At 48.3% G+C, this 72,089-nt stretch overlaps 1 protein-coding gene across 3 annotated transcripts; it reads right to left on the bottom strand.

Annotated features, from left to right (window-relative positions):
• Window positions 1-25,252: 25,252 nt before the first annotated feature.
• Window positions 25,253-60,145, bottom strand: LOC125944525 (uncharacterized). Of its 3 annotated transcripts, none has more exons than XM_049665021.1 (6): window positions 60,055-60,145; window positions 57,600-57,692; window positions 42,642-42,770; window positions 41,211-41,299; window positions 38,724-38,792; window positions 25,253-25,552 (listed from the first exon to the last, which is right to left on the bottom strand). In XM_049665021.1, exons 1-6 carry the CDS (start codon window positions 60,116-60,118, stop codon window positions 25,445-25,447), a joined length of 552 nt encoding a protein of 183 aa, XP_049520978.1. In that variant the 5' UTR covers window positions 60,119-60,145; the 3' UTR covers window positions 25,253-25,444. The 3 variants fall into 3 exon arrangements, with proteins under 3 accessions (XP_049520978.1, XP_049520979.1, XP_049520980.1); XM_049665022.1 differs by having other exon boundaries at window positions 41,211-41,296; XM_049665023.1 differs by lacking the exon at window positions 38,724-38,792.
• Window positions 60,146-72,089: the final 11,944 nt, after the last annotated feature.

Here is a 72,089-nt window from a genome sequence, read left to right as displayed (position 1 = left end):
GCGGAGGTAATCAATGTAGAAGGGGGCCTTTGAGCCTTCGAAAGTGACCAGGATGGAGTCCGTGGAGCCCATTCTTCGAGCAGCTAGGATCTTGATTGTTCGATTGGAGTCTCGAAGTTTAACCAACAAGTTCCCTTCCACCAGGGAGGCCGGCAGCTTGATGATGCCCCTACACGTATTTTTTGGGATCTGCCACGTGCGTGGAGACCTCGTAGCTCTTGCCCAGTTGGTGAGGGTGGCGATCTTCAAGTAGCGATCAGCTCTGTCCATGCAGGGGGTGCTTATGATGATTGTGTTGTTAATCTCGTTGGCCCGGAGTCGATCTAGCGATGTTGCAGCCGCGGGTAGGCCTGCGGACTTGATGACGATGCCACGGAGAGAGACTTGATGTATGTTAGCGCAGTTGACACCACCATCTACACGAATAATCATTTTGTATTCAGTGGCAGGCAGTGAAGGAGGACGAGGCAGAATGTCGCTTACTTGCGGTCGAGTTTTGAGGGTGCTTGGCGAAGTGGGCGAAGGCCTCTTGGTGTCGGAGTAAACAAATTTCTCACGCCAAACGAGGATCTCTTCCGGAGTCATGTCGACAGCATCGACGACGTCGTCTTGGCTCATGTCTGCTGTAGCTGCTACCGCCGACGCACATTGCCGGCTCTGCATGGCAGGGGCGCGGGAGTGAGGATGTTGCGAAGAATCAGCGATGAAATTAAGATGACAGATCCTATTGCCGCTGAAGAGGTGTCGTTCGACAGCAGGAGACTTAAACCACGAGTGGTCCAAAAATCACAAGAGTCGAGGCAATAATTTGGATACAACACACACGAAAATAAAAACGGAGCCGATGCATCACCAGGAGCCAAAGGTAGCTTTGTGTACTTAACGCTCGTGTACTTGGATGGCATGGCATGGCGAAAGCACGCGTCAATAACACCACTAACCAATATCTTACTACTTGAGCTAAATAAACAGGTGGTTGAAAATCTGGCCTAAAGAAACAAACTAGCATCAACTAGTTCCTTTGGGAACCATACAGAGAGCTACTTTCAACAAAGAAGGATGCAACAGTGGAAGGCAAATCAAGATAGATACGCCGCTGGAGTATCTCGCATAGAAAAGGCTGTGTAACATCGCAAAAGTATAGACAACACGAGACTAACTGCCAAATAAAGAATGTGGAACAGCAACCCATTTAAGCGGGAGAAACAACTTATCGCGTCGCATTGCCTCCCACTCACAGAACCACACAAAGTGGGCGAAAATCCTGTGGCATAGTGGAGTATTTTTTTTGCCCGGAGTGGAGGACATCAAGCACATAAATAACTTTGACAGCCGAAAACATTTCGCACAATGTTGCTCTGGCAAATATGAAGAATTCTCTTGAACTTCATTCGGCAGCTACATGCCGAAGTTTTCTACCACACCCTGAACTATGTTAGCACTGTTAAAAAATTTAAAAAAAATGTTACACCAAGTTAACGCACGGCACGAGTATCTAAGCGAATACCGGCCAACTGCGATAGAGTCACTGCCCACTGACCAAACCACACGCACACTTCTCTCGTACCAATACTAATATCTCCTTGGGATGATGGCCGCGTATAATGATTATGGTTCTCTTATTATGACGCATACCCACAACAGGTAATCAGCCAAGAAGCGTCTGCACCTGCTGATTATGATGACGATTATAATTTCTGTACACTGCGACATACGTACAGCGAGGGGCTGGCCAAGAAGCGGCCAGTTCATTGGCACAAGCCTACAATGGGCGTTCGCAACGAAGCGGCAGGTATATGTCGTGCCAACGCTAACTAGCTTTTGTAGCGTTAGCTACACTGGCCTAGCCAAGCCCGTTTCGCGCGGCACATCAAGAGCCGTGCTGCGCATGCGCAAGGATCAGTGATGTCACACGGCTTGCGCACCGGAGCCACCGCAGCCGGCACCTCTCGCGCACTCCGCCGCCGCCGCGCGCGACTCACCGCCGCCGGCTGCGCATTCCAGAGGAGTGGCGTCGTAGCCGTGGTAGACGCACTGGCGCCGGCGCGCGCTCGCTGTGGAGTCGCCGTCTGACACTGCGCTGGAGCCGCTGCGCTTCTAACTGGCGTTTGCCAGTGTGGTATAGCCACGGAGAAGGAGAGCGCAAATGCTGCTCAACAGCGCAGAAGAACGGAGAAGCTTGACTCATCGGATCCCGAAGTAGTTGCCTGGCAATTAGCGGTTGAGCGTAGGAGACAACCAGGAAAGCTAAGAATAATCAGCTGAACCTTTGCTAACGCTACGTATATCCTGGCATAGCCGAGCTAAGCCACTGCAAGTTTTTTGATACAATTGTTGCGGTTGATTATGATGTCCATACTATGTTACAGGCTCACAACGACAGACTGGCCTAGAAGAGGCGTGTACATTTAAAATAAATAAGAACTAATCAAGAAACACATGCCTATATATAAGATTTGTCAAATTGCGTAGCGCCGCTGTGTAAGAGTACAAGTCCACACCAGTTTCCTTTACGCCACGGACCCAGGAACGAATTGGGCAAATCATTAGCACTTCATTAACCGCTTCACAAAATATTCACTTTACATGCATTCCAAGACGTGCGTTGGATCTGCATAATTTTGGCGAATGCCATGAGAGCCCACGATGCGGCGGTTAGGCTCGGCCTACCCGTCCCCACGTGGGAGCGACCCGCAGCTCTGCCCTAGTGCAGGGCTTCTCAGGACCTAGTTAATAAAGTTCTTTGCCTGTCTGTCTGCCCCGCTATATATCAACATACCCGCAGCAAGGCGTTGGCAATGTTTTTTTTTTGTGCGCTTTAAGGGCGTGTCTGTTTTTTCGGGCAGGTTCTGTCCATTAACAGTCGAAGGCGAACAGTGCACACGCGGCGCATTGTTGGCACAACGCTTTCTCTTTTTTCGAATACCAATTTGAATAGGTGACGAGATTAACATTTTATTGCGTGTACTTACATCGTAGGTATGTGTTCATGTACTCTATAACTATATGTTTATTTGGCATGCAAATACACGTTTATGAAGAACGAAGCCTAAGCAAATTACGAACAGTTTGATGCTTGCTGCTGCGATTGGCATCATTGAGCCGAGAGCTTGCGGACGGCCACAGTACTGTGGACTTGAGGCGGCCGAACACACAAGCGAGCTCTTATGGTGAGCAGCCGAAAAGGCGTAGCTGTGTCATTTCTGTGGGCCACCTCTCCTTCAAAAGGCTGTCGGGAACTGCTACACATTTAATGTATTCATTCAATTTGTGTAACACGTAACGATGCAGTAAATGCACAGCGTATTGAAGTCTCCGTTGCTATGAAGTTATATTCTTGTCCCAGGCCCAGCTGTACTAAACAAGGATTGTAAAGAGTCCCAAACTCGTGTTAGAAGTTTCACTACTTCAAAGCTGCAATCGATAACTCCGGTCATAGTTCTGCATAAGCCGAATATTACAAAGAAAGACGGTGACATGCCTAGCGTGCACTGGGGTGCCTTAGAATGGAAAAGCGAAACTCGGCGTCGACAAGCAGCGAAGTGCGGCGGACCTTTTTTTTTTCTTTTTTACGAACCAGGACGCTACGACGTTCGTCTAATAAGTATGTATTCCGACAATTTCGCTCTTCAGTTTTACTGCTCCTTCGGCGCCGCTTCTCGAATCGCCTACTTCTATTTCTCCCTAACACTGATACTTGGTAGCGTTACTATGGCTATGCTCGCTGACATGTACGGGGAATTTCAGTACATAGCACAGCGAAGCTGCAATACGAGATCCCTGCTGTGCACATAGCGATGAAACATAGGTATCCTTGACCTGTATTGCACCCTTACTCTGGAAACCGGTTGTACAACGTATACATTATGTGATTACGATCTCGTTTTGCAACACTGAACAACAACACTCGACTTGCGGATTGCACAACGCGCAAAAGCGAAACATTAAAGCGCATAACAGACGCCGGCCGTTTCCTGCTCTCTTCCCGAGCGATCACACCAGGGTAATGGCGAAGAAGCACCGCGCCACAACCGCACGTGCTTGAAGTGGAGGCAAGCTGCTATGGCCAACAATTACTTTTAGGCGCATTCACAGCTCCGATTGAAGAGGTCGCGCTACCGACCGTGATCAGGGACTGAGGCACGGAGGAGCGACTCACAGTGACCGTTGTTCATACCGGCAAGTGCGGTATTCCCGTCGCCAAACCGAAATTCCTTGCGCTAGATGCTATTCACGTCTGCGCGCACAGCCACCGCCAAGTAATAACAAGCCTCAGCGCGTGCAGACGAGCTCTTTGTGTGCCGATCGGTTCAGCAGGCTTCCGACTGCGGTCACGCGACTAGCAGGTAAGAGGTCACTTTTCAAACAAAGTGACCATTTGCGAACGGTCACTTTGCAAACAACTCAGTCACGCAACCTCTGCCAGTCACCTGTAGGTTTGAGCCATTGGGTCGCTCTAGCCTCTATGGCAACTGAGGCAATTGTGGTCCGCTGCATAGTACGCAGTGACGTTAACAAATTTAGCTGCTTCTCTACACTGTAAATAACTTGGCACCCTTAAGGCGGTTCTCGGCAACAAATATACTCTTTTGCAGGTTTAAAATAATGTAGGTGTATAGGTGTTTTGATTTCACAAAAGAACCGCATTGTTTCCGTAAGGGCGAAGTTTTCACCAACACCACCATTTGGTGCAAAGGTGTTAAGGTTGTCGAAACGCCTACACATTGCTACGGTAGCTTGAGAAAGAACATCTCGAAGGAGTGATTCTCTATATTTGTTGCAGAAATCTGAAGAGTGTCATCTCATCTCACATGTATGGCATAAAAAATTGCAGTTTCGCACGCATCGATTGCGCTAGCAAATTAGTTGATAGCTATACGAGTAAGGATAGTAGGTTTATCGGCCGTATAATCTATAGTAAATCTAGGCATAATTACTAAATTAACAAGCATGGTGTCACGCGCTCACAAGCAAACATAAATGCACCTCACTCGCTAACCGTGGAAACTCAGTGTCAAAACGTTGGAATCAGGAAGCTCGGCAGCAGCAGCGAACGAATTGACATTCGTGCTACGCCTCGCATCAACGCGAACTAGGCCGCGAAAACGCAGCACACAGCGGGATGTGTCCCTGTGGCAGGCTACGTTCACACTTGGGAAGCGGCAAGCGGGCGGAAAGGCCAAAGCGGCCGGAAAATGTTTTCCGCGCATGTCCAAGTTCACATTTGTTTTGCTACCGCCGCGGCTGCCGCTGCCGCTTTCGCCCCCATCCGTCTAGTCTGCGTACGTTTGTCGGCATGGTTGCGCTCCTTATCGCGCCAGTTCGAGCGGTATGTTTATTAATTGTACCACCCGTCATCAAAAGTGTTCATTTCGCGCAACTTCGTGTGTCATCTACGACCTTCGATAAATTACTCGTTGGCGTTCCGTAATTCTTCTCACGCGGGCACGGTAGCGCTGAGTCACAGGTTGGTGCCTAGGTGGGATTATATTTTTTTAATAGCTTTCATTTACAGGTTGTAAATAAAAGCTATTCGCCCCCCTTCCCGACCCTCCCCCCGGAGCGTTGCGCGCGACGGAAGGCGGCACGCTTCCTTCCTGCTTTTCGCTCTTCGAGCCACGATCGCCAGCTCACCCTCGCACGCTTTCACTCGCACTTGAAGCATACGGCCCGCTGCGACGATTTTGTCGCCCTTGGACTTTACATGGAACCTCACGGCGACGGCAGTAATGCGCCTGGAGTGTCCATATAATTGATATTGCAATAGAAGGTTCGAACGAGGACGTGGATGCTACATTGATGACGATGGTGCAACGCCTTGTTGTGGTGACGCTTGTGTAAAGTCGGCAACAGCTTCGCTGTCCATCCACTTTGACAGCGTGCAATGGGTGCGGACATTTTTGTCATTTTATTTGCAATACATGAAAAAGTTGAACAGAAAGCAAAGTTACAAATATTTGTTGCAACATCTTTGTTTTCAATAGCTTTATTTATTATAAAATGGCATTCTTGCGACTGCTCTTGAGATTTACGAAGCCAATATCAAAGACGATGCTTTCTTTTATTGCAATCGCCATAAATAAATGCAGAAAATAAGATTACGTCTTGTTTAGTTTATTAGTTAACGAGTGTCATTGTGATCGTTATTGCTACAGCAAGCCCGCTGAAGAAGCACGCAGCCTGCAGCAGGCTGAGGCAGCTGAGACTTCGCGGCTTTGTGTCAGTGGCACACCGAATATATGTAGAAGTCCCTATGCGTTTAAGCGTTAACACAGGCCAAATTTGAAGTACGGTTCATTGCGGTAAACGCCGGGGCTGCACGTCGATGACGTGCCTGCTGACAGCGGGTAGCTATGGCCCACGAATAAAACTGGATCCGTCATAGCGAAATTTATCTTGCCTAAAGGCTACTGCCCGTGACTCAAATATTTTGGCCACTAAACTGAATATTCAATGTGACCGTTTTCAGGTAGGCGGTAGCACTGTTCAATATTTCATGGTAGATATTAATTGCTTACTGCGGCTGTTGCGGCCTTGCGAATAGCTACATGCGTCACCCCATATACCACGTACCATTCAATAACACTTATCTGGTGTGGTCGAGCGGATGACTTCGGACTACAGCAGCGCCCGGCACTGCTACCTCGTGGTAGCTACGATGATCCACTCCACATGCTTGTCCTATACCGCACCGGCGGCTTGGCCGTGGGGCATGAACTTGTGTAGTCTCGTTGCAGCGTTGGCCTGTGTTTCTTTTTTTTTTTTTGCAAAAGAGAGTGGTCAAATCCGCAGATTGACCACCTTAGATAATTGCAATTAAGACTATATGTACCTGCAAAACCACGTGCACGTACGCCACTTTCCAATAGGACACAGATGCTCAAGCACTCAAGCGCACAAATATTCAAAGCACCTTACTCCGCAGTAAATTTAAAATGAATATACCTAATTTCAGTAAATTCTTGTGGACCTCGGCCGTGAACAAGTGCTTTAAAGATCCCGCAACTCTGCCTGGAGGATGGACAGTGACTTAATACCTGACAAGGCCACAATATGCGTTTTTTTTTTCAAGAGCATACGTAAGTGCAGACCAAGATACATTTGATGATGTACCTTGCTGCTGGCTGCAAAATTTCCGTTCCCGTGGTGGAAATATACGGCCATATATTAAGCCCGTCCACGTATTCTTCGCTGTGCATGAGCATGTGACCTGAGATTAACTTAAAGATCATCGGCTCCACCAGCTTAGAACACATACATTTCCGATACTGCTTGTAATGAAGTTGATGAATCTAAGACGCTTGGGACGTCGTTGTATTGCATCCTCGGAGGGCTGTAACTGCTGTAGTAAAATTGTTACGCAAAACAAGGCTAACCTTTGCTAAGAGCACAAGTGTCTTTTAATGGTGATACTGGCTGCTGCTATGAGAGCCTACTAATTCTCGTAATGCAACTTGAAAACTATGTGCGCTTACATGATCGTTTCAAGACACCGTGAGCACTTAACGAACTTCATGTTCTTCATGTGTTCATACTCATCATCACTATTTCTCGTTGGAGTCTGGTCGGAGGCAATCGCGCTTGGATATTCGAAAACACTGGTTCCCGGTTGAACAACTGTCTTACATGAGGGATGCAGGTTGCTCTTCGGTAATCACGTCCTCTGCCCCTGCCCTCCCCCCCCCCCCCCCCCGCACCCTGCGTCCCTACAGCTCCATTCAAGTGGCAGTTTTTTGCTAGCTCACCACCACCATATCACAAGGAGCGGAAAATGTCGCTGCTGGTTGAGCAGTCTCGGCCCCGACAGCCACGCCCCACTGCAGAGTGAGCATCTCCCAGAAAGAATCAAACATATCACCTAGGCTTCGCAGCGAATATGCTGAAGTCAAAGAAGCGCAGAGCAAAATTAGTTTCAAGAAAGACTCAGGCGAATGGATCAAAATAAATGGGTGGCTAAAGTGCACATATATCGATCTGTACCTGAAAAGCATGGACACAGAATGGAGGAAGAGGTTAAGAAAGTTGGCAACCAAGTACAGGGTAATTGAAAGTGTAAATAGACAACCAGCAGTAATGAGAAAAAAACTGAGAGAAACAGAGGCATCGCATTCGATGCAACGAATGGAAACCAAAAGAATGCTGAACCTTGCACTCGGCCGCGCAACACTTGAAACAGCGAAGCTGGGCGATCGTAGCCCAGCATTTTCCGGAACTGCCCGCTAACTTTTCATCTTATTACTCATATAAGTAATAATTTCTTTCCGCGCGTCTCGGAATTACGGCCGTCACTGCGCGTTGCATAGCGCAGCTTGCAACACTGACACCGCGTTCCAATGTCCAGTCTGTTCAAGAAATTTTCAGAGGAAGAGGACATTTGTCGTTTGAGTTACCCAATCAAGACTTTTACGAGTCTTATCGAGCGATCGGTTTCTCTACCACCTAGAGAGTGCACTGACCACCCAAGCGCTAATGCGAAAGCTGATGTGCCGTTTTGTCGTCAAGCGACTGCGTATCTACCTGCGCTGGCTAAACCAGCCTGACGATTCAGACGATGGTTATGGCAGTAAGACTGTGGCTGGCGTCAACTTGCCGTAAAGTGACTTGCTTTGCAGGTTACACCACACTGTACTTTATCGTCGCCACCAGCATGTTTGAGTCCACTGCAGGAGAAAGGCCTGTTGCATCTTTCTACATCATCATGGACTATTTTAGGAGTGAAAAACATCGCTAATGTGTATTTGTCTGTCTTAGTTTCATTTGCGGTTTTTGTACGCGATATTTATGCAGTGTTGTTTATTTTTTCAATGTACTTAACATCAGTGTTCTAATGGGTATTTAATAAAACGTTCTGAACTCGCCATCGATGTGTTTGGCTGATGTGATGTATTCGATGGTGGTTGATGTATTCTGGCTGCATATCTTGCTTATTATTACCCGCGGTTGCGTTTTCTTGTTGGTATTCTTGTTTTCGATTTATATTGTTTGTAATAAGGTTGATGTACTCACTTGAAATGTCCCCCCCCCCCCGCCCCATGTAATGAATAAAAACGCTCCCTATCCCGCATTGTGTGCGTCGGCCTACCTTGCGAATTTTTTTATCTCGTCTTTTCACAAAACCTTCAGGCGCCACACAGTACATATAAGTTTTCACGTACATATCTCTCTCACGATTGACTGTACTAGACACTAATAAGTAAATGCATTTTGTGCGTCGCTTGGTTTCTTGTGTGTACTACGCAAGATTGACACTGACAAGTTACGTTACATGTTTCTCTACAGCACTAATTAAACCTTATCTTCATATCGCAGTTATTTTTACACCAGCTTAATCCTGTCAGCGCACAGTTTTGTGGGCAAAAAGGAATATTGCGCGTAGATATCGTCAAATAATTGCAACGAACGCTAAGAGCACGCGCAACGCAAGTGAAACTAATCGCCGTGCGCGAGCAGCTGGCTACGGTAAAGGAGGCGTGACGTGTTAACCAAAATTCAACAGCGAAAAATAAAAACAACTTTCATACACAGGGGATCGCAAGCATTTATATACCGAGCCACGAAGCGCTAAAAGAAATGGCGCGTCTTTCAAACATATACACGGAATATTAAATGTGATTCAATTAGGCAACTTGGGACATGTTCCCGGTGCCATACATTTACGTATTCGCCCTCGAAGAGTTAACGGCTATTGGTTATTAAGATGTGTAGATGCGATACGGATAAAAAAAATCCTCATCAAGGCAATGCACTTGGAAGCGCGCCACGAGTAACACTATGAACGCGAAACGTAGCCGAGTCTGAGCTCGTGTGATTCAATATGGCGGCGCCATAGGGGTTGTCTCCACCCTGAACGGCGGCGCAGGCATCGATGCATACAACGCCGTTTAAAACGGCGTTGCATGTAGGCTCCCTAATGCTGGGCTAACGGCCCCGCCACCTTGCGTCCCCGGCCACTCAGGCAGACCTCAAATGGCAGCTGGAAATAGGCTTTGTCTATCAGTTTCCCCGTAAGAGATCTCTGTTTTCTCGTATATTGGAATAACAATCCGCCGCTATCTTTACTTACGCTTGTGTGTAAGCCGTACTTTATGTATTTTCTGACACAATTTGCTTTTAAACATTAATTTAGTTCAATAAGGCACTTGCGCTCGGCGGACAGCCTCGAAGAATGACTATGTATGCTGCACTCTCGCACACGTGCATGCGTGCGCGCGTGACGTGCGTCGCTTGTGGTGGTGGTGGTGGCTGTGTAACGTCGTCTAGCGTCAGTTAGGATGGTGGTACTTTCTAACGTCCGCACCGGCTTCGCATGTACATTCACTTTCACAGAGTGTAAGGGAGGCGGACTTTTTAACGCGAAAGCGTTTCTTGGCTAGGATGGCGAAAGCGCCCACCCAGCGGGCTTCCGCAAAAGCCGTATCCGGAAAGCGTGTGACCTCTCCCACCGGAACTGACGCCGGCGCCAACACCTGCCGCAGCAAAACCTGTCGTGCGCGCTCCACTCCGCCGCAGCAACCACCTGCAGCCGCGGCCGCGTGTCTTGGTTGGGTCGGCTAGTGCGCGCAGCCAGCTGGCGTTCCCGCAGCAACACTCGGCGCGCGAACCACGCAGCCGGTGTGGCAATTTACGCCAGAAACGATGTGCAGCTCAAACCGGTCGAGTGCCGAGTTCTACGACAGCGGTGCGGTGGTGACGTGCGTGTACGAGGTGCCCGGCAAGTCGTAGACTGAAGCGGCGGGATTCATCAGAAAGAACATTCAGCCTGCGCTTTGCGGGCGTAAATAATTGGTGGTAGGGGACTTCAATCAGAACTCGCGGCGAGCCGAACGTTCCTCGCCGTCATGCGTGCCGTTTGAAGAAATTGAAGACGCCCATTGAGTCCATCACGACGTCGAGAAGTACGTGCATCGATCTCGCATTCACCAACTACCCATACATGGTGCGAGACATGATGTATGTCTCCGCCTACTACTCGGATCACAAGGCCATGATAGTGTCTATGTACCACGCAAGTGCGCCGTCACCGGAATTACAAATAAATGACTACCCCGGAGACTGGTGAATGACAACACCCACAACGCCGTGGTGGTTGTACTACTTCACAACGCATTTCCCGAGACCTGTGATGCATACTGTCTCGACGACGAAATAGAAGAGCACATCGTATAGTGGCGTCGACACCGCTTTGATTGCACCAAATCTTGCGAATTAAGCACATTTCGGCCTCTCGCATTGCCTCAATCATTATAAGACCACTCGGCAGCAACACTTTGCAGCACCGGTCTGTTGCAACTTTAGTAGCAACAACCTAGCCAAAAAGAAACGCTTTCGCGTTATCATCTCATAAGAATATGCTTAGGGATCCTCCGCAACTTTTTGCTTTGATAATGGGAGAATTCAGTTCAATTTTCTTTTCTCTAACGTTTTGATAAGACTCGTTTTACAGCGAAGCCGTTGGCCTCTATTTGATCGGGATTTTTTTGGTCTAGACATGTTTAGCGTCAGGGAGCCGTATCAGCATGAGAAATTGAAACACACATTCAACTAATTCATTAAAATCCTATACTTAACTTCCTAAATAAATAATTTAGCGCATATACTGCAATTTACGAATTGTATCTGATGAGTTTGCAAAACGCATCCACTTGAAATGAATCTCCAGGATGGCACCAGTTTCGAGATATTATTTCCCAAAGTGTGGGACAAAATACACGGGCGTTCCAGTTACTTTTGCATGCCAATGTATAAAGGAATGTTTGGGGAAGCAAACAAGTCAAACAAAAGCGCATTTTACGCCAACTTCAATGGCGCATATCTCCAAGGACTGGAATTATGTTACTTGCAACGAGGGATTTAAACATTCCGGGAAACTTAAAAATAGTCATCCTGTATATTACGCTTTTGGGCACTTGTCAATCTCACATAAATGTCCAGAAACTACTACACAACATCAAAGTCGGGGCAGAGCCAAAGAACGCTGTCACTTAAAAACCACCCAACCAGTTGTGGAAAGGTCAGTGCTCTGGCCAGCGCCGCCGTCGTGGCAAAACTAATGCAGCGCCAGACGGATCGAGGGCACCTGCGCACTGCGCATCTCACTTTGTCAATTAGGATCGAGCTATAGGTATATACATTTGTGTACTTTTGTGTGATGTACTTTTCTGTGAACTGTTCTCAAAAGTCAAAACAGGCAGGCAAATCCAAAACATTCTCCCGTGCTGTTTTTATTGACTCTCAATGCTGTTTACCAAACTTTTCACTTTCTCGGTGTTTGTTTTTGTTCCTGGCGTGTTAATGGTGTGCTTAGCCATAAAGACAAACCTTTCAGCGTGCTAATTTCTTTTTGCAGACAAAGAAGAAGAAAATCGTCCTTCGTAGGCAACGCATGCAGGGCACGAGCATGCTCATGTTCGTGGTGTGCCATGTGTATGCGCGCGAAAGACTGTCACCGGCAGCTACCTTGAAGCGTTTAGACAATAGACCACTGTCGGAGGACCTCTTATTAGACGCATGGCCACAGAGTTGGCAGACGATAGAGAAAATGCGTGCTTTCACGTTTGTTACGCAACACGGGCCTGGACTCATGCTTGTGATAACATTTATGCGATGTGTTCTTTCACCTCGTTTCTCCCATTATCATCCCCCATTGTGCCGCTCTTTCTTCCCCTCTTCTACTTCCCTTACGTAGAGTAGCAGGCCAGATACTCCATTTCCCGGCCGACATCTCTACATTTTCCAATCAATAAACTACTACTTCTTGAGCAGTAACAATAATCCACCTATGCTTCGCATTCTTTAGAATAGGCGGTACTTACATGACGTGGGGTGTGAGAGTTGAGATTGCCTTCCGCCAGTTGGGCAAAATCGCATATAACAGCTCTTTCTAAATCTGGTGCAAAGCTCGAATAGGTCGCTATTATCAATGCAAGAACGCTATGGGCGTACAAGTGAATAAGCACTTTGTGAGTAGCGCCGTTAAGAAGATTTTCAGCGCGAAATAATCGTTATGACATTTACGTAGCCGGAAGAAAACGTATAACGTATATACCATATTCCTACAGTCATGATTCACTATCATAAAGCAGACCAAACTTTCTTTTTTTATTCTTTTTTTTGTCTTGTTATTAGCAAGACCGCATGGAAGAGCTATGTATAGCTGTTACGGTATCAGAACTCTCTCGCCCACTGTCAATTAGGTTTTCGAAGACGAATTTTCTTCTTGCATACTAATCAGTGAGAGCTTCCTAGTGACGGCATAAATCACATCAGTTTTAATTTGCTGCTAATGCTCTGGTAGATGCTTAGCACTGCGACTGGGGAGACGGAGGGACAAGGGCCTCGGAGCAGTACACGGACAAGCAGTGAAATGCAGCCGAGCCCATTTTTGAACTGAAGCTTACGCTACCCCTTCCTTGTCTACTAATTATTTATTCCGGAAAATTCCCTGTTCGCTTTTCATGCACTATTCAGCCTTTCCGGCGTCTCCTATAATTATTTTATTTCTAGCACTTATTTTGGCAGCATTAACGGTGTCTTGTTTACTGACTTGTTGGATCGGTTTTACTACATAGCGTGGCCGAGCTGTAACACTAGAGTGGTGTCGTGCACCTTGCGATTTAGTACAGGTATGCTTGAGCTGTATTGCAGCCCTACACAGAAAATTGTTTATACTACGTATAAATGGTGGAATCAAGGTTTCGTTTTTCAAAATGAATCAACAATAGTTGCCTTGCTGCTTCATAACGCACAAAACGAATAACTGAAGTGCATAGCGAGCGCCTCCTCTATTTTTCAAAGCCAGCCAGATGCGGCCGATCCAACTGTTCACCACCCTCTCCGATCGCGATTTCCTACTCTCCCCCGTCGGCTAGCGTTCGTACCTGCTTTACGGTCGTGGGGGAGAGTACCCTCTTGGTGGCGCCTCACGACGGAAGTCTATTGCATCTACTCCGGAACGGCAACGGCCTGCGCACAGACGCAGGCGTGACGCAAGTAGTCGTACCTAAAACCCCTATATATAAAAAGTAGCGCCATTCTTAGATCTTGCCGCCACCGCGCTCACCTCGGCGTTTCCTCCTCGCCGCCTCCTACCGCCCCAGCCACCTCCGCTTCCCCATTGACCAATCCGTGTCACGTGGAAGCACGCGTTGCGCTTTTGTATATTTTTTTTTTCTTTCCAGCGCGCTCCGACCGCCATTCTCGGGCCTGTGCGACGAAAGTGCTGTACGCACAAACGGACCAAACGTGTTAGGGACAAGAACTTCGTTGTGATGGCATGCTGCTGCACCTTCTGTTGCCGCAAGGGACAAGGCGATGGCACAAGGCTTTTTTTTTTTACCATACGGCGAGCGCAAACGCTTGCTGCACACTTGGAATTTGCGCCGTCTCGCATCGTCGCGCTGCTACTTCCAAAACGGCATTATAAAGGCCAGTTACTGAGTGACGAAGCAAAATCGCGCCTTAACAACTTCTCAGCAGGACGCGATGGACGTTTTCCGCGGATTTCCTCTGGTAGCGCGTTAGCTGTCGTCTGCCACGGCAGGCCCGACGTAGGCGGCGCCACTGTCGATATCGCGCCTCGATCGCGCTGGCCGCGCCGAGCGCGACAGTGGAACATGTCAGAATAGTAAGCAGATAGCGATGTAATCAAGGTTATATAATAAAATCTTAAAGTGGTTAGCCGCTAATGGGGTGGGGTATGAGTTTGTTTAACTTATCTACCGTGGTCTCTCTTAGAGGGGGCGAAGTGCCCGAATTAGTGATAACGTTTTTAGATTAGGCTTCAGTTGGCAAAGAGCGTGGCCTTCCAGTGGCGCGGAGCGGGTCGGCGCGATCGCCGACCAGGTCATGGCGCTGCGGTAGCGTTAGGATCGGTCTCGGCGCGCCGTCTGCTACTTACCTGATTACTTTCCTGATTACTACGGCATGGATATTGCCCCCGGACTCCTCGAGCTTTAAGAAAATAACCTGGATGGTTGAAGGCTTCACATGCCGTGACTGAAATGTTGTACCGTCCTGCCTGAGGCAAGCCAGGGCGGCTTGTGTGGGAATTGACCTGTACGTGCCGCTACCGCTAACACCTGCTAGCAAACAATGGAATATTGTCGCAGTTGATCACTTTCCACGCTATGCTGAAACCACCGCTCTACCTGCAGCAACCGCCAGTGATGTTGCATCCTTTCTGCTCCATCGTTTCATTCTTCGTCATGGCCCACCTCGGGAACTGCTAAGCGATGAGGCCACGTGTTTTTGTCGCAGGAGGTTGGAGCTCTGCTTGCTCAATGCCGCATAGTTCCCCGGATCACCACGGTGTACCATCCTCAGACTAACGGGCTTACGGACCGTTTCAATCGAACCCTTGGTGATGTGCTCGCCATGCACGTTTCATCGGAGCATACAAACTGGGACATTATCCTCCCATTGGTCACGTACGCATACAATACGGCTACCCAAAGTACTACAGGATTTTCCCCGTACTTCTTCCTCTATCTTCCTCCTCTATCCTTCCCATACCATTTATACGGTTTTGCCTTATACACCACATGCGTTAGAGTGTGCCCCCGTTTCAGCCGTCGCCCGATACGCCGAGGAATGCCGTCAAATAGCCCGACATTTCACCTCCGATGACCAACGAGGGCCAAAAGCCAATCGCGATGGCGACGCTATGGTTACGAACTTCACTCCCGGCACACTTGTCTTGTTGTCCGTGCCTTCTACCACGCCTGGAATTTCGACAAAACTTCTCTCGAAGTGTGATGGACCATACCGCATCGTCGAACGCACCTCTGCGGTCAACAATGTCCGACAAGCGCCGCCGTGGACGGGATGTTGTCCACGTTGACCGCCTGAAACAATTCTATGACCCGCTCGTCTCCACGTCGTAAGTCGCCAGGATGGCTCCGCTTTTGCACCGGGGGTAATTGTAAGGAAGAAGAAGAGCACAACGACAAGGCCAGCCAGATCGTCTGCGCAATGCCTGCAGTGCAACGAGTGGGCCAGCCGGATCGCCAGTGCTTAGCACGAGTGTGAGCCGTTCGGGCAACCAGCTGTTCCTGCTCTGCGTCACCTGCCTTCTCGGTTACGAACAGACGCTACCATTTGACTTGTTCAGCACACCCCTTTACAATATATATATATACATGGTGTCCCAGCTATCACGCAGCACGATTTAAAAAAAAGAGGAATGGCGTTACGCGAAACCAACCTAGTGTGTATTGTTTCCCGTACAGTGGAGTGGCCGCCAGTAATTTTTTCGTTACTGAGATTTAATGAATTAGCTAGATTAAAAGATATATATATATATATATATATATATATATATATATATATATATATATATATATATATATATATTGTGACGTCACAGTAAGGGCGGACCTTTATTCAGCCCGAGAGACGACACGGCGAAGAAGGGCGGCGTCCACAACCAGCCTGAACAGCCTTCGACAGTCCACGCTGATGATGATGCACCCGCACGCGCGATGAAGATGAGGGGCACACGCATGATGATGATAATGTACAGATGATGAGGAAGTGCACAATAAATGCCCACACTAATTTCCCTCGCACGAAAGCGGCCATCCTGGCCGCTGCCTAAAGGTACGGGGAACGCCGCGTGAAGGGCTTCATACGAGAAACGTGCACCACTTCGGTAGAGCGGCAACGGCGGTCAGTTGAGGAAACAACAGGGGTCACTCGATAATTAACTGGAGAAGTCATTTCCAGGACCGTGTAGGGGCCAATAAACTGACACTGAAACTTTTCGCACAACCCAGGAGTGCGAACTGGTGTCCAGAGCAGCACTTCATCGCCAGGCTGGTAGAATACTACGCGATGATATGCGTCATAATGATCCTTGCGGTCCCGCTGTCTGGCTGTGGTGTTGACGCGGGCATGCTGGCGACAATGGACGAGGCGGGAAACATATTCTTCGCAGGAAGATCGAGATGGTCTGACAGGGGCAGAGAAGAAAGAAACATCGAGAAAGGAACTGGGTGAACGGCCATAAACAAGGTAGAATGGCGAGTAACCGGTTGTGCGTTGAACGGCGGTGTTATACGCGAAGGTGACGAATGGCAAAATTGTGTCCCAGTTTCTGTGATCGGGTTGAATATAGGCGGATATCATGTCAGAGAGCGTACGATGAAACCGCTCCGTCAGGCCGTTGGTCTGAGGATGATAACTTGATGTAGTCTTGTGTGTGGTGCCAGAGGCTTTGAGCACTTCGCCTACTAGTTGGGAAAGGAATGTCTTTCCGCGGTCGCTCAGAAGGACACGAGGGGCGCCATGGCGCAGGATGATGGATTTAAGAATGAAGGCAGCGACTTCGGAAGCCGATGTTGAACTTACAGAGGCTGTTTCGGCATAGCGCGTCAGGTGGTCGACGGCGGTCACTATCCATCGACTACCGGCGGGAGTCATGGGAAGTGGCCCATATAGGTCGATGCCAACAACCTCAAATGGTTCAGCAGGACAGGAGACTGGTTGTAGTTGTCCGGCAGGAGCTGATGTTGGACGTTTGCGACGCTGACAAATGGCGCAGGAAGCGACGTATCTTGCCACACTGGTAGACAGGTCAGGCCAGTAGAAGCGACCTCTTATGCGGTCGTAAGTTTTCTGGATGCCAAGGTGGCCAGCAGTCAAATCGTCATGAAAGGCCTGAAGGACACGCGCACGAAGGCAACGAGGTAGCACGGGCAACCAGCGTCGTCCATCAGGATGGTGGATACGGCGGTACAGCACGGAGTTTTCAAGCTTAAATTGTGTCAGCTGTCGACGAAGCCGGGCGTTAGGCGGGCGCGTAGCTCCACGTAGGTGGTCTATAATACGGCGACAGTACGAGTCAGCGAGTTGTTGAGACGAAAATGATTCATGGTCGTGCGAAGTGAGATGATCAAGAGTGGCGAAGGACAAAACCGCCGTAGAAGAGACGTCAGTGAGTGCGTCACTGGAGGCGGTGGCGGAACCATTGATGAGTGCGGCTGTAGGAAGCGGGCAGCGAGAAAGAGCGTCTGCGTCTTGGTGCTTCTTACCAGACTTGTAGATGATGTCAAAGTCATATTCTTGGAGACGAAGAATCCAGCGGCCAAGACGCCCTCACAAGTTCTTGAGTGTGGAAAGCCAGCATAAGGCGTGGTGATCCGTCACGATGGTAAAATGGCGACCGTGGAGATAAAGGCGAAATTTCTGGACGGACCAAACGACAGCGAGGCACTCCTGCTCGGTGATGGTATAGTTCTTCTCGGCAGGTGTGAGCACGCGGCTGGCATACGCAACGACTCTCTCGCGCGAAGAGTTGTCTCGCTGGAGGAGCACAGCACCAATGCCATGGCCGCTAGCATCCGTGTGCAAGAGTGTGGGAGCAGTCTCATCAAAATGACACAAGACAGGTTCAGATGTGAGGGCGCCCTTTAGCTGGTCAAAGGCAGATTCACATTCAGGTGACCACACGAAGGGAGCACCAGAACGAAGTAAGTGGTGTAAAGGTGCAGCTATAGAGGCGAAATCGCGAATAAATCGGCGAAAATAGGAAGCGATGCCGAGGAAACTGCGTAGGTCCTTGGTCTTGTCTGGACGAGGAAAGTGAAGCACCGCCGAAATCTTGTCAGGATCAGGTCGAATACCATCCTTGCTTACAATATGACCTAAGACCTTGATCATCTTGCTTGCAAAATGACACTTTTTGGTGTTGAGCTGAAGACCAGCACTGGCTATGCTTGTGAGAACCTCGTCGAGACGTTGCAGGTGCTGTGCAAATGTCGACGAGAAAATAACGATATCATCCAGGTAGCACAAGCAGGTCTTCCACTTCAGGCCACGCAGAACGGTGTCGATCATGCGCTCAAAAGTTGCGGGAGCATTGCAGAGGCCGAAGGGCATGACATTGAACTCGTAAAGACCATCTGGGGTCGCAAACGCTGTTTTTTCTTTGTCGGCTTCGTGCATCGGAATTTGCCAGTAACCTGAACGCAGATCAAGACTGGAGAAGTATTCGGCACCTTGCAGGGAATCGAGGGCATCGTCAATGCGAGGCATGGGGTACACATCTTTGCGCGTGATCTTGTTGAGCGCTCGGTAATCTACACAGAAACGGACGGAGCCATCTTTTTTTCGGACCAAAACAATGGGAGACGACCAAGGGCTAGCAGAGGGGCGAATTATCTCACGTTGCAGCATGTCGGCGACGTTTTGCTCAATAATTTTGCGCTCAGCAAGAGACACGCGATACGGCCGGCGACGCACGATGGATCTGCCGTCTGTCTGAATCCGATGCGCTGTGACGGTCGTCTGTCCCAATGTCGAAGAATGGGCGTCAAATGAACCTTCATGCTTCTTCAACAAGGCAAGGAGCTGTTGCGTCTGCGAAGGGGTCAAGTCCGAGCTGATTACAGCAGCAAGAGCGGAGGTAGAGGGAGAATGTCCAGCAGGAGGTATTTCAGAGGGAGCAGCCGTGAGGGGAACGACACAGAGGGGCTCTGAATCAGCAATGCAAGCCAAAGTGGTCCCTTTAGGAAGTAGAATTTTCTCAGGTGTGGTGTTCCTTGCTTCAAGAAGCGCAGAACCATTATCAAACCTAACTAGGCCTGAAACAATGGCTATCCCTTTTGTGAGCCAACGCGAACAAGGTAACATTAACACATCGCCATGGTCGATGGCGTCGGACGTGATGGTCAGAATTTGCTGACAGCCTGGAGGTAGCTCGGTATCTTTTGCAGCGAGTAGACGAAGTGGCTGGTACGGTTCATCGCAGAGCGAATAGTCGGTGTCGGTCATATGGGCGACGCCTTGCCCACAACATATAGCAGCAGAAGCAGAGGCAAGGAAATCCCATCCTAAAATGAGCTGGTGGGAGCAGGGCGGCAGCACAGCAAATTGTATGTAGTGGACGATACCATCGATGGATACACGCACTGTACAAAACTCGGAAGGGCGGATTGTTTTCCCTTGAGCTGCAACAAGCGCGGGTCCATCATAAGGCGTCGTAACTTTCCTGAGACGCCGACACAAATCGGAATGCATAACAGATAAAGTCGCACCGGTGTCCACCAAAGCTTCAACGTGCACACCTTCAACAAACACGGACATCATATTACAAGGGCGCGCTGGAGGAATTGTAGTCCTGTCGGTGAATGCAGTTTTTCCTCCGAAAACTGCATTACTTAGTTTTCCGGGCGGCGGTCAGAGGTGAAGGAGGCAGGCCGAAGCGGTGACGAGGAGCGGCGGAAGGGCGAAGGTGATCGGCGGCGGGTGGTACGGTAACCATTCGGCGTCTCGGTTGTTGCGGGTGGAGATGGGGAACGGCGCGGAGGGGAAGCGTAACGACGGCTTTGGTAAGAGGCCCCACCAGAATACGCATCGCGTTCACACAGGTCGTACCCGCGACGCTCATCTTGTTGGCGCTTGCGGCAAAAACGTCATATATGGCCGCGATAACCACAGTAGTAACAGGTAGGACGAGACGGTCGCCAAGGCGGGTAGTAAGGGGCGCTCGGTGCGCTGTGAGATAGTGCGGTCAGATGGGGCGATGACGGCTCAATTGGTATTGAGGGGACATTGGCTGTAGGAGCGACACCAACCTGCGTGTATGTGGGTAGAGGCAACGTTGGACGCACACTAGTTGGAGGCGCGGCAGCAACCTGCGCGTATGTAGGTACGGTGCGAGGGGCCGGAGGGTCCACATTCGCAGAGCAGGTCATTGACGCAAGTTCCTCTCTGATGACGTCGCGCAATGCTGCACCAGAAGGCTGAGCAGGAATCATCAACGGAGATGACAAGCCAAGTGAATGCAGTTCTTCTCGTATGATCGCCCGGATCATCATGCGCAAGTCGGTGTCTGCCGCAGAACGGTGTTCGCTGAAGTCCGGCTGCAAGCGTACGGACTCGAGCTCGTCGAGGCGCTGGCACGTCAAGACATGCGACATGCTGACGGACAGTGGGCACAAGCGGCGACCCGAACGAAGCTCCAGGGAGTAGGCCAGGGGCGTAGAGGACGGGGACCAAGAAGCACCTCCACCACTTGTGACGTCACAGTAAGGGCGGACCTTTATTGAGCCCGAGAGACGACACGGCGAAGAAGGGCGGCGTCCACAACCAGCCTGAACAGCCTTCGACAGTCCACGCTGATGATGATGCACCCGCACACACGATGAAGATGAGGGGCACACGCATGATGATGATAATGTACAGATTATGAGGAAGTGCACAATAAATGCCCACAATATATATATATATATATATATATATATATATATATATATATGCATTCATTTGCAGGATTGCAGGACCCGAAAGTAAATCGGACAGACATCCGAGCGTGCAGGACCATAACCGATCCGGTATTTTTTCGGTTTGACAACTATGGTTTTATTATCAGTAAACACTGAGAGTGTGTATGGACGCCATAACGAGCATAAACACCAATACGCGCGAGTGTGGGCAGAAGAGTGTGCAAATGAATGGGCGTGGTAGTAAATGTTTGTAGACGTGAGCGTGAATGTGACTTTGAAGCGAACCCTAATTTTGCTCTGTATAAATGACCCTTTAACTAAGTGTTTGGTAATTTACATCAGTAAATAGCCTGTCAGTTTGAATCAAATCAGGGAGTTGGTGATTCTATGATAATTAATGAAGGTGGTCCCATGATTCTGCTAGTATGAATGTGTCTGCAATCACGCGAATCACAAAGAGGACGAGTAAGCCCGTGAGTATAAATGGGCCTGCGTGAGTCTAATTCTGGTGAGTCGGACTACGAGGGAACCGGGCCTAATCTAATTTTGGCGAGTCCGTGTGAGCCCAGTTGAGTAGACGATTAGTGAGTTTGTGCCGTAGCGAGCCCGGCTGAGTATAACTTTGGTCAGTGTGAATTTTATTGAGCTAGACGGAGTAGAATTCTGGGGAGCCTGAGTCTGAGTGAGCACGGCTTAGTACAATTTTAGGGAGTCTGAGTCCGGGTGCGCTCGGCTGAGTAGAATTTTGGTGAGTCTGAGTTGGAGTGATCCCTAAGCAAAAAAATTTATTTGAGTAAGTCATATTGAGTTTGGTTTATTTTTCCTACCTTATAATTTTGTTGTGACCGTCGAGTTATTCTTTTACAAATATCTAAGTCAGCGCGCTTATACGTCTAAGAAGGCTATTTTGTACGGTTTGCACGTACTCGGCGAATATTGTGTCTGTGCTCCCGTTATCTCTCTCTGTACCATCTTATCTCTTTACGTCCCTCTACCCCCATCCTCACTGCATTGTAGCAAACCAGAGCTTTCCTTCTGCTTAACCTCATTCTCATTTCCCTTTCTTTTGTCTCCCTGTCTCTCTTTATTCGCACCGTTCAAATTATAATCATATCAATGAATCAACTATGTGATAACTTTCAAGAATTTTTCTATCTATAGCAATGGGACTCTTACGCACTGTATTAGACGTTGGAATACTCTGTCACGTTATGAAATACCAACTGTTATCTGAAGGTTGCATACAATCTACGATGACACCTTTATCATGTTTTGAGTTGCATCACAGCATTGCTTTTTCAATGTGGACCGCAGTTCGATGTATGGGCTTAATCCCGTGAGTCAATTCACGTGTAACCAGCCATTACTGCCGGCATAAAATGTTAACGGCTGAAATAGGTCCTCGCCGTACACTCCATGGCTACACTTACATGTTAAAAAAAAGAAGTTGCACTGTTTGTGGTTGATCATGTCCCTAAGGAATATCCGTGATGTTGCGTGCATTTCTTTTCGTTAACGCTGCGTCCCTGTCAGGGAAGTAGAGAGCGCCGAGTGTTAAAAGAATTGCACGCAACACTAATGAAGAAGAAAAAGAAGTGTAAAAGTTTTAGAAGTGTGAAGGAGAGAACGACGGCTGCATCACTTGGTTGAATGGCACCGACCGACCGACCTTGTTGGATCAATTTCTCGCCCGAAAAAGTAGTAGTTTCCTTCCAAGTTTGGAATTTCGTCTGACTACCTACCAGCACAACACGTCGCTTCCACGTCTGCCTGAGATTTTGAGAAATCGCACTACTTTAAACGCAATGCGAAAACTTGTAAGAAATATCATAGGGTGGCGACTATCATGTTCCACCTTCTATTGTGAAAGTGTAGAAGAAATAGCGTGTACTACCGACCACCAGGTTCCAAGTCCGTAAGGCTGCAGAAAACACGCATTGCCCACGTTCTGCGGATGTTTAGTGATCCCCGTTTTCATATGTAAGAAACGATAAGACTTATCAAATTGTAGGAGCCCGACCTAGAACGTTCGTCAAAGGTGTAGCGGCTGTGGTTCAAAGACAGCAGTATTTTGTTGTTGTAAACGGTGACAGCGATTTATTGGTATGCCGTAGCACCCAGCTGAATATTTGCCAGAAAGCAATATCAATCGTGTCTGCGCCTATTTCGTACCACGCTAATAGTATCTGGCATAGTTACGTTGCTGAAAAGACGGTCTACGGTTCGCATACGATCAGTAACAAAACATGTCTTACTATAACATTTTAATATAACGGATTTTTTAATGTTGCACTTGCGTCTAAAAAGTTCTACAGACGCGATGTACAAAGTTTGTAGCTGTAATGTTCGCTATCTGTGCACTGATATCTGTGTTCTTGATTTCTGAAAAATGATTTTGTTTTTGAAAACCAATGTTGGGATAGAAGCAATGTGGTATTGAAATCAAGTAAGTGCTGTCCCAACCTTTGGCTCATTGGCTTATCGTTAATCTGAAACAAACACTTTCTTACTTTAAGGTAAATTATTTTGGGAAATAAGCTCACGTAGTGATCTTGTGGTATCAAATTTTTCTGCATCTTATTAAGGCTTTGCAAATGCTTCAGTCATTTTTTTGAAATAGCCTATACTGCAGCAGTGATCTGAAGGGCCAACCTCACTGAACGTACAACCCAGAGAATTCATCAATCTTCTTTTTATCTGGGATAATCATATTTACTCATTTTTATCTGTGATTAATTGCTGCAGTAACGGTGCATGATACAAAATAAGAATTCACTTTTGCCACGTGCCAACACCTTCTCTGTACTAAGAAGAGGGTACATATTCTATGAAGATCACACAGACTAGCTGACCTCGTAAAGAAAACATCCACCACTGTGCTTTTGATGCGAAAATTGATTTATCGATGCGAAAAAATCGAAAACGCCGCCCATTCTCCCTGGCAGAAAAGTTTTCGAGTACCAATTTCTCTGAATATGCAGTCTCATGAAATATTTCGTTGGAAGTTTTACGGCAAATAAAAGTGTAAGGTCTCCGCACCCCAAAAGAAATACTGTAAAGCTTGGGCTCGCTCCAAAATATTTAGTCTGTGATTTTGTATGGTACAGCTCTCATTTCACAACATTATATGAGTCATGAGTCATGACGGAGAAGATCCCGAAGGTCAAAAGCCTTGTGTGGTCAAGGTATCACCTAATGATTGCCTATTTGGTGTCTGCTGGCCATCACCCAGATGCATCTACGGTAGGTGAAAACGCATGGTCACAGAGACGAGACAGCTGTGTTGTGACAACATTGGTGCGGTATGAACGCGCTACCAATCGACGAAGCTCAGTTCATCAGAGATTCGCTGCCTTTGGAGGCTAGCTACCTGGCTTCCACTGTCCCAGGATAATAAATAATGTCCTTATTTTAGCACCGGATCTTGCATAAAGTCATGAAGAGAAGCACTGTCACCGCATTTGCTGGCATAAATTTGCATGGATCAGGTTGCCCCACGAGGAATACAACGTTTGCACACGTAGACGCTGCGCTGGGATAAAACGCAGGAATACCAGAAGCCCATCTTCGAGAATTTTGAAGACGGAGGCATAGGTCGATAAATTGCTGGGATAGTAGCAGCACTTTGCAGTTGCACGCATAAGCAGTGCCTGCGGCCCGCAACAACTACGCCTGGATCCGTTGTAGAGCAACATCACATCTCGTTGTGGCAGTAAACGCTTTATCACTCACACTGCTCGACGATGAGAGCGATAACCTTCGACGACTAGCCCGCAGCTTGTCACTGGTTGTTGTGCAGTGTGCCATTAGGGTCCACCCCGAAGATTCAGCGTGGATTGGAGACTTTAGGGCACAGCCTTTAGCCTCAACAATGATATCCAGGTATTGCAGAACAACGAAGACGTGCAACCAATACCACTTCAATATTTCTCACTTATATTAGCTTGGCGCTTGATGACTCAAGATTCCTACTTGGAAATACCGTTTATTTGCGCGTATTTGCCTTCAATTTAAATACTTTTGGGCACTTCAGCAACAATGCTTTGTACGGCCATGCACAGTGAGCGAGATACATTATAGAATGAGAACTTGTTTGTTTATTGGCATGAACAGGACGTCTTATATATTCTGACTATTGCACTTTCGTCCGTGCAATAGTGCAACTCTAATGAGTAATATTTGAAAAAAAAATGCTCAGAAAGCTCTGGCTTAGAGTGGCATCAGGGAGATTGACATGTTGAGCGGTCCGTGGATTCACAGTTGCCATTGTCGCATACGCCGAGAGTACATTGAGGATTACCGCTATTGGGGTCTTGTGTATGCTCCAGCTGAAAATAATGCAGAGTTAAATGAGCGCACGGCTTTTACTAAGAAGTAAGAATTCGGAGATAGCTACCAATATTTACTAGCTTATGTGACCTATGTACTACGTTATGAACGTTATGACCATAAGTGACGCAGCCAATGAACGCGAGTTAGTTGTCCATTTAGTGTTGAGTCGTATCTAAGTTGAGCTAATCGACAAGGTAGCAGCCACTGACTTCACCCTCTCCACATGGTGGAAGCAGTTGTTTTGAAATTGTCCTCCCCACACGTAAAACAGAAGGCTCACTAGGGAGGTAATTTGGTAATTCCAAGCAGTTTCGCACGTTAATCGCCCAAGCCATTGAAACCAAAAGGATGTCGCAAGGGACTAGAAAAACAACCACACGAGGTATCCGGACAATTTGCTGCAATGGTGAAATGGAAGTGCCGTCTATGCTATGGAATAAAGTGAACATTCACAGAGCGTCAGAAGATGGACTACCTAATAAAGCAATGTATTCAAAGGGCCTTGTAATTTTCAGGTGGAGTACGCAGTCCGGATAGCGTAAAATGGCAGGGAGTTTACGCTAATTGTGCTGCGAAGAATTTTAATTCTGTTATACGACATCGTAGTGCTGGAACTTGACTAGATGGGACTGCATGGTATCGTTAGGCGTATTGAAAAGCAAACAGCTTGATGAACAGGGCCTGTCGAAACCCTCACATTTAAGTTGGCCCTACACTACTATAAGAATCCCCATGCATTTTCTATGGAGCCCTATACATCCGTATGCCAGTGCTGTCAACCCTAAGAAAATTTCCCTAGTTCTAGGGAATTACATTGCCTTTAGGAAAACGGAAAAAATTGTCAAAATCTAGGGAAGTTTCCCGTTTACTCATGGAGGAAAGAAACCAGTGTCACGATGGCACTACAGAGGTGACGCCGTGCTTGATTTTACTCCCCGCAGATTACCTTCGCACTGGCATGCTAAGTATAACTAAATGATAATCGTACAGCAGCTTACTGAACGCGTATTGTCAAGTAAACGACAAGGTGTGGATGTCATGCGGCCGTTAACACATCACCCTTACCGAGCTATTGACGTTCCTACCTAGCTGTGCTGTGAATTTCTGCATACCTTGAATGAAATATTTATTTGAAGCTGGCAAAAGATTTCTCTCTCAAATTAACGTTGTCAATACAAAGACCAGTAACAGACTGGAAGCAGCGACCCTGCAGTCAACGCTTCACGCCAAGCAAGGTTTGGGAGAAGCGCATGGTTACGATTTCCCTGTGCACCAACGGCACATCGAATTCATGCGAAAAGGCATGTACCATTTGGGATGAATGATCTATCGACCATTCAAACATTTTTTGCAGCCTGTTACGCGACGGACGAGTGGTACCGGTCGTATGCCTCAAATCGGGCAATACGGCCTGTAATAATTGTTTGCATTCATTGCATTTTTTTTTCTTTTGTGTATGTATAGGTTTCAACTACTCGATGAAGGAGCGAGGCTATCTCCCTCATATGAATGTGCAGTTGACTCAAATTTTGCTCCTGGGTTTGACATTGTTGAGGCTGCGTGCGAATAAATGCTGTTGCAAGCACTGCAATAGCAGTTCAGCCTTAAGCACGGTGACTTCATTAAATCCTTTCAAACGAATACATAAATAACTCATAAACTAAAATTGCAGTGTATCTGCATAGCACAAATGCAGGTTATATTACAAGGAACATACTAAATAGCCGCATTTTGCGTAAATCTAGGGAAATCAAGGGAATTTTTTCATCCGATTTAGGGGGGAATTAGCTTCGAAGGTTGGCAACGCTGCCCTATCGGTATTCTCTGTGATCAATTCTTCTGTGTTTAAATTGTTCCTTATCGCTTCTAAAGCTACCAATTATCTACATTTGCGCTAATACAGCGAATATTTGTCCGAAATTTACAAATTAGGCATTTTGAGAAGATAAAAGGCATTACACTTTTCGCGTGACAGGGCTGGGGCACTGGGCAAGAATGCTTATGCATTAGTACGGTATTTAAACATACACATTGATCAAGCTGGTAACGCTTTGGGAAGCGTTAGACAATGCTGCATAGCCAGCTGCCTACAAAATGCATCGCATAACGTCGATTGCCACACTACGTGTGATCAGCACAATTTTTAAATGCGTAAGCGTTTCTATATGCCTTCCCGACGTGTAAACGCGCCACTCCGTCTGTCCGTCCGTCCGTCCGTCACTTAAGACGGTCGCTTTCTAGATAGGGCCCGCAGCAGTGAGCGAGTCGACTTTCGTGGTGCCTCTCGCTTCAACGAACTAAGCAGCGAGCACACAGCGCACACTAAGCTATCAGCAATCGCCGCATTCTGCCCCCATCGCAGATCGATTTCACGAAAGGGCACGCGCTGCCGCGCCATGCACAGCCGCCGCCTGAGTATGGTTGTTCACGGTTCATAATTGTTCGACGCGGAAGATAAGGCGTTAAAGAGCGATAACGGCTTATAATGATCGGAACCTCATGAACGCACCTCGCGCCGTCACCGCCATCCGCAGCAGTTCATGTCGCCGCAGCGCTGCCGTTTATACTGCTCGGATCAAATTTCATATCGTCGATAATTGCACCGGGCTACGTGGAGATGAGCAAGTGGCACAATGCTTACGCCTACTTAGACAACTCCCGGGGGAGTTCCTGCGTGGATTTTATTTGAGCGCTGCTCTCATGCGCGCGTTCCTGCGTTGAGCATCGGCATCGGCGTAACCGAGCGAACAACGCGAATGAATGGCGGCGAGAACAAAGAGATCGCGAGAAAGAAAGCAAAGGAGGGGGTTTTAACGGAAGCATTACGAGGAAAGCAGAGGAGGAGAGTATGGCGAAAGGGTGAGGCGAAAAGCAGAGTGCCGCGCCATACCTGTTCGGCGGCGATGATCGCTACGAGATGGCGCAAGAGTAGAGCGCGTCGTCTGTTCACCGATGACGCCATCGAAAAGGCATGTGGTGAGCGTGTCCTTCCTTCCTCCATGCCATATATAGAAACAAAGCGCTGCATGAGCGGAGATCTATCTGTGGCGGCCGCTGTCAATCGCGCCATCGCGTCACCCACGCGCTGCCTCTCGCGATCTCCCGATTAGTGTGGCAGTCGCATTACGCTTCGCTCCGTTTGCAACGTGCCGCACGAGACAGGTTGTCCGCGCGTGCTAATATATCGCGAAATGAAAACACGTATAGAGCTTCGCTCAAATTTCGCATTAGGGAGTATTGTAATCGTCGGTGAATTTTTTCTCCACCATTTCGACAGCTATAATTTTTATTTACAACTCATCAGAGCAAATATTTCCATTTCTTTTTTAAAACGTGTTCGTTGTTAAAACCTTCATGTTGGGTAACAAGTGCGAGGCAACTATGAGATGGACCTGTTAGTATTTTTATGCTCCTTCTATCTATATTGTATGCTGAGTGTGTCTAGTGTATGTCAACGAAGATTGCCTCGTAATACTTTCCGCAGTGTTCTCGTCACCAAAACGGCTTCGGCTGCACGTCGCCGATAGGCAAGTCTTTAATCTAGTGAGTTTCTAGCCTAAGTGAAAAGGAAACGACTCGCCCGAACAGGTTCGGCCCTCCTTCCTACGAAGTTCAAAGTTCTCACCTAATATAACACTAGCAATAGTAATATCTTTAGATGTATACACCCTCGTAAACCTCCATTACATAATCTGTCTTCCCTAGTGCAGCAGCACCATTTTATGGGTATATTCTGGACATTCAACGATCGTAGATTCATTTAGCAAATATTAACGGCACTCTTGAAACGAGGAACAGTAACATTTTCGACAACACAAGCACGCTTAGTGCTGCAACAATATTATCGTGAGGAAATATATAAAAAGTCGTTGTTTCGCCCTACAGGCGAAGCATCTATTGCGATAGCAAATTTGTAGAGAGCTATACGGCAGTGGCGTAGCCAGGGGGGGGGGGGGGGTTGGGGGGGTTCAATCCCCCCCCCCCCACTTACCCACCCTTTGTTCTCGTCCCTTTGCGCTGACATAATTCATGAAACCGGTGCTACTATCTCAATTTCATTCCTGGGCGCTTCCGTTTGGGTTGTTAATTTACAGCGAATCATGTCTGCATATGGAAAAAACTGTCACGGTGTTTGTCAAGGCTTTGACACTCTGTGAAGTTTTGGGCGAGAATGTGGCAGCCGCATTCTGAAGCAACAAATGCGCAACAAATGAAACAACAAATGCGGCAGCCGCATTTTAGATGATGGCGAAAACGCTCGAGGCCCGTTTCCTTAGATTTAGGTGCACGTTAAATACTCCAGTTGGTCGAAGTCTCCGGTATACATTTCCGCCGCTTCCCTTCAGGTGCCGCGGTTAGGCCGCGCTCGCGCAGGATCTTAGGCTACGTTCACACTTGGTCTCGAAGCTGTCGGAAGCGGCAAAATCTTGCAAAAATCCGCCCGTCTAGGTGGCAAAACAGGCAGAAAAACTGGCTGCGAGCCAAATCGGTCTCGGGCCGATTGTTTCGCCATGGCGAAGCGGAAACGCGGCGGAAAGTCGTTCTGCTTCACTGGAAGCTACACTAGCATGTAAACAACCGGTCGTAAAATTGAACATGGTACCAAAAGTGTAGGCTGTAATGCTGATCGATGCGATCAAGAACCAGCCCTTGCTCTACGGCAAGAGTGGCACTAAAACGTACTGTCAGCAATACTCGCGATAGTATTCAACGTCACGCGACCGGAGGTGAGGCAACGAAGCCTTGGCGTGACCCAACTTCTCGCGCTTTTGCAAAGCCAGGCGAACCCACCACCACCGTTTCCGAGGTGTCCGCGTCTTCCGTTTATTCATTGTCCATTTCTAGAAAACAAGTAGGTAGAAGTATAAAAGCCATTTCTTCTTCCACTTCCACGGCAGACAATAGTTAGGCAGATTCCTCGTTGGCGCTCCATAATTCTCCTCGCACGTGTACGGTATATTGCAGAAGTCGCGGGGTGCTTTTCTCGTCGCGACGATAGATTGGGAGCGTAGGTCTCACGTAGGACGCGCAGGCTTTGGCGAGCCCCTACACGAGGGCCAGCCCGGGTTTTAGCTGTGGTGTTCCCGTTGCTCCTTTGGTGTCCTGGAGGATCCGAGAATACGAAATGATGAACTGTTATTACAACTTGTAAATAAAAGCTATTAAAGAAATATTATCACGCCTAGGCACCAACCTGTGACTCAGCGCTACCGCGCCCGTGTGAGGAGAATTACGGAACGCCAACGAGGAATTTACCGAAGGTCGCAGATAACACGCGAAGTTGCGTAAAATGATCACTTTTGATGACGGTACGTGGGCCAAAGAATGAACATACCGCTCGAAATAATGCGATAATGAGCGCCACCACGCCGACAAACGTACGCAGACGAGATGGATCTGGACGAAAACGGCAGCGGCGGCCGCGGTGGTAGCAAAACAAATGTGAACAACTTGGACAGGCGCGGAAAAACTTTTCCAGCCGCTTTGGCCTTTCCGCCCGCTTTGGCCTTTCCGCTCGCTTGCCGCTTCCCAAGTGTGAACGTAGGCTTAGTCTGCGCGAGAAACGTCTCTTGTTTGCGATTGCATCCCTACGGAAGGCTGGTAATTACTGCTGTGTTGTTGAATCCCAAACCAGCAATTACGGAAGGCTGGTAGTTGCTGTTTTGTTGTGGAATCCCAAACCAGCAATGTACACACGAAGGGGTTGATGTCAGCAGTGAAATTTCACCGACTCGCAATAGAATGCACGAAACAGACAGCCGACAAGCATAAATTACTGCTGTGCGCAGTACAGCGTAAGTAAACTCTTGTTGCAGGCGCTGACAGTTCTCGTCGGATCACGCGTCCTGAGAAATTGATTATGTGCACCATGCATTGAACAAGACCGGAGTTCATTCCTGCATCACTAGTACACCGTCGAGATTCAGTGAGGTACAAGGCCGCTTCCTGTTTGCACCGGCGTAAGTGAAGCAGAAATGAGTTGCACGCACTACTTAAAATGCGTACACATGCCATATCTATGCTGTGCGGTAAAATATTCTGTACAATTCTGAATCTGTTGACGTAAAGGCAAATGACGGCTGCACGCTGGCACACAGCGGAAGACACAGCGGCCCATGCACTTGCCGCAGGAAATGCAACCCTCTCGTATGAGGGAGCAGGGCGACGAAAGCTTCGAAAAAAAAAAGCTTTACGCGTTTTTGCGCGTATTTAAGTTTTCTAGCGCAAAGACGCAGCGAACAAGCTATTGCTATGGGAGTAGGTATAGCCTCGTCACACGTGCATTTTCACGCGTATAGCCGTCCTTGACTTGTGAAACGCACTTCGCCCCGACGAGGACTACGCCATCTACGCTTAACGGAAATTAACAATTAATGATGTCTTCTGCGATCGCACGGGTCGTATCAATGATGCGTTTTCGAAGAGTGGTCCATTCAGTGGCGCGATGAGAGACCGTTGCTCCAAACGCCCACTGTACATGTCGTACTTACTGTCTTTACTGAGCTTACTTTACGTTTAACTTAATTTCCTCACAAGCACACGCACACGCGAGGGGGGGGGGGGGTCCCATGTCTTTGATATACATGTAGAGAGTCTGTTTAAACTACCGATATTTATTATCAATCACGTGACGTAGAGGAAAGCAGAATCTTGCCCCCCCCCCCCCCCCCCCCCCTGTCGGGCCGGTGAACACCACCCGAAAAAAATTTCTGGCTAGCTACGCCCCTGCTATACGGAGTAAGGATAGTAGTTTTATCGGCTGTACAAACTTGGACACATTCGCTTACAAACTGAATTAACAAGCATAGTGTCAGCGCGCACAAGCAAACATGTATAGATCGCACTCGAATGTCACACTGCTTGATCTGACTTGATAAACCAAGCACCAGCAGCAGCGAGCGAGTGTTCGCGCGGTCTATTATTTCAACGAAAACTGAGGGGCGAAAGCACAGCGCATACAAAGGTAGTAGCCGTGTTACAGATCGCTTTCAATATACGGTACACGCGACCTTTCGCAGCCGCGCAAAGTACAAGTACGCAGTTCGTCGCAGAGCAGAAGCCGCATCCCCTCCCTCCTGCGCTGCCTTCCGGCTTTCCTCCTTTCGCGTGGGAGATTTCAGTTCCACTTGCGACCACTCGCAAGATACGCATTTGGTGGCGCAGCACACCGTCGCCCACCCTCTCTCCCTCCCATCCCTCCACAGCCTTTCATGCAACGGAAGACGTCGCGCTTGCTCTCCGTCGTGCGTTTGCTCCCCGTGACAGCGCGCGTTCCACGCGTTCTTTCACGTGCACATACAGGTTACAGCGCCTGGCGACGATATTATCGCCCTTCGACTTTATACGAAACCTCACGGCGATGGTGGCGCTGACGACGACGGCGACCCCGACGGCAGAAATCCGGTTGCATTGTCCATATAATTGCTATCACAATAAAAAAAAATGCATATGTGCACTGCACATTGTGGGAATCGATGTAAGCGAAGCATTCTGTGCTGCTTTGCCTTGATCGACGAGGATTAGGCGTTTATATTGACGGCATTCGACAGTCGTGAGGCGACGTTAAATGCTACCTTGCCTACACCACTTGCGTTGGTCTACGTAGTACACTGAATAGACAGCGAGACCTGTTTGGTCGAGGCGTTGTTGTGCGTGATTGTTCTTAGCCTGCGAGAATGTTGGCATTGTCATTGCTTCACAAAAAACATCGCACCGTGGCTGAAGTATTGGTTTGTTTGCGTATTATCGTCTGGACACAACGGTGGTTCAATGCTGCTTTGAGTCTGCACACTCTGGGTCAGTTGTTCGTATTGGCAAACTTCCACGGTGTTTATTTTTCATATATAGCAGGAACAAGCCATATCGCACCTTGAAATTAATATTTTTCCAGGTTATACACAACTTTGGCGGTGTCTAGTAGCTGCGTTTCTTATATTACGAGAGCCTAAATGGGGGAAACCATGCTTTTCGGCAGCGCCTTTTCCCTCTCTCGCTATCCTCCCGTGTACAAAAGCTGCCATGGAGGAAGAGTCGTAACAGTAATATTCACCCATTGCCTGACCGCGTTGGCTTTACCTATTCTCTGTCTGCTCTTGCTACTTCTTCTCTAACTTTCTGTCTACCTCCCATCTGGTCTGTAACGCTGAGTACAAAGCTAAGCGGTGTAACTTCTGCAATGCTTTTGCTGGAGGATGATGTGAAAGTACACCCGTCCAGAGCGCATTCTGTTGAAGGCCAAGTAGTTCCAGAGGGCATTGTGGCAACGCCGAGGGAGCTCTCGTTGGACTGGTCTCATGACCCCTCACCCACGGCCTGGCCATCTACAATACACACGTTCTGAACTACCCCCGACACGGGTGCCAGACAGCAGCACCAGCAGCAGTGAAAAGGTTGAAGGAAGAGGCAACGATAGCTCTGCTTATATATATATATATATATATATATATTCGCCATAAGGGCAAAGCAGTGGATGCGATAGCAACAGGTTAGAATATTACACGACGTGTAAGACTCCTACTCGTAGTGGTAGTATGAAGTGAAGTAAACGCAAGTTGACTAAGTAACACACAGCTGCAGTGCTAGGGGTCCTCTGTTTTAATTTGGCCATCGGAGAATTTCGTTTATACTGACACGTCAATAAAGTGCATTTCCATGTGTTGTGCGGTTACAGTCTGCTTGAACAGTATTTTGCGCACCGCGGAGGATTCGGTGAAAAGTGACAAAGACGAAGAAGACGTGCTGCTTGATCGGAGCTATTCTGCTGTGTGGCCGGCTGTTGCATCTCCTGTTATTATCGTGACAAATTGGCGGATATGCGGGGTACCATCCTATGCACTAGTGTGACCTCCCGGCGCTTCAAGTCCCTATCACCATTTCCACGATTCCGGAGGAAAGCCAGGCACTTCGCCACAGCCACCGCTTGGAAGGAATCCCTCCTGAATGCGGCGCATTGAGCCCGGTAAGAATGTTCATCACAGAGGCAAGTGCAAGTCAGACGCAGGAGATCAACATGGTCCAGTCCACTTCTACCCTGAGTGTCGTCTATGCAGCGTGCGTTCTGAAGTCATTTCATGGCTACGTGTTTGAGGACGTGGAGGATTGGCCTGAACACTTCGACCGAGTTGCAGCAGTCAATGAATGAGACCAGTCTAAGAAACTGCGCTACCTGTACATTGTCCTTGAAGACTACGCTCGCACGTGGTTTGAGAATCATGCATCATTAGCTGGAAAGAATTCCGACGACAGCTCCGCGAGACAAACAGCAGCCCCTAAAGGAAAGAAAAGGCTGAACAGTTTCAGAACCCAAATGAAAGCGTGGCCATGTTTGTCGAGGACATGTCGCGCTTATTCCGACGTGCTAGTCCCGGTATGTCCGAGACAAAGAAAGTTAATCTCTTAATGCGAGGGGTGAAAGAAGAACTCTTGGCTGGACTCATGTGCAACCCATTAGGTACCGTCACTGAATTCATAACTGAAGCAGCGACAATGAAGCGAGCTCTGCAGCAATGCTCCCCAACAGTACGACCGCCAAAGCGCCACCGCCGCCGTGTCATGTTTCACCTGCTGACATGATTTAGCAGCACTCTGGGAGCTTGTGCGAAGCATTGTGCGCGACGAGCTTGAGGAAGTTCGCGAAAGTGCTTGTCAGTCGACTGTTACTGCGCTTGGTGACATCATTCGTCACGAAATCAGGACCGTGACCCAACCATTGGCACAAACGCTAGTGGAAGCCCCAGTCCTGACATATGCCGAAGCCTTACGGAGTCCTCAACCACCTGTTACACAATTACGGATCTGGAGTCCCGTCCGTCAACGCGGGAGGTGGGAGAAACGTCTCCGTCATTATTTCGGGCTTTACCGGGTTCTTCAACGCCTCAATGACGTCAACTACAAAGTTGTTCCAGAGAGCACCACGCGATGCTCTCGCCGTACACCTCAACCGGACACGTCCATGTGGCTCGGATAAAGCCATATTACGCACGCTGATCACCTACCTCCTTCCCTACTTCGAAAGCATCGAACCAATGCTTTTGAAGGGGGGGGGGGGGGCATAATGACGCATCAATTCAGTGCATTTCCGTGTGTTGTGCAGTTACACTTTGCTTGATCATAATTTTCTGTGCGGCGGAGGATTCGATGAGAGGAGACGACGACGAAGTCGTGCTGTTCGATCCGAGCTGTTCTGCTGTATGGCTGGCTGTTGCTTGTTCTGTTATTACCATGACAATAATTACTAATGAAAGACAACGTCTTGCTTAGCGATTTTACCACCACGTTTCGATATCGGGTATATTCAAACCTCGTTCCTGGACCAATCCCCGAGGTGCACAGCCGCGCCAATAAAGTTGCATCATATTTGTGTTTCAGCTCTGTTATTGTTTGGCACTTTTAATCTTTAAGTCTGAGAAGAGTTAAGATAAAAAGGCATGCGCTGTAGGTGCTTTCTTCATGAAACTTGTTTGTGGGCTGCTATTATCAAAAGTCTGAGTAATAATTTTGTGAAGAATGTAATACCTGATATGAGCAACGTTAGTGACAGAATGCTGCGGCAATATAAATGGCATATATCGCATTTCATGTAGCATGGCATGGCATATAGCATACATACACCTAAATATACCAGGTGTCCCAAGTAGCTTCAGCCAAATTTTAAATATAGACAAATGCCAAGAGAAGGGAAGCGCAGTCGAGGACGGCAGAAAACTAGGTGGGGTGATGAAATATTTGCAGGTAGAAATTGGAACCAGCTACCGCAAGACAGGGGTAGCAGGAGATCGCAGGGAGGGGCCTTCATCCTGCGGTGGACATAAAAATAGGCTGATGATGATGACGATGAAATGTCAAGTAGCTCGACAGAACCAAGCTAATGTTGTGTGCCCTCTCTTGGAGATACTCAGCATATTTGTGCTTTCCGCATAATTACATAATTAGTCTTAATTAATTAATCAACTTCTCAAACACACTTAAAGTTAAATGTGTCAATGAGAAAATTTCAAAGCAACATGAACTACTCCCGTTACAGCAATCTGCAGCTGAATAGGGGCCACATAAAAGAGTTTTTCCAAGCACGCGAGAAACGTGCGAGTACATGAAAAAATGTCACAGTTTTGCCCTAAGGGCGAAGCAATGAATGCGATAGCAACACAGCAATGTCATACGATGTAATGTGAGCGGCTTTGGTAGCAATATGAATTGCAGTAAACATGAGCTGATTAAGTAAGCAGGTGTGCTGCGGCGTAAGTAGACCGACATGAAGAGAGACTCGATGACCACGAGAAGGCGCGTGTGAAACGGTGGTGTTGATGAGAAGCACTTCCCGTGGGCAGCGCGTGCGAAGGGACACACCTGTAGCGCTGCACTGCCGATCCGGGCAGCATTACATGTGTAGCGTGCGTTGGAAAATGTGGCCCGACTATTACTAACTGAATGAACAAGCGTGGTGTGAGCGCGCACAAACATGAATAGATCACACTGAATGACTGCAGACAACGACTGTCAAAACGCTGGCAGCAAGCAGCGGGCGAAAGTACGTGCGGTCTATCGCTTCAACGGAAACTGAGCGGCGAATGCACAGTGCATAAAGGTCAGAGCCGTGTGGAGATAAGAGACGGTGCGGCGAGCGACGAGCGCGGTTGCTGGCAGAGGAAAAGTGCGCCCCCCCCCCCCCCTCCGCTCCCTCCGGCGCTGGCTTCCCGCTTCCTTGCTTGCGCGTGGGAGAGATAAGAGACCGTGCGGTCGAGCGACGAGCGCGGTTGTTGGCACAGTAGAAGTGCCCCCCCCCCCCCCCCCCGCTCCCTCCGGCGCTCGCTTCCCGCTTCGTTGCTTGCGCGTGGGAGATTGAGTGCGTTCGCTCTCCGTGATAGCGCGCGTCCCCGCACGCTTCCGCTCGGGCATACGGCGCGCGGTGAAGATTTTATCTATACGGAACCTCACGGTGACGGCGACGGCGATGACGACGGCTACGGCGACGGCACAATTCCGGTTGAAGTGTCCATATAATTGCTATCGCAATAAAATTGCCGCACGACTGGCGCTCAAGGCACTTTCTGTGTATTCCCAGGCTTCTTTGAGGCTCGGGAAAACACTTTTAAGTAGCACGTATTGAGCAGCAAAAAGCCAGGGAGTATTTCATGTTGCTCTATAATTTTGCTCATTGCCACTTTTTATCTATTTATACTTGGGAATTTGATAAATCATTAAGACTAATTATGTAAGTATGCCGAATTTAAAAAAAGTACTCTCAGTATCTCCAAGTGACGACAAACAACATTACATTGGTTCTGCGCCGCTACGCGGCATTAACATATATTTAATGTTTGGCTCAAGTTACGCGGGACACCCCATATACGGAAGCTCACGCCGACGACGACGCAAAAATTTGCTTGGAGTGTCCATATAATTCCTCGCAATAAAATACACAGATGACGGTTACGTGTGTGTAATGCGAATATTTGGTCATCAAGTACGTCGCGGGCTAGGCATTGACGCTCTCGATATCGAGCTCGCCGAATCGATCGAGGTTGTGAAATTTTGTTATTCTTTAGCTGAATTACATTTTAATATAGACAACGTTTATTAGCGTTCTGCATTAAACTGCTACGTTCCATTTGTCCAGGGCTCGCTAGCTGTTTAAGCATAGACTGGCGCACCGGTCCACACTCCCAACAAAAGTTAAGGGCGCCGTGGTGGTGAACATCGTCTCCCAGAAGCGAAAGGCAAGGCATGCTTGAATGCGCCCGCGGTGAAGCTTGCAATATAGTGCGGGCGCGATTGGTGGTTCCTGTCGCCAGTGGTGGCTGGAGGGTAACGGCACTAGAAGGTGTTGCAGGGAACCGAGCTTTCCGTTCTCCTTTCTCATCCTGTGAAAGCGTACGCAGCATCCCGTGTGCTTCCCCTAATGAATGCGCTGCGGATGGTGACGCCAGAGACGATGGTGCGAAACTGAGGAAACAGCTAAGCAAAGGTAACACTTTATTTAAAAGGAGAAACACATATTTTGTGCTTTTGCTGCTGCGTCTAATTTAATATCTATAACGCGTTACGAAATTCCACACGAAGAAAATCGTGCATCCTCTGAGGCGCCTTTTTGTAAGTTATTGATGTGATAACGCGCATGAGAACTATAGTACGGATATTTATGAATAAAAGAGCGGCAGCTCTACAGACCACACATCCTTTTCCGTCGGGAAATTCCATTCCGTCCTTTCCTATGCAATATGGAGAAGGATCACGGAACTGCAACGAACAGAAAAACTCCTAAGAACTGGGAAACACTTCGCGAATGTCCTGGCCTAACATTACGCTACGGTGGCTAGATGGGTAGGTGTGCCGACTGAGATTAGTTCACCACTTCTCCGCATCATGACGCATAAGTGGGGCTGCGAACAGTATAACGGTTCAGCTGCGCGCAACGTCAGTTGCGCTGTGTAGGCGAGCAGCGTGTTTGATAGTATCGCTGCCTCTGCACTAGTTTTGAAGTGCGCGTTATATAATGTCATTTTGTTCAGTGTAGGCAAAGCCAGAATGGGGAATTTGTTATTATCGTCTAGTTAGAAAAAACGATATGCTGAAGTAAATTTTCTAGCTTGGCAATGGGTCACATTTATTGGTATAAACGCGCCGCTCCAGCCCATTGCATTAAAGACGTAGATGTTTTTTACATGCACAAAACAATACTGCAATGGTTTTATAATGTATATGGAAACGTGTTTGCGCGATATTTAGTGAGTTCTAAGGTTTTAATTTAAGAAATTCAGCTATTGTGTTTATTGTTGCCTCAGTTACGGTATTTAAATTGTTACCAGACGAATTGTGTCCGTAAGTGCAAATATATTTCACTGTTTGGTTGCAATAAAATGAAGGAATACGTCTTGGACTAGATTCATGAATATATTTAATATACAAGAAAAGCTCTCGTAACTTGAGTCAGCAGACGCACCAACATAAATAGCCTAGCGCCAGCAAGGTCACAGCGTTGGTCCACCACATCATAACATTATTCACAGCACACGCCTCCGCTTCTGCTGATTCCTCTTCTCCCTGTTGCTTTCGCGCGCCATGTTCTAGCCCTTGACAAGAAAGTAAAGGCGTGTAATTGAATAGAACTTCACAATATTGTTTGAGAGCTCTTTCTTGTGCCTCTTCGAGACTCTTCGAACTATGCTACCAGATTTTTTTAGTGCTTCAGAAGAGAGCAACAGTCCTGACCTACTAATTCTGTTGAATTCAGTAATGTCCCTGAGCAATCGGAGCACTTGGTTCTTTGCAGAAACCTCCTTGCTACGTAGCCTGCTATATAGAATATAAGCCTAGAGTCACTTTTCTTTTACCTATAGCAGCGCAGCGGTGCTCGATGTCGCAGGCGCTGAGCACCTCATGTGCGGCTTGCAAATTTCCAACGTCGATGAGCTCATGGATGTACCCCTTTCGGTGTACCGCTTGCTCATTAACGTCGCCGATACTGAGCAAGCTACTGAGCAGCCCGGGACGAACATTCCTGCTTTCAGGAGACCTTGCCAGATTCGCAAATTTTAGTACTCTTTCTCACAAATTTAGAGCCCGACTCACAGTTCGGAACGAAGCAGTATACGTCTCCTTGGTGGTCTTCTTTGGTGGAGCAATGCCACCGCTAATCACGTCGGTTTTTTTTCCGACCTGGAACTTTCCACATCGCCTAGGAACTTGCAAGTAGTACGAGAGACCCGGAGCTCTTCACCTTTAAAACCGACACGAACAGACGACATACAACTATCCTAATACGGGCTTTATTTTTCTTGCTAGCCGCCTGCCACCTGTAGCAGACGACGCGCTCTGCGTAACCGTTCTACTCACCGCAGCGCAAATTTTGCTTCATGACGCGTGGAAGCGGTGAACTACGCTCCAAACGCGCCGGTCGGCACACCAACCCATCTATCCACCGTAATTACAGGTAATGAGAATGACTGCGATTGCGGACTTGCAGCAATTTAGACATTTTTCGCCAATAACACCATTGTATCTACACATCAAATTAATGCAAAAGGGTAATATTTATTAAAGGTGTGCCAGAAATGCTCATAACTAGAAAATAAAAGATGCAGCCACATGTTTTGAAATATACAACAAGGCCGAGTAGGAATTAATGAAACGCAGGGCTGCCTATCTTGATTGCAGCGAGAAATGATCAACAATGCATGCTGTTTATTATTATACTCTATATTTCCCTATTTTGGCAGTGATTGCAAACGCCTAAAGTAATCAATTGCATTTTGCCGCATTAACTACAGGCACGCACTTACAAAAAGTGCATGCTACCAGTCGCGTGACACGGTCTCGTGTTTCGCAGGCTTCCTCTTAGGCTTCGAAGAAACACATTTATGTAACACTTATTGAGCAACAGAGTACTCGATGGGGAATTTTTCACGATGGCCTGCATTTTTTTCATTGAAATTCTCTGCGATTATAATATTTGAGAAATTGAGCAATTATTAACTAAATTTGCAATTACAAAAAAGGTTGAAATATGCGAAGTGCAAAAAAAGGTTGGACTTGCTCCAAGTGACGGCAAAAAAGATTACCGTGGTTTTGCCTACCTACGTGGCACCTGCATTTTTTTTTCGTGCTGGCAGAATTTACCTTGCACACGTGGTATATGTCCAATGTCAGTTTACTCACAGCTTTGTACTTATCCTGTTCTCCGCCATCTTGCTCACTATCTTGAGGTTTTGTTTGTTCCCTGTCAGCTGGTGTTTCATTTGTTTCCGCTATAAGAGAATAGATTTGATAAAAGAGACAAAATCAAGGTTCTGGAAATAAATACTGATATAGACAATGAAAAACGCTACAGTAATTAAGGTTAACTTTATTTTGTACGTTGAATGTGTTGGCACATAGGCGTTTAACTTACGCGTACTTACAGTGGTGCTCAAGCTTTTCAAAACTGTCTGAAAGATTTGCATAATATCGTCGAAACAAGTCGCAATTGTGTCCTAAACCAATCAACTGAATCACTACAGCTCGTATCAGGCGACAAGCTATCCGCGTAAATATATTTTGTTCAATGATAAAGTTCAAAGGTCGTTGAAAAAAAAGCAGCAATACTCGAGTACTTACCGTGCTCGAGTATTACACACCTTTTATGTGTAAAATGAAATATTTCACCCGACTAGAATGAAACGATGTGTGAAGTCCTGAATATTAATTAAAATGACGTTCTCATAAAGTCCATTTTTGCATAATGTCTCATTCAACAGAGCTTAAACATCACTGTAAAATAACATGCACCTCTGGTTCTTTACTAAACGCGTACTCGAAGAATGATAATGATAAGCAGGAAAGACGTCACCAACCTGTCGTCGTCAGACATTGACTACGTGGCAGGTCGATAATGATAAAAGGGTAAATGCTGCGAAGACAACTTCTGCCAAGACAGAACGTTAAACTTTAGCGCCGGCATAAAGCGTCGACCATAAATGTTTAGCCAAAAACAGCTGTGTAGCATCTGCGGGCTTTGAAGCAGAGCAAATTTTGTAGCTTTGTCAATCTATTTGATTCGCGAGGTTTTGAAGTGCCCTTCGTTGTCCACATAACCCCATACAACCTCTGATTAGTGAGGCATTCTCGAGCTTTGAAACGTCGAGTGCATCAGAACTAGTTCCGCGGCTTTCATTCGAAGTTGCTCATATCATATGACAATTCCTTTTGCTTACTAATATAGAGCTGCAGGGATTTCTATTAAGTCATTGGAGCGATGAGCAATACAAAGCGGAGGCCATCTATAATCTAGAAATACTAAGAATTGGTAAGTCTATGGCTCGAAAGGTTTCAACGAGCATATAAGTTCGAGTGAGTGGTAACTGGTGACATGGATCTCAAAACGTCATTTTTGACAAGTCATTCTACGAAAAATAGAAGAAAGACCAGAAATTACAAACTAAAATAAATGTCTCCGGAGGTGTAAAGTTGTCACCTTTAGCCCTTTTCAGCTATTCAACAGTGCTTTAGGCGTCAATTCCAGGGCGTGGAGGCGAAAAACGGTTGAGTAAGTACGCTGATGAAAACGACATCATGATAATACACTGCTTCTAGATGACAAAAATTGCTTACTCATTGGCTCCTGTTTCGTAGTTGTCATCGTTAGCATATCCGGATCAAGATCAGAAGGACAAAGCCAGTCATTTTTTGAAAAACGCGTGACAGCTGGGCACCATAATTTCAAACACGAAGTGTGGTACTCTGAAAAAAAATGGTTGAATGGCAGGACAATATCTTCATCATTACGTGATCCTCGTAAATCGTACCACATACTTGATATTTGACAAAGAGTTGAACATTGGTAATAAGGAGACACATAAAACCCATTAGCTCGCTTCATTTCGTTAATTTACCCTCACTGGCCAAAAAAGCCTGCTACGAAAATTGGCCAGATGCACTTTGTCAATTAAATTGTGTAACAAAGACTTTTGCTTTCATTGTATATCACAGTGCCCATCAGCTCGGTGTCCCCAGAGCTTACCCATGGCGTAAGAATCGCCGGCAGGAACGCGCACCAAGTATCGCGTTCTAATCGCTCAATATTGTACATAGTACCAGAGACTGTACTGCGGAAAAACCATAGTAGATAAAATAATTTGAAATAAATGCCTTGAACACACGAATATCGGTTAATAATGCGAAACCATTATATGTCCCCTTACTCGTAAAAGTCGGTGGTGTGACCGAATGATGCATCGTACCAAAAATGGCCGACGGCAGAGAGTAGACTACATAAAAAATACTCGAATTGACGTAAAATTGCTCAAAGAGATTCCTGCAATAAAGTAAATTAGTGCCCTCGAAAGGAAAACTAGGTAAATTTCGGTCTGGGTGCGAACCGAACCCAGGCCTACGGGGTGCGAGACGAGCGCGCTTCCCCTCCGCCACGGCAGCGCCACGGTGTGGTTGATTAAATGTGTGGCCTAGCGGTGCATTGTTGGGCACGTGACGGCGCAGCCAATTGGTAGCGCTCCGTCAGGAGTGCATAAAATTAAAAACAGCATTATTTTCAACTTGAGTGCGGGCAAGCGAGCTCGTCATCTTGGTGCGTTTTCATTTGGCCTTTCCGAGGCGCAGTTAAAACGCAGGCGAGAGCTTGCGCGCACAAGAAACGGGCAGAAAAAAACATTTCACCATCGCGAGTATAATGATTTCGCATTCCCGCGCGTAAACAGTCTTAAGTGTGTCTGCCGAATTTCAAAAAGTTACAGATTTTATGCAAAGACGGAAGAGGAATACTTAAAACATTTGTTCTTTACTGGGCTACCGGCAAGGCCCCCCACATGCTTCATACCAATGCTTATAATAATTTTGCGCTGAAAAGCGAAGATACTGAACAGAACATAGGTCTGCGAACGATTTCAGTATACACATATATATGGTAGTGAAGAAGAGGGACGATGCAGTGGGGCATCCTTACCAGCGCTGTCCAGTGGGTCAGTCTCTCCAGCGCATCGCTCAGACTACGCCGCTCGCGCTCGCGGTTCCCTGAACTGATCGAACGGTCAGTCCGAACGCTTGCGTGCAATAAACGCCTTTACAAGTGGTGGAGAGTGGTACGCTCGAACGCATCCAGGAGCTTCGATCCTGTACCCTCTATTCAACCATGTCTCAGGACGCATCTCAGCCGACGACACCGCAAACGCCTCCTGCACCCTCCGTCGTGTACTCTTGTCTACCTCGCCACAAGGATCCTCCTGTTTTCAGCGGCACAGACGACAATGACCTGGAGGACTGCCTGTCCACGTACGAGCGAGTAAGCGTCATCAATACATGGGGCGATGCCGCGATACTAAGCAACGTGCTCTTTTACCTCTCCAGCGTGACAAGCCTCTGGTACAACCACCACGAGACGGAAATTCCTATATGGTCAGCGTTCAGGACCTCGTTAGTAGCTGTGCTTGGTCGTCCTGCTGCACGCAAGGTGCGAGTAGAATCCCGCTTGCGAGAACGAGCCCAACAGCCGGGAGGAGAGTCTTTCACTAGCTACATCGAAGATATCCTGGACTTGTGTAGGCGCGACTACGCGGCGATGTCGGAATCAGACAGAATACGAAACGTTATGAAAGGAATCGAGGACGCCGCTTTCAACATGCTGCTCGCTAAGAATCCACAATCCGTCCCAGAGATCGTTACGTGATGCCAAAGTTACGCGGATCTACGCAGGCAGCGCTCGTTGACTCGTCGGTCTTCATCACGCGACGAACACATCGCTGGTCTGGCTACCACCTTCGACCAGACCGCACTGCTTGCGGAAATTAAGGCATTCGTTCGGGAGGAAGTAGCCCGCCAACCCTCCTTGGTACCATTTGCTCAACCGCCGCATGTGCCACCGCCTGCTTCGACTATCGTGCCTCCGCTCCGCGGCGGCATCGAGCAAAAAATCGCTGAGGTATTGCCCGACCAATGTCACCATGTTCCTGCGCCTATGCCACTGAGCTACACCGAGGTCGTAGCTCCATCCCACCAGGCCACGGCACCAGCACCACTCAGCTACGCTGAAGTCGTCGCGAGGCCCCACCCACTCTCTGCGCATGTGCCCCTCACTTTTGCCGATGTCGTGGCTTGGCCACCAGTGCAGCCCGCTATACAGTCCTATCACCAGCCGCTCCATACCGGGCGTGCTCCGACGTGGGCGGGACCAGCCACAGCGAACCGGTGGCGTACGTCTGACAACCGGCCTATATGCTTTGCCTGCGGCTACGCCGGTCACGTAGCCCGTTTCTGTAATCGTGCGCAGCCGTCCAGCGTCGTATTATCCATGCCAAACCGCTCGCCCCGTCCATCTTACGACCCACCTTTCGGTGTAGTAGTAGTAATAGTAGTAGTAGTAGTAGTAGTAGTAGAGGTTCAGGAAATGAGAAAAGATGCATGTTTCTGCAGCCCTTATAGACCTTTCGGCGTGTCACCAACATACCGCCCGCCGCCGAACACCCTCGCCGTTCACCCTCGCCGAACACCCTCGCCATTCCCCATCTCCACGCCGGCGCTCGTGCCGCCCCTCGGGATGCGGAAAACTACCAGTCGCAGTCCAAGAGCCAAGGGCTGCGACAACGTCGAAGTGCACGAGTCCTCATTGCAGTCCTTCCAATGTGATAGACGTGTTTGTCGATGGTGTCCGCGCATCTGCATTCGTGGACACAGGCGCAGCCGTATGTGTTATGGATGCTACACTTTGCCGCTTACTTCGGAAAGTCACGACGCCTCTGTCCGGACTATCCCTTCGCACAGCCAGTGCTCAGCATATCCGACCCTTGGCGTCTTACTGCTCGTGTAGAAATTCAGGACGTTGTCTACGCCATAGAATTCTTCGTCCTTTCCTCCTGCTCTCACGATGTCATCCTCGGCTGGGATTTTCTTTCGCGCCACAATGCCGTTATCGATTGCGCATGGGCTGAAACAGAACTATTGCCGCTGCTCGATTTGACGCCCACTGACGCTCCGTCGCTTTCCAGGAAACTGATCGTCGAAGCCGACGCTCAGGTTGCTCCCAACGCCTTAATGATCGTGACCATGCAGTGCAGCGGCCTCTCGGACGCCATTGCATTACTTTCCCCATCTGGCCGTTTACTCGCAAGGAAGGGCCTGTTGCTACGTTTTGCGACCATGGACATCGTCAAGGGCACTAGCACAATTTTCGTTTGCAACCCGTGGCCAAACCCTGTCATGCGGCTCCGAGGAGAATGTGTTGGTACCCTGGAAGCCATCGACGACGTGCAAGTTATCGACGTGCCCGACTACCCGAATTGCACCACCTACTGTACGCTCAGTGTTGTATCTACATCTGACGCATTGCCCAGAGATGTATTTGGTTCCTCCATCGCTGGAACCCTTACGGCGGCCCAGTGTTCACAGCAGCTGTCCCTCTCGGAAGAATTTCGTTTGTCTTTCGACGTGGGGCAAGCTTCCCTAGGTCGGACTTCCACTGTAACGCACCACATCGACACTGGTTCTCACCCACCATTGCGACAACGCCCGTATCGCGTTTCTGCCAGCGAACGTCGTGTGATTAACGAGCAAGTCGACGACATGCTTCAGCGCGAAGTAATTCGACCCTCTAAAACACCATGGGCTTCTGATGTCGTCCTTGTTACAAAGAAGGACGGCTCCGTAAGGTTTTGCGTCGATTATCGCCGGCTCAACAAGATCACTCGCAAGGACGTCTATCCCCTGCCACGCATAGATGACACAATTGACTGCCTGCAAGGAGCCGAGTTCTTTTCATCTCGGGATTTGCGCTCCGGATATTGGCAAGTACCTATGGAAAAAGTCGATCGGCCGAAAACAGCCTTTATCACGCCCGACGGCTTGTATGAGTTTAACATCATGCGTTTTGGACTCTGTAATGCGCCCGCGACATTCAAGCGCATTATAGACACAGTTCTGTGAGGCTTAAAGTGGCACACAGGTTTGTGCTATCTTGACGACATCGTAGTTTTCGCGGCCGACTTCCCCACGCACCTCGAACGCCTCCGGCGTGTTTTGACGTGTTTATCGAACGCCGGCCTACAATTAAACATGAAGTGCCGATTTGCTGCACGGCAACTCACGAGTATTAACTATGCCGTTTGCAAGGACGGAATTCTCCCCGACCCCGACAAACTGCGCGCCGTTGCCGAATTTTCCAAGCCAACGTCCATAAAAGAATTGCGCAGTTTCATCGGTCGATGCTGGTACTTTAGACGCTTCATGCGGAATTTCGCCGCCATCGTATTGCCCCTCACGAAGCTCCTAAGGGACAACGGGCTCCTCACCTCGTGGTCGTAAGAGTCTGACGAGGCGTTCACGAGTCTTCGTCGTTTTCTGACTCCCCCCCCCCCCCCCCAATTTTGAGCCACTACGATCCGACTGCCCCTACAGCGGCAGACACAGATGCCAACAGTGTTGGCCTTGGCGGTGTCCTCGCGCAACGCAAGCAAGGGTTTCCTGAGTCTGTCGTCACTTATGCCAGCCGAACGCTTACGAAAGCCGAGAATAATTACACCGTGACAAAAAAAGAATGTCTCGCGATCATCTGGGCTCTTACTAAGTTCCAGCCATATTTGTATGGCCGCCCATTTGATGTCATCACGGACCACCACGCACTATGTTGGCTGGCGTCATTGAAAGATCCGTCAGGCCGTCTTGCACGTTGGGCACTTCTCCTGCAATACTGCAACATCCGCGTACTCTACCGCAGCGGACGACACCACTCGGACGCCGATGCCCTCTCGCGCTCTCCCTTGGCTGACAACAATATATCTCGGTTGACTGTGTCTTCCATCGACTTTCGCACCATCGCTCTGAGCAGCGCAAAGACCCCTGGATTGCGTCGCTCATAGGCTGGCTCTCTGATCCATCGACCAGGTCAACAACCCGCGCGTTGCGCTGTCAAGCTCACCATTCCGCCACTCGCGACGACCTGCTTCACCGGCGCAATTACAGCTCCGACGGTCGCCAGTAGTCGTGAGAACTGCCTCGTAGCCTGTGTTCCGAAATATGCGCAGCTTTCCACGCCGATCCCCAGTGTGCCCACTCTGGCGTTTTCAAGACTTGCCAGTGCCTTCAACAGCGGTACTACTGGCGAGGGATGTACAGCTACGTTCAAAAGTTCGTACGCTCTTGTCCCGATTGCCAGCGCCGGAAATCTTCACCTCGCCTCTCTCCATCTGGGCTGCAACCTTTACCTTGCCCCACCCGGCCCTTTGGGCGCGTAGGTATAGATTTGTACGGGCCCCTTCCCATGACATCGGCTGGAAACCGCTGGGCTATTGTGACAGTTGACCACCTTACGCCATACACTAAAACTGCGACGCTTCCGGCAGCTACTGCGCGCGACGTTGCCTCCTTCCTGGTTCGTCGGTTCATTCTACGTCATGGGCCACCCCAGGAGCTGCTCAGTGACCGCGGACGTGTCTTCCTCTCGAAAGTAGTGGAAGGTGTTCTCTAAGAGTGCCACGTTGTTCATCGCACAACAACGGCGTACCATCCTCAAACCATTGGACTCACGGAACAATTCAACCGTACGCTCGGCGATATGCTTTTAATGTACGTCTGCTCCGACCACACGAACTGGGACGCCAATCCGCCCTTCTTCACCTACGCGTAAAATACCGCTACGCACAGCACTACTGGTCTTTCGCCATATTTCTTATTGTACCGCTGGTACCCGTCGCACACCAGCGACACAATGGCCCTCTTCGATTATCCGGCTCTTGACAGTCCCAGATTGTCCGAGAAGCTTCACAGGCAACGCTCATTGGCTGAAAGCACTGCTTCGGACAGTCCGGGACTGTCGGGGACGGATAATCGAAGAGGCCCAATGCTTCCATACCGGCCCGACGCATCTGAATGTGCGCCCATTTCTGATACGGTGAGACAGGCCGAAGAGTGCCGTGACCTCGCCCGGGCCTTAACCTCCAATGACCAAGAGCGCCAGAAGACCACTCGCGGTGACACAACCTCTGCGCCCACCTTTCTTCCTGGAGCGCTTGTGTGGCTCTCAGTTCCTTCCGCTGCACCTGGTCTGTCTTTCAAGTTAATGCCCAAGTATGAAGGTCCCTACCGCATCGTTGAGCGTGCATCACCCGTCAACTATGTGATTGAGCCCGTTGAACCATCTTCGGACATGCGCCGTCGCGGACGCGACATCGTCAACGTCCAGCGCCTCAAGCCGTATTATGATACCCTAATAGTGACGAACTGTTAGGTCGCCGGACGGCTCCCTTTGCGTCCCCGGGGTAATTGTAGGAAAGAAGAGGGACGATGGAGTGGGCATCCTTACCAGCGCTGTCTAGTGGGGCAGGCTCTCCAGCGCATCACACGGACAACGCCGCTCGCACTCGCAGTTCCCTGAACTGATCGGACCGGCAGCCCTAACGCTTACGTGCAATAAACGCCTTTACAATATATATATATATATATATATATATTGTCACGAGCCTCTAGAAGTGGACTTGAAGGTTTAATAACCCGTAGAGCAGCTGGCTCTCGGAAGACGCGACGGTCGGGGCTGGCTCGAGCAGAGAAGGGGCGCGCGGTCTTCTTTCTTCTCTTGGGCTCGACCCACTCTTGCCCTCGACCCACTACCTACAGGTGGCAATATCCCCCCTTCCGAACAAAAGCATCGCCTCGATGCTAAAAAAATAGGCATAGAAGACAACGACGAAGAAGGCCGGCAAAGCGAAAGTACACAAAAAAATGTAGCCGTCACGCCGGCACAGTCAATGAACGAAGAAGCAATCTCCCAAAGATAAATGAAAAGTAGAAACAAAGAAGGGAATGAGAGAACAAAAAAACGAAAACAAAAAAAGTTACGGACGCGCAATGTAAGCCTTCATGCGCACAACATGAACTATGTCTGAGCTCGGTTGTCTTTGTGTCCTACTCCGTGTCTGCGATGATGTGTCCGGAACAACTTCGTAGTTTACGTCACTGACGCAGCGGAGCACTTTATACGGGCCGAAATACCGGCTCAGCAGTTTTTCACAGAGACCACGACGGCGAACGGGGGTCCACACCCAAACTTGGTCCCCGGGGTTGTAGGACACGTCCCTGTGGCGGATGTTGTAGCGTCGTGCGTCTGCCTGCTGCTGCTGGCCGATATGCAGCCGCGCGAGCTGCCGGGCTTCCTCAGCACGCTCTGCAAATTCCTCGGCGTCAGTTTTCAATAGGTCAGCGTCTTGACACGGCAGCATAGCGTCCAGCATCGTCTGGACTTCGCGACCGTAGAGAAGGCGAAAGGGCGTGAAGCGCGTCGTCTCTTGCACGGCGGTGTTATACGCGAAGGTCACGTAAGGCAAGATCCGATCCCATGTTTTGTGTTGAACGTCTATGTACATTGCGAGCATGTCTGTGACCGTCTTATTCAGTCGCTCGGTAAGTCCGTTGGTCTGCGGATGGTACGCGGTCGTCTTGCGATGCCTGGTGTTGCTCAATTCAAAAACCTCGTCCATAAGCTGCGCTGTGAATGCTGTCCCTCTGTCAGTTATTACAGTGGAGGGAGCACCGTGACGCAAGACGATGTGGCGCATGAAGAAGTGCGCTACCTCTGAGGCCGTGGCTCGTGGGATCGCCTGCGTCTCAGCATAGCGTGTTAAATAATCAGTCGCGACGATCACCCATTTGTTGCCGTCGGCAGAAAGGGGAAACGGTCCGAGAATGTCCATGCCGACTTGGTCGAAAGGCGTGTGAGGTGCTTCAATTGGCTGAAGTAAGCCAGCCGGTTTAACGGATGGTGTCTTGCGGCGCTGGCATTCACGACAGCCTTTAACGTACTGTTTGACGCTTGCCGAAAGCCCGGGCCAATAGTACATTTCGCTTACTCTAGCGAGTGTTCGTGAAAGGCCTAAATGACCAGATGTCGGTTCGTCATGGCAAGCGAAGAGGACGTCGTCGCGCATGTCCCTTGGAACCACCAGGAGGTAAGCACGGCTGGTCGAACGAGCATTCTTCTTATACAGCACGTTATCTCGCAGACAGAAGGACGTCAGCGAGCGGGACAGATGGCGTGGTATGGTTGTGTCGCGACCCTCTAAATGATCGATGATCGGTCGAATCTCAGCGTCGTCACGCTGCCGTCTGCTCAAGTCCGACGAACTAATGGCGCCCAGGAAGCCGTCATCATCCTCTGTTTCCTGACTGGCAGGATCAATGGGTGCGCGGGACAGCGTGTCAGCGTCTTCATGCTTACGGCCAGACTTATAAACGATGGTGATGTCAAATTCCTGTAGCCGCAAGCTCCACCGTGCCAGTCGTCCTGAAGGGTCGCGCATGCTTGCCAACCAACAGAGGGCATGGTGGTCCGTCACTACTTTGAAGGGACGACCATAGAGATAGGGGCGAAACTTGATGATCGCCCACACGACCGCGAGGCACTCCTTCTCCGTAGTCGAATAATTCGCCTCGGCACGGGACAGGGAGCGGCTAGCATACGCTATAACTCTTTCCACTCCATCTTGAAGCTGGACGAGCACTGCGCCAAGGCCAATGCTACTGGCGTCGGTATGCACCTCAGTATCAGCATCATCGTCAAAATGTGCAAGAAGGGGGGCTGACTGAAGGCGCTGTCGTAATTCAGCAAAAGCCGCCTGTTGCTCATTAGGCCACACAAATGGCGTATCGTCTCTTGTAAGGCGTGTCAGGGGTTCCGCTAGCTTCGAAAAGCCTTTAATAAATCGGCGATAGTAGGCGCACAAACCCAGGAAGCGCCGGATGGCCTTCTTATCGGCAGGAGCTGGAAACGCGGCCACAGCGGCAAGCTTGTCTGGATCGGGTCGGACCCCTTTGGCGCTTACTACATGACCGAGGAACTTGAGCTCTTCGTAACCAAAGTGGCACTTTTCGGGCTTAAGTGTGAGGTCTGCCGATCGGATGGCTTCTAGCACACTCCGTAGGCGGTGAAGATGCTGCTCGAACGTTTCAGAGAAGATGACCACATCATCCAGGTACACAAGACAGGCCTGCCACTTCAGTCCAGTAAGGACAGTGTCCATCATTCGCTGGAAAGTAGCCGGGGCTGAACACAAGCCAAAAGGAAGCACTCGAAATTCATAGAGCCCATCTGGAGTCACAAAGGCTGTTTTCTCGCGGTCTCGTTCGTCTACCTCGATTTGCCAGTACCAGCTTTTTAAATGGAGAGAAGAAAAGTACTGGGCGCGCCGTAGTCGATCTAACGAGTCGTCGATACGCGGCAGCGGGTACACGTCCTTTTTAGTCACGTTGTTGAGCTTGCGGTAGTCGACACAGAAGCGTAGCGTTCCGTCTTTCTTTTTGACAAAAACGACCGGAGATGACCACGGGCTTTTGGAAGGTTCGATGACGCCATCGTCAAGCATCTCTTGGACTTGCGTACGTATGGCTTGGCGTTCTCTTGCCGACACGCGGTAAGGCTGCTGGTGTATCGGGCGTGCGTCGTCGTACGTGATGATCCTGTGTTTAGTGATGGAAGTCTGGCGTACCTTGGAAGAATGTGCGAAGCAGGTCCTGAATTCAAGCAAGAGCTTGCGCAGTGCTGTCTGGCTATCGGTGGACAGTTCAGAATTGATGTCAAGATGGCCCAGAGACGTGTCTGCTGTCTCCACTACTTCTGACGTGAAACAGTTGTTAACGTCTGCTATTGCGTCAGCAAACGCTAACGAAGTGCCGCGGAACAGGTGTCGGTGCTCGTAGCTAAAGTTGGTAACAAACAATTGCGAATGACCAGCACGAATCTGTATAACACTGCGAGCCACACAAACACCTTGTTTCAGTAGGTGTTCCAAGTTACTTTCGGCCACCGCTTCGCCATCGCGTAAGCCACAGCATGTGACGTCGACGAGGACACTGGCACGTGGAGGAAGCGTTACACTGTCTGCAGAAACACGAAGTACGTCGTCGCGCCGTCGGCCGTCTTGCACGTCGATTGCTCGTTCGGCAGAAAAAGTGATACGACGCTCTTGCAGATTGATAATCGCGCCGTACTCCTGCAGGAAGTCAACCCCAAGGATAACGTCGCGGGAGCATTCGCGTAAGACAAGGCAGCTCGCTACGAATGTAGATCCTTGAATCTCAACTCTAGTCGTGCAGGCGCCCAGCGGAGTAACGATGTGGCTGCCAGCAGTCCGAATCTGCGAGTTATGCCAGGGCGTGATCACTTTCTTCAGCTGCGTTGCTATTTTGCCGCTTAGTATCGTGTAGTCTGCGCCGGTGTCCACTAAAGCACTAACGGCATAACCGTCAACAGTAACTGGTATATCGAGCGAAAGCCGGTCGTCCCGTTCAGTTGCAGGTGGTGTCGGGTCGGTATGTTTCCGTAACTGCGTCCGTCGAAGGTCTTCAGCGCTTCGACCGTCAGCGACCTCGCCCCCAAAGATCGCTTCAGTTAGTTTTCCCGGCGGGGACTGGTCGACCGCTCGGGAGAATACCGCTGGGGCGGAGGTGAAAATCGTCTCGGAGACGGCGAACGCGACTGCCGCCGGGCAGGCGGTGGCAAGCGCTGCTGGGACAGGTATTCCTGAATGTCCCGGGGTCGTTGGCCGTATCGGGGCGGCGGCGAGTATGCGGAAAAGCCGCGAATCCCAAGGCGCCGGTATGGGCACTGGCGGTACAAGTGGTCAGCTTCACCGCAGTGGAAGCACAGAGGCCGCGAATCGGGTGTGCGCCAAACATCCGACTTCCGAGGGGGCGGGCGTCTATCGTCGACGTAGTGAACCGCTTGCTCCGTACGATGGGCAAATGGAGCGGCATGAACAACGGGCGGCGGCGTGTACCCAGCGTCGTAGTACGGTATCGGCTGCACCGACTGAACTGACACCGTAGGAGGAGCACGAACGAATAGCGGCGGAGAGGAAGCAGGGCGCTTCAGGGCTTCCGCGTAGGTCGCACGAGGGTATTCAGGAGGTACTGCCGCAGCGTTAGCAGGAAGCAAGGTATCACGAAGCGCCTGGTGCAGTTCGTCCTTGATAATGCTCGCTATGGAGCTTACCGTCGGTTGCGGTGTTACAGCGGCCTTTTGCAACTCTTCACGCACTACAGAGCGGATGAGTTCTCGCAGTGAGTCGCCGTTGCTTCCTATGGCCGTGAAAATGTCAGCAGCAGACATGCTGTTCGCTTGCCGCTCATACAAGTTCGAGCGATGCAGAAGCATCTTTTCCATGGTTACGGCCTCGGACAAGAACTCCGCGACCGTCTTCGGAGGGCTCCGTATGAGGCCAGCGAAGAGTTGCTCCTTGACCCCACGCATCAGATGACGTAACTTCTTCTCCTCCGTCATTCTTGGATCCGCTCGTCGGAAGAGGCGCGTCATGTCTTCGACGTACGTGGTCACAGTTTCGTTTGGCAACTGGACACGGGCCTGAATCGCTCGTTCCGCTCGTTCGTGGCGATCAGAACTGGTGTAGGTCTCCAGGAGCTGACGACAAAACTCGCGCCACGACGGCAGTTGCCCGTCGCGGTTCTGAAACCACGTACGCGCGCCATCCTCCAGGTAGAAGTAGACGTGTCTGAGTTTTTCCGTGTCGTTCCATTCGTTCACGGAGGCCACGCGCTCGTATTCGACCATCCAGTCTTCGACGTCTTCGAACACTGTGCCATGAAACGTCTTTGGGATCCGTGGGCTCTCAAGTGTGTAACGGTTCGACATCGGACTTCCCGTACCAGTTGGGGCGGTTTGAAGGGTGGCGCTGGTCATACCGGTCGATGTGGTGGGAACCGTAGCGTCGATGACTTCTGGGGACAGTCCCCTGATCCTGCGGCTGGCCCGATGCACGGGTGTGTCGACAGGCACTGGATTCGTAGCGCGGATCCTTGGAGGGGTCTGCAACATCCGTGAGGACGCTTACCCCGCACCTCCACCAGTTTGTCACGAGCCTCTAGAAGTGGACTTGAAGGTTTAATAACCCGTAGAGCAGCTGGCTCTCGGAAGACGCGACGGTCGGAGCTGGCTCGAGCAGAGAAGGGGCGCGCGGTCTTCTTTCTTCTCTTGGGCTCGACCCACTCTTGCCCTCGACCCACTACCTACAGGTGGCAATATATAGCAGTGGCGACGGAAGTCAAGCTACTGAACTGGACGGTTCAATTGCGCATTCAGAATGTTGGCACAATAAACGCGCAAATGTAGAATCGCTTGTGAGCTGCTCTGTAAGTTTATTGGATGCATAACTGCTGAAACCAATATGCAGCGCTCGTAACGCTTCCTTCAAAGCATTCGCCACATGGGCCAAGCCCAGCTTGGAATAGTTCTCTCACAAGTGATTCTTATCAACGTCAACCATTCAGTATTTCCCGTACGTCACCTCGTGCGTTCGAAGCTGAAGGTGAATTGGCGTGCAGGACCGTCAATAGCCAGTTTCACACTAGCCTGATATGGCCTTGAAGTGTCTTCAGCGCAAGCTTCCTGCATCGTGCTATGGTGTGCTTCATTTGAAGATTTATAATTCAACGTACGGGAACGTAAGCATAAAAAAACACCACCCAAGCACTCCGTACGTACAGATGGTTAACCAGCGAAGCTGAAACTGCGGCCCCGGTGTTCAGCAGTGGGTTAATCCCAAAACTGTATTGAAGCGTTTCTCAATTATTGGTCACATGTTTGTGTTTCTAGTGGAACGCAAGTGCCAATGGCGCGCGGATGCTGCAAACCACCACGCCGAGCTAACTCGAGATATCGAACACATGCGGCAACGGCGAGCCAAGGAGCCGGCGTTTCGGGCAGAGCAGGTACGACGCAGTGAACGACGTCACTAACGGCGCTACCAATGGCGAGCGCGCTTGGGTGCGTCGTAGAGAACGACATAACTGAACACGTAGTGAAACATGGGACAAACGGTTTTTTGTTTCGCCTAGCCATATACAGCTTTCGCTGTAAAAAAGGCCAGCAGGTGTAGCGCGTTCTATTGCCACATGGCCGACATCTCCTAGACAACCTAATCCATTAGCGTTGGTGAGTTTTGTCTGTGCTGGTCCATTTGGTACGGCCAAGGACGCTAGGGGTAGCTTGAAACTAAGTAACAATGCGAGCGGCCTAGCTACTAATGACTTGCTCTTCAGTTCAGCTAATGGCGACCGAGAGCTCATTCGCCTTGTCGTGGCGATGAACGACAGCGATAGCGGAGCCATCAGTACAATTCACGCTGAAGCCGGAGGCAGGGGCGGCGCAATGTTTAAAACGCTATTTGTTAGCCTTGTGTAAAGACTACGTACGTGAAACTCGGCAAATAACGTGCAGATCATGTCCATTGAAACGAAAGTTTTACTCACCTACGTAAGCAGTTTGTAGTTCCTCGCGTACGCTATCATAAAGCTATCTAATATAATAAGTGTGTGGGAACGCCGGAATGCACTAAGCTCTTCCGTTCTCCAGCCTATGTCAGCGATATGTGCCAATCCTAGTCGCTCCGACCAAGCCTACGTCATCCCCACATTCGATATGTCCTGTTGAACGGAAAATTCTAATCACAGCACGCTTCTGTCCATGGTACTATTTAGCGGCAACTCCTCGGGGATGTCACATCACACTGTCAATAATAGATGCAACTCTTTTATGGCAAAAATTGAGATCCAATGGCATTTGTACCCAACGACGTTATGGTATCCATCTTAATCTAGCGCATCGACTGAATCCCGAAATACGCCATAAAGTTTTAAATTATGAGACAGCGTTTAAAATATACGTTTGTATCTAGCGCTGCCAGATTAATTATTCAAATTCTCGCGCGTACAAGAAATGTGGCTTCATGTTGTAAGGATGGATTGTTGTCCAGAGTGCCCATGATCGGGCCGTCAAGCTCGGCTTTGCGGTCTCGACCTGGGACTAGCCGGGTGGCGCGGGGTATCCCTTGCGTCTTCTCTTGACCTCAATAAAGTTATTTCACTCACTCACTCATGGTGTAAGGTTGCTGGAGAAGACGCTTGCTGCATCAAACATCTTAGTTCCTAACACACGCAATGAATTAGCATTAGAAAACTGAAAACAATGCCCAGCATGTAATACTAACGAGTACTGGTATCACTGGCCATTGTAACTCCCTGTACTGCTGTGTGAAATTCTGTCGATATAGATTGCGCAGAATAATGCCAATTTTAAACTGCAAGTATTTCTTTCATCTACCGCAAATATTTGCCAGAGACTTGCTGTTGACAAAACTTGCAGGTGGCAAATACACATGGCATCCTGTCGGCGCGTGTTTACGAGGAACTAATATATCGGCTTTCAAACCTCTCAAAGAAAGAACGAGAATCTGCCTTAACCATTTTGGTAACGTCAAGAGATTTCTATAATGCTCCTAAACTGATATAAACGTTGGTTGGTCATATGTTCTCCATCGGGAATAAATGTTCAATGTCTGCACAAGAAGACGACGGTGCACGGTATTGATTCGTTACTGAAACGCACTGTACATTTAACCTATTTTGGTTTCAGCCATTCATCTTTCATTGCAATAATCACACACAACAATAAGCATGCATAGCATCGCATACAAGAAGCCATCGCGCTTCACGGTAATTTGTTAGTACATGCACGGTTTCTCAGTCCGGTTGTCAGGTGGTCTCATTCTTGGCGTGAATACTCACGTCCATCACGCGATCCTTGCCCGATGTAAGTGTTTTTGTTTTTGTCAAATACAGCAGGACACCACTCCTGAATGCACTTTTTCTGCGGACAATCTGCAAGGAAATGTGAATATGAATACTGTCTCCCCGTGGATAACTTATGCTTTTAATGTACCAGACAGACACCTATGCACAAGTATCTAGTCGTCAGCACTAGAACGTGTACGCTGAAGGAATCGTTAATCGTCCCTAGAGGGCAGGCGCAGGCAGGGCAGCCAATGTTAAGCCAGCGGGCTTTTCTGCGTGCAGGTGAGGTGGCGGTGATTCGAAATATAATGCCGAGCAATTCTCACCGGCTCATCGTGCACAGTCATTTCGCCTTCTCGTCTCACAAGCAGAACGACTGCAGTGTCAGCGTCAATAATAAGTCTCAGTGTGGACTGGCGTCTGGTTTTGAAATTGGACGTAATGCGTTTTCAGTTTAGAAGTATTATACATATTAAGACGCGGCCTGAAATTTCACCATCCTTGTTGAAACCTGAACTCTTGAAAATGGAACGTTAAGAAGCCACGCAACGTTGATCTCATTCACAATAAAATGCCACTGCCATTAGTACCATTCGGTATTCTGCCAACGAAGAAGGCATTTGTTTGAATCAATTGTTTCTTAACTGAGACGTCGATACGAATGTTGCAGGTTATGATGAAAAGCTCATTTGTTGACGCCATCTGTCCCGTCTTAGCTCGAAGGAGCTTTGAAATCAGCTTTGTACCAGTGTTTATGCTAAATTATTTAAGATGTCTGAGTCAGTAAGTTGTAAATTCTGCAATAACCGGCACCCTCACCAGCTCCAGTAACGCTACTCAAACACGCGTTAGAATACTCTTTTATGGTAAAACTATAGAGTGGCCGGGACGCAGCGACAAAATGCATTGGACTAGGTAGGTAGGTGTTTTTTATTGCGGACTAACTGAATAGATTCAAAACATTACGCCTCCGTCTACTACACCCGATTTCACTTACATGCAAAAAATAAAATTAGTAAGAAAAAAAATAACCAAACTAAAAAAAACTTAATGGCTCAGAGACACTCACACCTACTAGACAAAAAAAAGCTAACGAAACACAATGTCCCTTGTATTTGGAGGACATGTCCGTACCGATAAACAAATATCTAACTGACCTGAAAGCTGTTTTTTCAAGGCAATTCACAGGCCATGGTTCAAGTATTCTTCCAGCAGCATGTGGGCTGTGTCCTCGCTCGCCATGCCACACGAACATGATGCGTAGCTTGTAGGATGTATTTTATCAAGAAGGTATTTTTTTTTGGAGGGGGGGAGGTGTATGACACACCAAGGTGAAAACGGCGAAACAACATTTTCACACATCGCGGCATGTTCCCATATACAATGAATGTCCACCCAGTGTCTACGGCATAAAAATTTATCTTTCGGACTACTCATCAAACCATGCTGCAAATGATCCTCTCCCTGAGAGTTTCGTAACAGGTTTATCACTTCATCGCATGTCAGGACTGACCTATGCTGCCAGTGTCTGTTTGCTAGAGTTGCTTTACCACTTGTTTCAAGTAGAGCGAGGGCTTACTTACTGCTAATGGCTTACTCTGTTACAGAGGTTCCCCAAGTTAAGGAGCGCAACGTTTGTCGAACATTCCACGAATGGAAGTTAGGGAAAATGTAGTAGCCATTTGGGCTAAAATAAGAACGTGCTGGGCAGGGTTACAGCCGAATCATGTTTTCGGCGACAGTATCACACGCAAGTAGCGTACAAACTTGGTACGTGAATGTGACGTAACTTTGCACGCAAAAGAATGCCTTAGCATGTACACCTTTAGTCTTTTGGAGGACCCGTTGTAGTAATGTCCTTTTTCTAAAGTGTGCATATACGCCACAGCCATGTGTCAAACATGCAGCTCATTGTGCCAAGAATGGCCTACCACCACCGGTTGCATATATTGGTTGCACATGTCCAGCGAAGATGCAGGTATGTGTCAGGCCTATGACCTTGAATTTTTCATTAAGTCTCCTATTGCATATTCCTATTTTTTTAAGTGTGTTTAAGAAGCTCGAGTATTCCTGTCAAATTACCTTGGCTCTGTAAAGTTGTGGTTTGGTATTTGTCGTATCTTTACGTTTGGAAGTAATATGTCAATAATGTATAATGCGAGTTATGATCACTGCTGCATCGAATAACTACAATTACACACATATTCGCCTTACTCTGCAATGCGCGGGTAGGAACTCTGGCAATACTGCCAGAGCAATGTACATTTATTTATTCACAGCACACAGAAATTTCACTTCATATTTCTATTCCGGGGTGTTTCTTCTGACTAGCAACAAGTGTGATCCAGAAATCGGTAGTAAGCAAATAGGAAAATTGTGCGGGGAATGTACACATTATAGTGACATGCAAGGTCCTCATAATTCCTGGAAAGAAATCAGAATAGCTTACGTTTTCCGTAGGACCTGGTCAAGCAGAGTATATGAAGGAACGCGCTGGTGCAGATATGATTCATTGACCCTTGTGAAATAGTGAGCCTTGCTTACTGAAAAACAAATATGCGCCTAATAAAAATTGAACTCTGTCTACAAAAAGACATGAATTTTATTTGTCGCTCAATACTTCATTCGAGATTGTAACTGTTGTCCTCTCATTTTCAATGTCCTTAACGGCAAAAACACGTGGTGCTCTCTCTGACAGATACCAGAGACAAGACACTAGACAGAGACCAGAGTTTTTATGCATGTGGTTATTCGCATTCAACCACATCATGCTTCCGCACGGCCGAAATTGTTGCCTTTGAACACGTAAGAAAACCGCCCATTAAGAATACCTCACGAAGACAGAAACTAGAAAATACTCGTACGTATCAAGGAGTAATGAAGCGCTGTGCAGCAGCTTAGAAACACCACCAATTTTTATTTTATATTTTTTTTTTAAATGTAGCGCAAGACAGATCGTGTTTTGATACCTGCTCAACAGGAGCAGCATTTTGCCACGAGTAACACATTATCAGTCGAAACTATATGTTGAAATAAATGGCATAAGATAAAGAGAAGAATAAATAGGAACGTATGAAATACAAATACTCTGTACAGTACAATGAATGAAGGAAGGATTGTGCGCGCAATGTTAAACTACGCGACGTAGGTGGCCGCCGTGTACATTATGGTAATAAATTTCTGGCATGAATAATGATAGCGCAAGCGCAGCGCAGTGTTATGACCGAAAGAGGCAGGGCTTTGTGGTTTAATACGATATATGTGTCCAACGTTCAGAAACGTGTGTTCTCTAGAAGAAACGACCATAAAATATTTGCGGAGTTTCTTTTCATATTTTTTTCTCTGCCAGTGCTATCCAGTGCCAGAAAGGGTTAATACAGACCGTCTAAACATCGGTAAGCGTTGCTACTAAGCCTTATTTCCTAGTGCTAGGTCACATTGCCAGTTGGGATTTCATTATCGACAGCGTCGGCAAATACTGCAAAGTCTTGCGGAAATTATGTGCTTTCGAAATGAATGGAGCACCCCAAAAAATCAATTCTAGACGCTAAAAGCAAAAATAGACCCATATTGACACAAAGGACCAAAATAAGCATTTATAGGCTGTATAAAGTCATTGCTGAACCACTTCTCAAGCAATAATGCACGCTCATACACCAAAACAGTGCGGCCCTGACCCACGAAACGAAATACGCATTTGCGTGCACGGGGGTGGGACCTCTGCGAGTTCGGAGACTATTGGCCATAGTGACCCTCTACTTACGTTTCATGAAATTACGGCACATTACAAAGGGGAGCGGCGACGTTTCCCACCGCCCCATCCCAAATTGAGTTGACCACAGTCGCGCACGCTCAGGATGCTTCAGACGGGTTCGTACCCATCGAGAGGCTTCCTGAGTAGACTACACACAGAGATAGATCCTCATTGCTCGGATTGCGGGGAAGAATTCTGTAATTTAGCCCACATGCTCTGGCAGTGCCCTGTGTTACACGACTTCAACAACAGTGAGGACTGGGAGAAGGCAATCGCGAGCACTAAACAGGAAGACCAGTCCAAGGCTGTCCAGAGGACCCGTGAGAGAGCATAAAGGCATGACCTCCCGGCTCCAACATGAGATTACCAAACAGCTAGCCAGGGGCATCTCTGGGGCTCCAAAGGCTGGCTCCTCAGCACCTTAATAATGTTGCTTGTCTGTCTGTCTGTCTGTCTGTCTGTCTGTCTGTCTGTCTGTCTGTCTGTCTGTCTGTCTGTCTGTCTGTCTGTCTGTCTGTCTGTCTGTCTGTCTGTCTGTCTGTCTGTCTGTCTGTCTGTCTGTCTGTCTGTCTGTCTGTCTGTCTGTCTGTCTGTCTGTCTGTCTGTCTGTCTGTCTGTCTGTCTGTCTGTCTGTCTGTCTGTCTGTCTGTCTGTCTGTCTGTCTGTCTGTCTGTCTGTCTGTCTGTCTGTCTGTCTGTCTGTCTGTCTGTCTGTCTGTCTGTCTGTCTGTCTGTCTGTCTGTCTGTCTGTCTGTCTGTCTGTCTGTCTGTCTGTCTGTCTGTCTGTCTGTCTGTCTGTCTGTCTGTCTGTCTGTCTGTCTGTCTGTCTGTCTGTCTGTCTGTCTGTCTGTCTGTCTGTCTGTCTGTCTGTCTGTCTGTCTGTCTGTCTGTCTGTCTGTCTGTCTGTCTGTCTGTCTGTCTGTCTGTCTGTCTGTCTGTCTGTCTGTCTGTCTGTCTGTCTTGTCTGTCTGTCTGTCTGTCTGTTTCTGTCTGTCTGTCTGTCTGTCTGTCTGTCTGTCTGTCTGTCTGTCTGTCCGTCCGTCGTCGTCCGTCCGTCCGTCCGTCCGTCGTCTGCGTATACGTTTGTCTCTATTAACTACTAACTTGACCGAAAAATGAAAGCTCATTTTACAGCGAAGTAATTAAAGCGACTAGAAGTGCTCGAAAACGTTATATGCGAGTTCAATTTTTTTAAATATTAACCTTGCACGAAGTTCATATTTTGAAAAAATCTGCAAAATGTTAGTGGCAATTTGCAGGCAAGTTTTTGACGTGTATGTGTCAATTATAGGTTAAAATAAAATTGCTACACCCTCGTGTTTGGTCATTTGGAGACGTTATATGAAACACTTCAGACCTTTCTCCGCTTCCTTGGGGCTACTAAAAACGGTAACGCTTTAAACTTTTGAACAATTAGGGCCAACTTTATGGGTGAAGGGCACCAAAAGGTTGAAATTTATAGTTTAATTATGAACTTTAAAAATATACAATGAATACTCGCCGTCTCCCACTTGTTATGAATTACACAAGGCATAGAGTTGCTTTTCTTCGGTATCCTCGGTGAACTAGGCGAAGCACGGTGTTTATATTTCATTGAAGTAGGGAACGTATGGTAAGTGACGAGCGATAAACTTTTGATTTAAATAAGTTAGAGTCTTTGTAGAAAGTTACTTATTCATGGCCTCCAGAGTGTCATACCGCCGTTATTCCTACATTCCCCAGTTTTTTTTTACCCATGCAACTATGTTAGTCTCAGTGAGTTGTAAGCTGTAGTCTTAAACGATCGTTGGTGTTGCTGTTTATTCACTTTGTGCGTACAATGCATCTGTCTGAATGACGTGTGACCTACGGGCGCAGGGCGTTTCTCAAGCTGCAAAAAGCAGCTTTATGCTCTGCGTCCACTCTTTGTGTTCAAACTGTACCACAAAGAGAAATAAACTTGTATTGTATTTTTTAATCCTACAACTAGTGTGCAACTCACGTAGTTCCAATTCAGAGAAAGAATAAAGAGGAGGGTGGGGGGGGGGGGGGTGATGAGCGTATTCTGTTGTCAAACCTTTTTGTTCGTGACTTAATTAGAAGCGTTGCAAATAATTCCTGAACCCTTGCTTTTTCCCTGTTTTCACGTTCGATGAGAGGCTTGTAATTGGCTTTTTTCGATGTTATTGGAGAAATAATAACGTGGTACCTTGTTTATCTATGGCGGAAATAACGGGCTACAGGTATTTCTTACCGAGATTTCCAAGTGGGTCGGTAAATTACGGCCATTGCAATACATTTCGCAGACAAGCGCGCCGGAATGTTATCAGCATTTTACGAATGGCTCGAAATGACGACATCTGCCCTGGCGAAACTACAAACGCCATCAAAATCAAATTGATGCGAGGTGCCTCCTCGCGAGCGTCAGGCGAAGGGGCGGGGTGAGAGGGAGAGAGAGAAATAGAAGAGAGGAAAGGCAGGGAGGGTAACAAGATGCATGTCCGGTTTGCTACCCAGCACTGGGGAAAGGGGGTATAGGGATGAAAAGAGATAGAAATCAAATAGAGAGAGCACAGTTTCGCGCACATTTGAAGCTTCGCACGATGTCTACAGACGATGGCCAAGAACTGTCGACTTGAGGTAGTGCAACAAGGCTTTCGTGGCTTTCTGCGCCATCCACGCATACGGCCATGGTCCAAGGATCTTCATTTCCGAAAATGGTCAAGAGTCCAGCCGGTTCAATGCTGTCCGGAGAGCTTCACGCTCTACGTCGAACTGGGGACAGAGACATAAGACATGTTCAATTGTTTCTCTGGTTCCACAAGAGTCGCACATGGGCGTATCCCCCATTCCAATGCGGAACGAGCAGGCCTTTGTAAATGCCACCGCGAGCCAGAGGCGGCACAATAGTGTCGCCTCAGAGCAGGAAATGTTTGATGGCACTTGAAGCTTCAAGGATGGGTCAATTTTGTGCAGATGGCACCTCGGGTTAAGAGAAGACCAATATTTGTGTGTGATAGCTTTAGCCACGATATGAAGTTTTCCTGCAGCGTCGGTCCTGGATTAGGGGATTGGGACTGGTCGGCCCTCCGGATGAGCAGACCGGGCGGCTTCGTCGGCGAGGTCATTACCAGCAATGCTGCTATGTCCCGGTAGCCACTGAAACATAATTTCATGTCCTTTAGCGATAGCTTGATGGTGGTCTTCTCTTATCTCATATACCCGGTGCTCATGAGTCCTGTGATAAATGGCAAAATGCAGACTCTGAAGTGCTGCCTTAGAATCACAAAATATGACCCATTTCTGAGGTGTCTCTTGCAGGAGGTATTGTACAGCAGCACGCAGGGCAGCAAGCTCTGCCGCCGTTGATGTTGTGACGTGTGACAGTTTGAACTTGAGCGTGGTTTTCTTGGCCGGAATGACAACGGCACCTGAAGATCTGGTAGATGAGACGTAACCATCGGTATAGATGTGTATTTGGTCCCAGTAGGTCTCATTCATTAATAGCAGCGTCATCTGTTGCAGAGTTATTCTTGGGTGGTTGGCCTTCTTCTTTACGCCCGGAATAATTAGGCGCACTTGAGGCTGTTGCAGGCACCACAAGGGGAATGGAAGGCCTTGCTGCTGGGGTGTATCCTGATGGAAGGCAATCTGTATTGGTGAGGATAACTTCAGAAAACGTAGAACGAGCTCTCTGCGAAGGCAAAAACGCCAAGTGATGATCGGGGACGCGGGAAAGATGACGGATATGCGCCCTGAAACAATCCACTGCCACGTATGTTTGGATCGGATGATCTTTGGCGAAGACGATTGTTGCAGGTGTTGATGCACCGCGAGGAAGTCCTAAGCAAGTGCGCAATGCTTAGCCCTGTAAGCTCTCCAACGAGCGAACATTTGAATTGCACGTATTGGACAACACTGGAAGGCTGTAGCGTAGGTATCCTAGAAATAGAGCTCTGTACAACTGAAGCATGGAGCGTACAGATGTGCCCCATGTTTTCCCGCACATGAATCTCAGTACCTGGGCAATCGACGACAGTTTTTTTCTTCAGGTACGTGCAATGAGGGCTCCAGGAAAGATTGCGGTCGATTATTACACCTAAAAATCGATGGGTCTTTCCGTAGGCAATAGTGTGTCCATTAATAGAAACTGAGTATGGCGTCATAAGTTTTCGAGTGAATGCAACCAATGCACATTTCTCGGTTGATACAGTCAAGCCTTGTGCTTGAAGTTATGCTGATGTCAAGGTTGCTGCCCGTTGCAAACGCGCGCACACCTGAAGCCGAGTAACTGCAGAAGTCCAAAGGCAGAGGTCATCTGCGTATATCGAGGGGCAGATTGTCTCAGATAAAACGTCAGCTAGTCCAATGAGTGTCACATTGAAGAACGTCGGACTTAATATTCCTCCCTGAGGCACGCAGCAGTACGTGTAGTGTTCATCTGTGGGGCCGTTTTCTGTTTGCACAAAAAACGACCGGCGAGTTATGTAGTCGTATAACCAACGAAGCATGCGGCCGCCGATTCCAATAGACTCCAGGGAGGTGACGATGGCATCATGTGCAACGTTGTCATAGGCGCCTTTCACTTCGAGAAAGAGCGCAACTGATATGCGCTTACGGCTTTTCTCCTGCTGCACAAACGTCGTGAGGTCAATGACGCTGTCAATTGAAGAACGACCCCTACGAAAGCCTGCCATGGAAACGGGGTAGACATTGTAACGCTCGAGATACCATTCTAGACGTGCAACGACCATCCTTTCCATAACCTTGCCGATGCAGCTGGCAAGAGCAATAGGGCGATATGCCGCCAAGTCCAAAGGAGATTTCGCCGGCTTTAGTAATGGTACCAGCCGACTTAACTTCCATTGCCGGGGAACTGTACCTCTATGCCATGAGTTGTTAAAGCTGTTCAGAAGCGCTCTTGCCTCTTCTCCTAGCTGTTCCAGGGCAGAATAGGTGACGCCGTCAGGGCCTGGAGAGGATGATCGTTTAGAGACTGCCAGGGCAGCTTCGAGTTCTTCCATGGTAAATGACACGTCCATTTCCGGTACCTTAGCCGCTGGGATGTCACTCACATCAACGTTGATGTTGACAGGCTCGCCTGTGACTCTCGCACAGAATTCCTCCGCCACACCAAGCTCTGTTTGCCCAAGATGGAGGGCCAAAGCTGCAAATGGGTGTCGTTGTTGTGGGGATGAACAGAGACCACGTCCTCCAGGTATGTGAAAGCGCATCCTCCCCACCCCTTCAGCCGAAGGGGCGGAGAGGGTGTGCGCCGTCCTTTCGGGGAGATGTGCGCGCACTTGAAATTGGGGAGGAGGAGCAAGAAACTTTATTTAAGGCCAGCACTAAGGCTCAGTAAAGAAGAGCGCTTGCTCCGCTAACGCCCGCTGATGATCCGCCGAGTCCGAGTGAAGCCAACCACTCCAGGAAGGAGAGGGAGGGTAAGGAAAATAAGGAGAGAAAATGGCAGTGTTAGATGCGTACAGGACGGTACATGAGTACATGAGTGGGCTGAGCGTGGCCGTGATCGTCCTATCCTGGAGGTAATCGGCTGTGGGGTGAAGACTAAGTGCCCCTATTCCAAGGCCCCACTAGCACGGGCCATCCGCTCAGCTCGTTGGATAAGTCGTAGGTGATCTTCCAGACTTCAGTCGTAGCTTCTCCAGACTTCTCCAGACTTGAGACCGGCAACTTAAGCTTTCTTTTTTCTGCACCTTCATCTCGGCGCGCCGCTGCCGAGAAGGCGAGCGCCATCTGGATGTCGTTTTTGCATGGACCACCGACTGGGGCGCGCCGCTCTATCAATGGTAGAAATGCCGGAGAAGGGATTGTGTTCGTGTTTCCGCGTAACAGAATTATGTTTTCTGATATATTCAAATTACAATCCGACGCTATCATGCCTGCAGGCTGTGGTTAAGTCGTACTTTAGGATTTTTCTGACGCATTTTACTTTGAGAAATTCAATTACTTCACCAGCGCCTCTGCGCCACGCGGAGGGCCTACGTGGTCGGGGTGGTTCGGCACGATTTTCTTGGCCGCGGACGCCGCACGCCTACACTGTCGCTGGATTTTCTGCGACATGGGACCCTTAACGCTATCTCGTTAAAAGATTGGTTGGAATAGAATACCCCCGCGAATATAAGCAGCTACTGACGGCTCCCTTTCTCCACTTTCTCCTCCATACAGACCGAGACGTGAATAAAACTCAGTAGTGTCAAGCAAATTTTGTGGCATCTATGACTTCCAGAAGGTACCGAAAAGCAAGCGTTTGCTTTAAACACTAGTCGCTAAGTTTGTCATTTATGTGCCGAGCTCTGTCTATATACGGTAGCTGATGCCGAAGGCCTGAATCGCGGCACAGACATGATAGATGTTCGAACTAAAGTAATGGTGAGTGGTCAGACCAACCAGCTCATAGTTGAAGCACTCCTCTTCTTGCTCTTTTCTGCAAGGTCGCGCCTTTCTTGCGTTACTACTTCGTGTATTAAATATGAAATACCAACTATCCCGTTCCCAAACCTTGCGACAAAAATGACCATTATCACGTCTGCGTCTCCTCTCGTTTATCAAGTCGCAGACAATTCGGAGATCTGGGAAGGCAGCCCTCTATGAGAGCGGGAAACGCAGTTTCGCCAAGAGGTGTGGCGCCAGGTTGCCGCCATTTCGACCCATTTTATTTTATTTGGCTCTTTCTTAATCTATTTATTTACTGGCAATAGTTATCTTCAATATATTGTGACGCTCTTACGTGCGTTCTGGATTCCGAACATCGTCTTCCTCCTCTCCCCCAATCTTGCATGCCTCACATCTTAACAAGATGTGGAGCATGCAAGATCGGGGGAGAGGAGGAAGACGATGTTCGGCTGGCTGGCTGAATCTCGATAGGCACTGGCCTGAATATTTATATTCACTTTGCCTAGAGATAACAAATTTCTTGGTGTGGCCACCTGCAATGCACCACAGCACCAGGGAGGCTTTCTCCATGAGCAGTGGACACAGTGTTTTTCTGTTGCAGAACAGACTCGAACTGGTGAATTCCGTGAAAGGTGACAAAGGGGCCGTACGCGTAAGTTTGCTTTTTACCGAAAATGATCCTTCTGACCGGTTCAACGAGAAAGAATCCAGCAGGCAATCTATGCGCACAGAATACATATTTATAACTACAAAGGGTATGACCAGTAAGAATACGTCGCACTAGACATTTAGAGCAGACGTGACTTACCTTACGTGCTCTGTCAGGGGCTTCTCTAGCATTAATACGAGAAAATGCTGACAGCTTCGGAACTAACCTTAGTGAAGCTCGCGGAGTGCGCTGACACAAATGCAATCGCTGCCTGTACACGTGTTTAATCGTCGACCGCTTAAAAAAACTGCGGAATGTCTAGCTAATGACATTTAGGTGACGGCGAAACCCACAAGAGATGTTCAGTGCATCTACTTTTTTTTGCGGATCGCTTGACACTTATGCATTCAATTTTGTGCGCTCCTCGCATGTGCACACAGCAGCTATACTAAGCGATGCGACAGCACAACGTGGGCTGCCATTATTAATACTTGGAAAAAGCAGCTTCAACATACAGGTCCGCTAAATTTCGTCACAGAAGAAGAATTTAGAATTTGTTCAATTTGGCTGTTAACGAAAAAGCGGACACACGATTACCACTGGTGCAGTCATTTAAGGTCACGACATGATGACATGTGTTCTTGACGTTATTTACCATCGCATGATTTTAAGTGTGAAATGTAAATTGCCAGAAAAATGAGCCACTATTATTCTGTGTCGTACTTTAAGCTTGTTGTTCTAACTTTCTTGTGCTTTCTCAAAATTCTTGCAAAGATTTTCACGAACGGAGAGCTTGTAATCAACTTCACTGTAAACTCTGCTGGTTTGTTCAACTTTTTTTTAAATGCTAAGACCCTATAAATAACTGCGCATATTATAGATTTAACACTACTTGAATACTGATTTGACACTGATATTGGTCGATCAAATTTCCCCACAGTGCATTTTGTGAAGTTATGCGCGCACAATCCAAAAATTGACATAGGATAGAACAGTACACAAGCTAAGTGCTAACTGAAAACTTTAGGCTTGTTGAGTAAACTTGTTCAGAATTTAATCACACTGAAAGACACACCATAAAGACTAACATACTTCATTTTCTATGGTACCCTCCTATCTCTACGACAGATCGTTTTGCAACACCTGACTATTATGCGCAGTGCCTCCCTATCATTCGATGATTATCCACAGAAATGTACACAGACGTTTCTTTCTATTGCTACCCGTGGACTGTATACCTGTGTCCCTCTCTCCTTCTCTCCGCCTCCCAGCAAGAGTTTCTACCTCTGTGAGTATTTATCTATTTACCTTTCTTTGTACTAGACCTCGCAGCGTGAGCCACTTCGTGGTATTTTTACAGGTGAGGTCTGTAGTTAGCGAATGAAATGTGTGCAGTGCTTCCTTTACGCACAAAGCGATGCACCACTGCCAGATACAATTGACGGCACCGCTATACCATTCGTAGTGACGCATCACACATTCATCGGAGTAATAAGTGAATCAAACTTGTTTTGGTCTAAGCACGCGACAATGCTCAATTCCAAAATAAGCACCTATATACGCATGCTTAGATATATTTGGGAACGAAGTGATGCTCATCAGTGCGATCATCACTCCAGCTGTATGAGACACTTTTCGTAGGTTACTTACGATAAAGCCTACTGATCATTTAAACATTCGCCCTTCCCACCTGCGTACGTTAGAGAGCTTAGAAAATAAGCTTAGCGAACATGTCAATGTCTGTGACGCTGCACCTCAACCAAGGGCACGATTGCGGCAGCACGATTTGTCCAATAGACAATTACCGCTCCTCTGAACTTCGAAGAGTGTACCTTCTATTGACCCGCCATGATCGCCGCCTTCTATCAACGATTTGCATTTCGCGTCCAGACGGCGCTTTTAAACGCCGTTCACACTAGTAAGCATTTTCCCGGTCGCGCGACGTCATGTTCATTGCGGCCCATCAACCCTCGCGAGATACAGCTTTCAGTTGCTCAATACGTGCAATATGCATGTCATCAATCAGGTAATCGAGAAATCTGCGGAGTGCAATCAACCTCTCTATATGCTTTTAATAGATTACGAAAAGGCATTTGATTCAGTAGGGATACCAGTAGTCATAAAGGCATTGCGAAATCAAGGAGTACAGGAGACATAGCTGAATATCTCAGCAAATATCTACAAAGATTCCACAGCTACCTTGGTTCTCTCCAAGAATTGTAGACAGACACCTATCAAGAAAGGGGTCAGGCAAGGAGACACAAGCTCTCCAATGCACTGCATGCTTAGAAGAAGTATTAAAGCTCTTGGACTGGGAAGGCTTAGGAATGAGGATCAACAGGGAATATCTCAGCAACCTCCGGTTTTCAGATGGCATTGTCCTATTCAGCAACAATGGAGATGAATTACACCAAATGATTGAGGACCTTAATCAAGAAAGTGTAAGAATTGGGTTGAAGGTGAATATGCAGAAGACAAAGATAATGTTCAATAGCCTGGCAAGGGGACGAGAATTCAGGATCGCCAGTCAGCCTCTAGATTCTGCAAAGGAGTGCGTTTATCTAGGTCAACTACTCACAGGGGACCCTGATCATGAGAAGGAAATTTATAGAACAATAAAATTGGGTTGGAGTGCATACGGCCGGCATTAACAAATCCTGACTGGGAGCTCACCACTGTCGTTGAAAATAAAAGTGTACAATGATTGCATATCCCGATGCTAACATATAGGGCAGAAACTTGGAGGTTAACAAAGAAGCTCGAGAACAAGTTAAGGACCGCACGAAAAGCGATGGAACGAAAAATGTTAGACCTAACGTGATGAGACAGGAAGAGAGTGGTGTGGATCAGAGAGAAACTGGGATAGCCGATATTCTAGCTGACATTACGAGAAAAAAATGGAGCTGGGCAGGCTATGCAATGGGTAGGAAGGATAACCGGTGAACCATTAGAGTTACTGAATGGATACCATGAGAAGGGAAGTACAGTCGAGGATGGTAGAAATCTAGGTGGGGTGATGAAGTTAGGTTGGAAATCGCTGGGAGAGGCCTTCGTCCTGCAGTGGTCATAAATATAGGCTGCTGCTGCTGATGATGATGTAATTACACCGAATGCGAAAATAAATTTGAGTATCTCCAAGTGATGGCAAACAACATCACCTTGGTTGTGCCCAGCTACGTGGCATTTGCGTATGTTTAAATCTTGGTGCACTCTGTATACGCACACTCATCTAAGCTCTCCTAGCTCAACTCTACCTTTACCACGTGACTGGCTTCCCAAACATCAGACAAATACATTTTTTCCACTTTAACGCTTCGTTATGCTGAAGCATTAAAAGCCCGCCGCACACCCATTGGCACGCGCCAACAGCTACATGTAGGGCGTGTTCTTTTTTCGTCTGTTTTGTGCGCGTCAGCTGAGCCTGCTCGCGATGCCGGCGAATTGTTGCTCGGTTGGATGCGACTTGTGTCCGAGCGGTCATTACGAGTTTACGTAGCTTGTGATGTACCATGGTGCCGGGTGATCAAGAGGTCCGGGGCGACGTCCAAGAGTTGCAACAAGGGGTTTATTTGCGGTATTTACATTTGGAGAGTTTTCAATGTACGAACACGAACGAGGCACACTCACAGCACTCCATTTTTCTCCCTCCCTTTCCCCCCCTCTCTCTCGAAGGGTAATTCGCTGTT

This window comes from Dermacentor silvarum, chromosome 3, assembly GCF_013339745.2.
Source record: "Dermacentor silvarum isolate Dsil-2018 chromosome 3, BIME_Dsil_1.4, whole genome shotgun sequence".
Classification (NCBI taxonomy): domain Eukaryota; kingdom Metazoa; phylum Arthropoda; class Arachnida; order Ixodida; family Ixodidae; genus Dermacentor; species Dermacentor silvarum.
The sequence above is the reverse complement of the archived record's forward strand: the minus strand, read 5'-3'. Positions and strand labels throughout refer to the sequence as shown.

Excerpts from the sequence above, each read along its gene's own strand:
- LOC125944525 (XM_049665021.1), bottom strand. The coding sequence starts at position 60,118 with ATGAATCATATCTGCACCAGCGCGTTCCTTCATATACTCTGCTTGACC. Across the intron at positions 41,300-42,641 it reads TACGAAACAGGAGCCAATGA|CGGAAACAAATGAAACACCA; the intron begins GTAAGCAATTTT and ends ATTCTCTTATAG. Across the intron at positions 38,793-41,210 it reads AACAGGATAAGTACAAAGCT|TTCCGTGATCCTTCTCCATA; the intron begins GTGAGTAAACTG and ends TGTTCGTTGCAG.